A 72,089-nucleotide genomic window follows, 5' to 3' on the forward strand; every position below is an offset into this window, starting at 1 on the left:
AGACGGAGTCGTATTTAGGGACTGCATTACGTGTAGACAATGGAAAATGCCAATATAATGTAAGTAACCCTTTAGATTATTTTATACCGGAATATAATAACAATAGCGTGGCGTTAAAGCCCGGTTAAATTGTACTTGTTCGTTCAATGTGGCATATTGTTTTGTACCGCGCACTATCACCGCCGAAGTGGTCCCTTGGCGCTCAGACGGCTCTGAAAAAGTCAGAGGAGAGAGGGTGGGTTAGTGGGAATAAGTTAACATACTCCGTTGCACTATCCTCGCTAGCAAATAGTTTCACGCCCTAATAAATAAAATGAATATTTTTAATGAAGATCGGCTCGTGAGACTAATTTATGTTTTGAAAACGGGTACATCCTTCCCTACTGTCAATGGCACGATTTTCAGACCCCGGCCGACGGATTCTTCAACTGCCAGGTGCAGCTACTTCTAAACAACTTCATGACCCTCACCATTTTATGGGACAATCGCCAAGTACCAATATGCCCTTAAGCGGTACTAGCGGCTAGAAGCAACATACCAACCATTATGGTGATCTAATGCCTCGTTGTTTGAACCGCCTTCCGATTATCAGTGCGACCATAGTGCTTCTTTTATCATAAACCAACACCCTGTGTACCGCAAAAGAACAGCGCGTGACTCAAGATGAACTTTTGTGGATCGACAGCAAAGACAAATGCAAATCGCTGAATATTCTCTAAACATTTGATGTCAAATAAAAGTACTTTACGAAATGTACAATCTTGCTGTTTGCTTTTAAATCACAGTTTCATATTCCGAATTGTGGAGCGCTGTGTTGTGAGATGATCTGTGTTGTTTTCCGGATTCTGTGTAAAGTCCCGTAGGACTGGAAACGACTAGGTGCGTTTGGCTACGCACCCTGTAACGTCACGGAGAGAGACGGGGAATATGAATGCTTTGATAATGTCAGGCTTAGGGGCGGGAGATATGATTTAGTGTCACAAAAGCAGGTCAGCCAGGTCGATGGCGCAAGTGATAGGATTATCACACAATGTCGGCGCACAGCAGCCTGATTTATCGTTTGTTTAGTGGACAAAAAGTCAGGTAAGGGCCATAGGAAATTGTAATGTCAACGGACATAAGGAGGGTTCTTAGAACACTTTCAACCTGACAACGAACAATACGAACAGCGTTCTCAGACCACCCCCATTTTGTTTAATTGCAAACATTACCTCCACGTCCACTCTTCCTCGTCCCAGTACTTACTTCACGAGGCCCCTGCCTCCGGCCCAGGACCTTCTTCTATTTCTTTAAATTCCTATAACTCCTCCCCCACATCCATATCACTCAGTTTCATATTACCAAGCCGGAGCATGGGACCTTCCCCGCAGGGAGGGTTAGGAGTGTCGTCAGTACGAGGAAGAGTAGGACTAGGAGTAATGAAGATTACCAGTAAGTAATCAGAGCATTTCAGGACACCACGAGTGTTCTTAGAACACATTCAACTTGCCAGAGTACAATACGGTCAGCGTCCTCAGGACATTTTGTTTATGTACGATCATTTAAGGATACTGCAAGTGTTTTTAGGTCAATTTTAGCTTGCTTGTGAACAAAACGGACATATACTCCGTCCTCAGAACACCCCACCATTTAATTTATATAGAACATTTCAGAACAGCCGTGTTGTCCGCAGACAAATCGAAAAAAACTAAAGTGTCTAGCACATAAAAAAAACAGAACATTGAACCTATCTCAGACTCCCCCACCCTCCCCAAACACTCTTACACACCGACACACTCCACTAAATACAATTTTTAATCCTAGTTTCACCGCGCTGTCCGCGGTCGTCCGCGAATGCAAGATATTGGGTGCCACAGAAAATCTGACGCACTTCACGCACCACACCGTCCAATCAGTGAACACGTCGCATGTCCGCGGACACCACGCAAGCCGCTCGGCCAATCAGGGCACTGTCCGCGGAGCGAACCGGGAAGTCCGTCCGCGGAGCGAACGTAGATATCACTCATTTTTTTGCCTTACATTTTGGTCATTTTAACAAAAAACTACTGGACGGATTTACACCAAATTTGGAAAAGCACGCTTTCGGGACCAAGCCCCTGCCGCAAATTTGGTGTAAATCCGTCCAGCGGTTTGGGCTGTAGGTTGCGCAAAGTTTTTTCCCATTATGTCTATGGGAAAAAACAAAAGTTTTGGGACCCCCCCTATAACTTTGCCCCCCCCTAGACCAAACCTCTCCAAACTTTGCAAACAAATTCATATACTTTTGGGCCATATACTTTTTTTGCAAGGTTTGGTGAGGATTCGTCCAGAGGGAGAGAAGTTATAAGCCACCCAAAAAATGCTCTTCCTATGGAAACACCAACTTAACCATAACTACATGGACGCGGTGTATATATATATATATATATATATATATATATATATATATATATATGGGAGATCAAGGTGAACCCGTAGTTCTACAAGAGTTAGACATTAGAACAGACTGGACACCCAAAAGTCAATTGAAACCCAAGTCCAAATTTAATCCCGTGGCAAACCTTGGCAATAATATAGAGGCATTTCAAAGTTTAGTGATTGAAGATTTGAAAAAACTCAGAAGAAAGGAACAGAAAAATATCTGGAACGATAATTTATCTTTCACAGACAGGCATTGCAAGAGTTGCATGAACTAAAAAACTGCATCATTAAACCCTCGGATAAGGGACGCAATATAGTTCTGCAGAATAGGGAGGATTATGTACGAGAAGCCTACAAACAGCTTAATGATAACAAATGTTATATGACAATTGCTCAAAATCCTATCAAAGAACTTGAAAGCAAAATTAGGGAGTCACTTACAGAATGGGGAGCTAAAGGCCTTCTGTCTGAAGAAAGTTGTAAATTCCTAACAATCACCAACTCTATTACACCAACTATTTATTTCCTCCCCAAGGTACACAAAAACATGAAAAAGCTCCCAGGAAGACCGATTGTCTGTTTGATAGGATCCACTCTGGAAAATATGTCTAAGTACATAGATGAGGTCCTGTTTCTATTTGTCTAGACATTACCATCGTACCTCAGAGACACTACTGATTTCCCATCCAGAATCGAGGACATTCTCTGGGAGAAAGATTAGTTAGCAAGGATGCACGTGGTTTCATTGTACACCTCGATCGGCCACGAATATGGAAAGCAGGCATGCCAACACTTTTTACAAACTCAATCTCTCAATTATCTGGAGCATACACAAATGGTATTGTTAATGATAGACCTGTGCCTAACTAATAATATCTTCCTCTTTAATAACAAATATTTCAAACAGTTACAAGGAACCGCTATGGGCACTACCTTTGCGCCGTCCTATGCCAATTTGACAATGGGCGCCTGGGAAGAACGGGAGGTGTGGACGGAGATGAACCAAAAATATACAGATAACATCATTCTCTGGTTGAGATACATTGATGATCTCTTCATAATATGGAAAGGGACCGAACAAGGATGGATGGAGTTTGTTAAGCATCTTAACATCAATGATAACAATCTCCGGTTCACTGAAACACACAGTCGTACTTTGATTACGTTTCTTGACGTTAATGTGAGAATAGTAGACAACAAACTCACCAGTGAACTACACAGAAAAATCACAGGGACAAACTCACCACTCCACGCACATAGTGGACATCTGAAAAATCTGATATGGAGTGTCCCCTATGGAGAATTCATCCGTTTATGAAGAAATAACAGCACCCTGAAAACCTATGACATGGAGAGTAGAATCACCGCGCAAGGTTTTTCCAAACAACAATATCCAAGGAGAGCTGTGGAAAGGGCATACCTGAAAGCAAGAGCAAAGGAACGCTCAAAGCTCATAGCAGGAACTGAACATAATGAGAGGAAAAACATGGAGAAAGACAGTACACGACTAATTCTAACCTTCGACACTCAAGCACCTAAGATTAGACGGATTTTAACTAATCACTGGAGAATCCTTATGGCGGATCAGGATCTTAACAAAAACCTCCGTAACAACCCGCAGATAACCTTTAGAAGAAACAGATCGATAAGGGATGTCTTGGTTCAGAGTTACATCACTCAGGAAGAGGACAGCAGAAAGATGAGCTGGTTAGTTAACAACAAAAAAGAGGGTTTCTTCAAATGTACCCGGTGTAACATCTGCAAGTATGCCAAAACGCAAGGTTGTTTTAAACATCCGATCACTGGTCAACTGGTTCCCATATCAGGAAAAATCACCTGTGAAACGGAATACGTTGTTTATGTGCTGACCTGTGCGTGCAACAAGTGGTATAAAGGAAGCACCAAATGTAAACTTAAAACACGTATTCAACAACATGTAAGAGCAATTGTGAACAACAATGCCAATTATCCAATGGCTAAACATTTCGCAGAATATCATGAAAAGGATATGGGGAAGTTTTGGGTTTTTTGGCATACACAAAATTGAGACGGGACCAAGAGGAGGAGATAAAGAAAAGATTCTGAGACAAAAAGAGACCCGCTGCATATTGGATTTTGAAAGTAAATTTCCAAATGGACACAACATAGATGAGGAACTCTATACATTTTTAGGACAATGATCGATATGTGTTAGATTATTTTCCTCTGTTCCCCTTATGGTTCTTTCTCCCTTGGTTTCCTTGGTTCTTCCCAACTTATAATCTTCCAGCAAATATCGGGAACTAAGAAAGATAACAAATTGTTGGAACAATCTAGTCCGTAAATACTGACAGATGCTCAAAGAATGTATTTTAACATGGTTTTAACTTGTTCGTCAGCATATATATATACATATATGTTTTTAACTCACTAGGTGATTGTCTGTGCACTAATACGTTTATATAGGTGTGATTATTGATTGCTATTGTACATTTTTTATATTTGTGTCTATTTTAACAGGTGATGCAGAGTTTGTGGAAATATTTGCCATGTTAGAAGGTCAAGGAGATGACAGGATATGGTCCTGATCAAATGAGTAAAATCCCCCTTTTGCAGTTTTATATACTATTCACCGTACAGTAATGAATTTTAATTTTATCGTCATTTGGCTGCACTATGCACTGGATAATGAGTGGTGCACTTGATTTAGATTGATGCATTCCATTAAAAGTGAAAAGTTCCTAATTTCAGATCTATGCACTATGCACTGCACAGGAACTGTTACATTTTATCATTTTTTTGCACTAGGCACTTTACAATGTTTGATGCACTCTACAAAAACTGATGCACTGGATTATGCTAGCCGTACAAGGCATTTAAAAGTGGTTGATACATTCCAATAGGCATTGGCGTACTATATATTTAAAGTGACCAATGTACTTTGATGATCACTGGTATACCCAATATTGTTGAATGCATTAGCACCTCAGCAACAGAAAGGTAGTTCCCCTATGGGGGCGGCATACAGTACGCACTATGAGCCATCCAGGATAATCCCAAAATTGATCTATGTTCCAGCACAACAAACACTATAATGCGTTTTTCTGTGATGGTTTGGCATCCATTTGATCATAAGTGGCATCGATTGAGTGAACAAACTAACTGCAATACTGAGGACTTGTTAATAAAGCAAATGCTCATTTGACATTCCAAAGATCGTACGGGACGGACGACCAGTAGTTGTGAGGTATTTAAGCTCACACATGGCATAGAGGGACTCCAATGACAAACGCTCATCATTAGGGGCAAGTTATGGTGAGTTCATTGTGGGGACCAAACAGACGAGTAGTCTGTTCTAAATTTATATAGAAAATAAATGTATATGAAGTACCTATGGGGATAAGAGTAGTAATTTCCATGTAGCTGTGATTTCGCCAGTATAGTGGCTTTAACAGTTAAACATGTCCGCCTTTGACTCGCTCCGGATGGGTGTGTTTTTCAGGGGAGTCCCTCTTCTATATGGGCGGTAATGGTTGCCGTTTTGCTCTGCACCACTGTTTTTAAACTCTGTGGTTTCAAGGGGACGAATTGTTGTGACCAAGCTGCAGGAAGAGCCGCGAAACGCGTTAACGTTCCCAACGCGTATACCATTTTTTGCACTTTGGGGGAGCCTCATGTTAATGGCTTTTTAATTTGTTTGTGCCGTTTTGCAAGGCACTAATAAAGACTGGATTTTAACTTTGAACTGGATGTCCGGACTGCTTATATTGGAGAAGTGAAGAGTGCTGCTCATTTTTGCCTGATTCCATCAGTGTGAAGAAAAAGGGGGGAGATATATATATATATATATATTCAGTGAAAAAAACTTTGTTAAAGGGACGTTATGGTTAAGTTGCGCTACTAAAAACCTATGAAATTCAGTGAAAAAACTTTGTTAAAGGGACGTTATGGTTCCAAGTAAAACCGAAAAACCCTTGAAATTCGCCAGTTATGGTAAGCTAAGCAACCATAACTCGCGCCACCACCGTGCACTGCTAAGACTAACACCCAGGACATCAAAGATGACATCACAAATGTCATTGATGACATCACTGATGACATCACATGTGTATGTACTTCTCATGAAATATGTGTAGGAGGGATTCTTATTATGTTGCGAAAAAGTGTCAAGAAATATTGCAAGAAATATACCCTAATAAGTGCATTGAACGATGCATTGATATAAATAGCATCCTATTATGGAGTTCTATCTAGTATACTAAGCTACTCATACAGAAACATAACATTGTGTACAGCGTACAAGATGAAGGTATGATATTCGTAATGTTAATATGTTGAATAATGAAATGATAATTGTTTTCTTAATAGATTTTTGTGTACTGTGAAATATGTAATAAGTAGCTAATAAAACCCATGTATTACATAATTGCATTACTATAGACAAAACACAAAGACACAAGAACACATACCAATATGGGTATATACAGGGAAAGTGAAGCTTACCATAACTGGCGAATTTCAAGGGTTTTTCGGTTTTACTTGGACCCATAACGTCCCTTTAACAAAGTTTTTTCACTGAATTTCATAGGTTTTTAGTAGCGCAACTTAACCATAATGTCCCTTTAACAAAGTTTTTTTCACTGAATTTCATAGGTTTTTAGTAGCGCACCTTAACCATAATGTCCCTTTAACAAAGTTTTTTCACTGAATATATATATCAATACCAAATTGTGAATCCATTCCATTTCAGCAACTTGTACAAAATGCAAACCATGGTAGATAATGCTCTACCTGCAATTCCGATAATCGCTCCATGTTAGTAATACAAACACATAGTAAATACGTAATACTAATGCTTCTACATTACAATGCAGATGGTACCAAAAACAACTGCAAGCTGACTGGATTCACACATAGTCAAATATCACTTGGTAAGAAAACCTTCACAACAATAGGTATAATCTACCACGCAGGAGCCACAACCAATTCAGGGCACTACACAGCATATATAAAAAAGAAATGTGGATGGTTTGAATGTAATGATAGTACCATTACCCTAAAGCAGAGATTACCAGCAAATCTTACAAACGCTTATTTGATGTTCTTAAAACCAAAATTTGATAAATAAACTGTATTTAAACCTTTAAGTAAATTTGTGTTAAAAAAATATATAAACTGTTAGAATACTCCAAAAGCTATCTAACAGCTCAAAGATTCTACAACAACTAATCAGATAAATGAATACCACTAAATTAGGCCAAAAAAATACACAGTTAGAATACACCAATTGGTATCTAACTGTCCCAAAATTTAACAATATCCAAATAGATAATTCAAAACCACAAAAATATATTACAAAAATAGACAGTTAGAATACGCCAATTGGTATCTAACTGCTCCAAAATTTTATAATATCAAAACAAATGAAGAATCTGTTACTGCTCCAGAAAAATACAACAAAGCAAAGTATAAAGCATTAGCCAGAAACAACAAGTGAACACTCAAAACAAACAAACAAATAAACTGTAGCATAAGAGAAAAAGGTTTTTTTTTTAATCCAACATGGATTTTATTTTCTCCCACAGACCCAATGATTTTAGCAACAAATACAGAAACTGAGCAAATTGCACAGTACTCTGATTTGTAATGTACTAAATATGAGGGTCGAAAAAAAATAAAAGTATATTGCTTATACAATGTAATAAGTCATTACAAAATACCAATATTAACATGCTATTTTCTTTTATCACAGAAATGAAGAAGAAAAACATGGACTCCCATTACTAGACCAAACAGTAAGTATACAATAATAAGGACAACCATAGCAGCATATCACATCCATAGTATCTAATACCTTTGTTCCTTATACATTTGTTTCTCACCCAAAGTTATAAGCAAATATGAATGTGATATGCTGCGATGGTTGTTGCCAGGGCATACAGTCTTTGGTGCATGGCCAAATGGCCATGCACCCAAGACTCTATGCCCTGGCAACAACCACCGCAGCATATCGCATCCATAGAGTCAAACTTTTCAACTATGATCTATGGGAAACTTTTAATGTCCGCGAACAATGTGAGTGTTCTTAGAACACGTTGAACTTGCCAGCGAATAATACGGACACCGTTTTCAGGACACCCCCTACGAACATTCCAGGACACTGGGAGTGTTCTCAAAAACGTCTTCAGAACACCCCCATTTTGTTTATTTGCGAACATTTCAGGACACCGCGGGTGTTCTTAGAACACATTCAACTTGACAGAGAACAATACGGACAGCGTCCTCAGGACACCCCCTACGAACATTTCAGGACACCGGGAGTGTTCTCAAAAACGTCTTCAGAACACCCCCATTTTGTTTATTTGCCAACATTTCAGGACACCGCGGGTGTTCTTAGAGCACATTCAATTTGACAGAGAACAATACGGACAGCATCCTCAGGACACCCCCTACGAACACTCCCCCGACACCGCGAGTGTTCTTAGAACAGTTTCACTTTGCTTGCGAACAAAACGGACACATATTGAGTCCTTAGAACACCCCCCAGTCAGTTTATTTAGAACATTTCAGAACACCCGTGATGTCCGCAAACAAATCGAACACAAAAAACATCTAACACATAAAAAACACAACTTTCATCCTATCTCATAATGTCCCACCCTCCCCAAACACTCCTACACATCAACACACTCTACTAAATACACATTTTGAACAAAGTTTCACCGCGCTGTCCGCGGACGTCCGCGAATCCAAGATGGCGGGCGCTACCGAAAAATCTGACGCGCTTCACGCTCCACGCCGTCCAATCAGCGAACACGTTGCATGTCCGCGAATATCACGCAAGACGATTGGCCAATCAGGACACTGTCCATGGAGCGAACAGGGAAGTGTGTCCGCGAACCGAACACAGATATCACTAATTATTTTTTACCTACTTTTTGGTCATTTTAAAAAAAACTACTGGACCGATTATTCCCAAATTTGCAAAAGCACGCTTTCGGGACCAAGCCGCTGTTCCTGGTCTAAATTTGGTGGAAATCCGTCCAGCGGTTTGGGCTTTAGGCGCAAGCAAAATTTCTTTCCCATTCAGTCTATGGGAAAAAAAAAAGTTTTGGGACCCCCCCTATAACTTTGCCCCCCCTGGACGAATCCTCACCAAACTTTGCAAAAAAATTCAGAGTGACCCAATACTTTTTTTGCAAAGTTTGGTGAGGGTTCGTCCAGGGAGAGCGAAGTTATAAGCCACCCAAAAAGTGCTCTTCCCGTGGAAACAGCAACTTAACCATAACTACATGGCCATGAAATATATATATATATATCTCCCATGGCTACTCCTATGTTGTGTCTCTAAAGTTGTTTACTAGAAAGAACAAAGTTGTGATAACAGTGAATTTCCAAAAACATGTTATATTGTTCAAGCATGTTGGCTTCTGCTCTAACCAATATTTTGGCGCTTCTAATGCCATAGTATGATTAATGCAAGCGCAAAGTGTACAAACATCAAGAGCCACCAAATGACAATCTTCTTGCCAATTCATTGATTTGAGTATTTGTAATGTGTGTGTTGAGTACCTCATCTATGAGTTTAAAGACACCCCTAATGGATGTAAAAAAGCATCTATATTTGTGACATTGTTTCAGTCAGCCAATCTATGCCACTTATTATTGGCCTCACCTGGAGTAATGTTTCAAATAGTTTATGGATTCTATGTAGAAATTATATTCTTGTTATGACTGGAAGTCTCAAGCAATGATTTCTCCTCCTCATTGACGATATCCTTCTCATATCACATACAGTTTGCCCTCCACTACCATGATGCCCAAGAGTTCACTCTCCACTCACATCAATTCACACTCCCACACTCCCTCTGCCTCATGCCACCCAACCAACCGTATAGCCCTTCTTATAGTCCTCACTATAATGGCCCTTACACCACCTAACATACACCCAGCACACCACACCCAGCACCCGGCACTTAATTGACTCGCCACAGCACCAGACTATAACAACTCACAGTCTCAGCCACCTAACCTAGCTGTCAGACTCCACCATCTCAGAACCCATCACTTCCCAGGTACTTACCCTGCTCACCCACACCCATCACATCTAGAAACACCAGATTAGTCACCCGCACCGCACCACCACCCTTCACCAAGATGAGCAATCGCACCGCCCCTCTCTCCCCATCACCCCAACGTGCCTCAACACCTCCCCACAACAAGTCCTTTACTACCACTCACCACAATATCAGCATAAACAAAAACGTCAAAATATACAATACCCACCTCTCAAATGTGCGCTATTGAACATACGTACCTTAACCGCACATGCCTTAGAGATTAATGACCTACTCTACACACACAATCTGGAACTTCTATGCATCACTGAAACCTGGCTCAATGATGCCTCCTGCCCAGCCATCGCACTAGCCCTCCCCCCAGGATACACCATCCTTAGGGGCAAGATAGACCTGATAAGATTGGTGGGGAAGTCGCCCTCATCCACAAAGACTCACTATTCCTGAGAGTAGCAGACCACAGCACATGGGGTGGAAATGCTGACATCCTATCAGCCAAGCTTACGCTCTCCCCCAATAACCTAATCAATATCCACATTCTATATAGACCTCCCGGTTTCCCAGCAGACTTCCAAGAGCACCTCTCTCACAGGCTCAGTAACAAAATTAAAAAAATAGGTCTTCAAACTGTGCGCGGCCGCCTCCTGGAGGGGGGGGCAGGGGGGTGCCAGAGCCCAGTATGAAATTTCAAAATATATATATATATTTTTTTTAGATTGGAGCAAATGGGAGGGGGCAGCTCACATGGTCAGACTGGACCATAAAACGGTCTTGGGCACCAATGAAAAAATGGGCAGCAGTTGCAAATGGATATTCAGTCCTTTAGTCACAGACTGTTTGAATAGTACCCAAGGGGTTGTTTTTTGTTGACATGTAAACAAATTGTGATATTTAAAGAATATGTATTCAGCAACAATGGTCAAAACTACTTGCTGCATAGTGAAGTAACTCCTCAAACGGGCCCACATTGTCCAGAAAAGTGGCCCATTTTGACTGGCCTACACTAGCATTTTGCATTTTTGGTACGGTCATCGCCCTATTGCCCTATAGGCTAGGCCAAGCCTGCCGGCTCATCCATAATGGGTGAGGGGGTGTCCACCCACTGGCCCCCTCACCTATTACGGAGGAGCCGAGGAGCCAGCCCAGTGAAACACTGAGCACTCCCTCAGCTGCTTTTTCCAGCTGAGGGAGTGCTCCTAGGCTGGCTGAAGTGTCAAAGGGAAACACTGGGCCTCATTACGAGTTTGGAGGTAACCATGCTGCTATTTGCGACATGGCTGCCTCCAAACTCGTTCCAACTCCGGCCTGGAGAATGGAGCAATTACCGGTCCATTCTGAGGTTGGAGGGACCGGTAATTCCCCATTCACCAGGGCCATTCCCCATTCCCATTTGAGCCCCCATAGGGCTCAATGGGAAGGGGGAAGGCGGCCATAACGGTACCGCAAATTGCGGTACCGTTATTGACCCCGGTATTCCTTTGCGGGTCCCGTCCTTAACGCCAGCAAAAAACAGCCGTTAAGGAAGGACCCGCAAAGGGAACTCGTAGTAGGGCGGTAAGGGATTACTGGCACCGGTGCCCTTACCGGTGCCGGTAATCCCTTACCGCCCACCTCGTAATGAGGCCCACTGTTTGCCTTTGACAGCTCAGTTCCCCAGCGCACATGATCACTGAGACATGCAACGCTGGGGGAGTTTTGCTTCGCCACCCTGGCATAACTCATTGGAAATGCTGACTGGGGCACTGCATGTATGTTTGTGTGAGGGGGTGCTCCTGCGCCTCCTCGCACATACGGGCAGAGCAACCTGTTGCGGGGCATTTTAGCAACCACACGCATGCCCCTGCAGAAGGTACGTTTATGGCGATTTATTTTTTATTTAAATGTGTATGGATGTGTGTATGCTTGTGTTATGGGACTGTGGTAGGAGCAGGATGGGCGGCAGCACTGGGATAGTGGTGGGAGTAGGGTGGAGAGAGCCCAGGGTCTGTACTGGGAATAGGGTGCGGTGACGGCACTCAAAAGTTCATAGCGATTTCTACATACTGTCCATCTGTCACTTTTGGGAGGGGCCCGGCCTGCCCAAACTTTGCTCGGGGGGGCCCAGACCAAAAAACTTTGAAGACCACTGATCTAGGGTATAATTATGCCAAGGACAAATCTGCCACAATCTTAGCCAAAGAATTCACCGACCTAGGATTCTCCCAAAGAGTCATCACCCCCACTCACTCCAAAGGCCGCACCCCTGACTGGGTCTTGGATCACAACTGTGCATCCAACATTATCTCAAACACTGCTCTCCCGTGGACGGACTACACATGCATAGAATTCATTATCCCCACCAACCCCACTCCTAAGACTATTATCCACGCTCCACCTGCCATAACAAGAAGTTCGAAAAATCTCAATGCAGACAATCTGCGACCCTACCTCAAAAACCTCAGCCTAGCACCACCCTTCTCTTAGGACCCAAATATACTATCAGCTATCTTTAATGATACTCTCACCAATGCCATAAACTCTATAGCCCCATTGGAAAACCAGAAAGAAAAAAAATAATTTCCTGGTTCTCGGATGAACTCCAAACACTCCGAGCACAAAAGTGTCAGTCACTAAAAATCTGGCAAACGGATCCCAGTGACCTAAATAAGACCATTTTCAAATAGATAGCTCTCCAATATAAAAAAGCCATCTTAGTAGCAAAATCCAACTCTTTTAACGAGAGAATCTCAAAGGCCAACTCCCAAGCGAAATAATTCTTCACCATCTTTAACAAACTCTTCACACCTCCGGCTACCGCAGACAAGATAACTAAAGACAAAGCCTGGTGTGCCAGCAATCGGTCTGCCATGCACAATAAAATAAAACTCCTCCAAAATAAAATACAAAATCACTGCAAAGCCATCCCAAACCCAAACGCTAACAGCCCCGCACCTGACAAGGGTACTCATTTCAACCACACCCAATTCGTATTCAGAGACATCACTGAACCTGAGGTCCTTCATCTCATCAAAAACCTCAAACCATCTCTCTGCAAAGCAGACATCCGCCCTACTAAAATCATCAAGGAATGCGACAATGACCTAGCACCCCTCATTACTGCCTTCATTAACGCATCATTCCAAACAGGAATTGTCCCAAACAATCTCAAGGAAGCATGGGTGCGGCCCCTACTAAAAAAGGCCGCACTTGACTCAGCGCAACCCAACAACTACAGACCGATAACAACTGTCCCATTCCTCTTGAAAATCTTGGCCAAAGCAGCCCACAACCAGATCCAGTCATACATAGAAGCTAATTCCATACTAGGCAAAAGGCAATCTGGTTTCCGTGTCGGGCACGGAACAGAATCAGCCTTACTAGACCTAAAAAAACAAATCTCAAACATCATGGACAAAGGCAAACCTGCCCTGCTCCTCCTCCTCGATAAATCAGCAGCCTTCGACCTGGTAGATCACCAAACACTCACCACCCACCTCACTCATGCAGTACACTTCTCTAAACAAGCAGCATCCTGGATCACATCCTTCCTCGAAGGTAGAGCCATGAAGGTCTACTCCGACACTGCAAACGCAGATCCCACCCTATAAACTGCAGTGTCCCCCAAGTTTCATGTACAGCCCCCACCCTCTATAACCTCTTCACGAAACCCCTCTTCGACCTACTTGATTCCATGGGTGTTGCATATACCAACTATGCAGACGATACTCAAGTACTTATACCCCTATCTGGACTCTATCACAAAGATGCCACAGCCCTCCACAATATCTATGCCACGATCCAAGCATGGATGGCAATCAATGGCCTCTGTCTGAACGGGGAGAAGACAGATACTCATTCTTGGCCAAAAAAACACATTAACGAAGCTTAGCCCCCAATACGCCAACTTCAACATAGACAACTCACTCATCCGTCTCCAACTCCCTCATGGTCAGCCGCTTCTCTAAGCAACGAGCTGGGGGTAGATCTCTCTCCGCAGCAGGGGCCTCCCTCTGGAACAGCCTTCCTGCCTCCCTGAAACTTGAGGAGAACCATCTCCGGTTCCGGAAGCACCTCAAAACCTTCCTCTTCGCTTCTGCCTTCTCTCTCCCTCTCCCCTGCTAAACCTGCTTAACTCCCCACTGAATTCTGCACTAAACTTGCATCTCGGCCACTCTCAGCGACCTTGGTCCAGGACCCAGCCACTCTCCACTTGCACTGCCTCCCTGGCTCCCCCTGCACTGTGGGACTGTCACTGTATCCCTACAGCCCCCTTCCCTGCACTTCCCAGCACTTGCTCTGCACTTACCTCGCACTTGCCACCAGCTGGCCTTTTTTCTATATTATATATTATTTATTATTTTATTACACTATTTAACTTCTACTGCACTTTCCCCCCCACCTCCTCCCCCTGCACTTTCTCCTTTTCCCCCTACCTCTGCACTTGCGCGATCTGAATGACACTTGGCCTAGTAGGATCGTTTGTCTGTCTTCCCCTTGTTTTCCCTCCCTCCCTGCCTCGTCGCGCCTTGAAACACCTGTGTATAGGCGCGTTACAAATACCATATCATATCATATCCCAGTATCATCCTCCGTCAAGACACTAGGTGTTCACATTGACACTAATCTATCAATGAACAGACAAGTCAATGCCATAGCCTCTGCATCAGCGCTCAGCACCAAACTCATCAACACCATCAAACCCTACTTATCCGCGCCCAACCGCTTGGCCATAGCTAGAGCAACTATAGGCGCTAAACTCGATTACTGTAACGCTCCCTTAGCTGGCACCTCCGCCAAAAACATTCAGACGCAAACCACACAAAACAATGCACTAAGAGCCGCATTGAGCATCCCGAGAAGAGAACATATATCCCATGCCAGACTTGAAGCACGGTGGCTACAAGTCAAAGACCGCATAACTCTAAAAATCCTTACCATAACACACAGATGCATTAAGAACACCGCTCCCACCTACTTATCCAAAGCTATATCAAGAACCACTTCCACTCTCCCCACCAGAGCTCAGTACACCAACCAGCTACACATACCACGCATCAAGAGAGCCACAGCTGGAGGTCTAGGCTTCCTATATATTGCACCAAAACTTTGGAACTCACTCCCTGCTACCCTTAGAGCTGAAACTTCCATATTCATCTTCCGCAACAACCTCAAGACCACCTTCCTCAACGAGTAACACAACTTCCTACCTTATTCCTGTCATGTATATTGTAATATAAATACAAATGTAATATAACTATATTATAAACCTGTATATATATTGTATCCCTGCGCAAACTGTTAATTATGTAATATATGTATGATTCATGACTCTGTAACTAAGCATTGTACTGTAACAAGTGCCACAATGTCCTCAGACTGTTGTGCGCTATATAAGTGTGAATAAAACAAAACAAATAATTTAACAAATAATGTGAAAAGTTCATTTTTGGCAACATTTATTACATCTTTATAACAAACTGATAGATTTAGATGTTCGAGAGCCAATTTGATCTAATCCAGTTTGAGTATCACAATGTTCCCACCTCTGTCAGCTTATTTGAAAAGGTCTTCATCTCATTGATTTAATTCCTTCAATGGTTCTCTTTCATATGTATTGAGGTTACATTTCTTAAAATGTTTGATAGTTTGTTTTTTGTTCATTTATTGCCTCGTATCTCAAGTGATATTTTGAAAAAAAATCAATGTGGTTTTCTAGTAGAAGGTTAGGTATACAGCAAAATTCTGGTTTGATGTTGGTGTTGACTCATTTGTCTAAAAATCACATTGTTTTGCTATTACTTTTATTTGTACTGCCATTTCTGTTTCTAACTCCACTAATAAACTGACAGCAAGATCCTGTATTGAGTTATCTGTAGGGTTTATTTTTTAGTGGTGTTCTTTTTTATGGTTTCCTTGTCCTGAAAGAATATCTCGAGTTCTAATATCTTAGTAAACTAAAAAAAAATCTGCATAGATTTCCATGGGATTTGGTTTGATACTTAGTATTAAACAAAGGCATGAGTTTTGCACCCTTCGGTCATTATCTGTAAAAGTCATATTGGATTGATTACATACTAGATGTTGGTCATTCTCCGTTTCTGCCACCATCTTGATCTCGTTTTGGATGGCTTGCTCTTTTTCTTTTGTGTTGTGAGTTTCCCTGTCCTCTTCAATCTCTGATTCTGAGTCTGTTGTTGTAATATAGTGTTGCATGATTTCCCTGAAGGTGATATGGTCTTTGTTATGTTGATTCTGTTTTCCCCTCTGTACCATTTGATCTTTACTAAAACATATTTTTTTGCTAATCATGGCACTGCCTGTATCCTTGTTTGGTGTTTGGTTTTCATCTCCACTGTTAGGATATGATAAGTCATTAACAAAACGCCTGTACACAAGTGTTTCTAGTTAACACTTTCTGGGTCTGAGCTGGTGGGTGAAAATATGGGAACGTTACTGTCTACACGAGATTTATGAGGATCACCATCATATTTTGGTTGGAAAGTGTATACTCTAAAATCACTGTTCTTCCTTTCTTAGCTTAATTTAATCCTTACAGTGATTTAGTACTTTGATATATCATAATTCTTTTTGTCAACTTTGAGGTCTAATCTGGAAGAGAGTAAAACGTCATTTGCCATCTCCTCCATGCTGGCCTGTGGATCTCATAAGCTACACCATCTTGGAGGAATAAAGGGCCACTTAACCTTTTGTGTCAAGCAACACAAAACTGACTCTTATTTGATGAAAGGGGTCAGAGTCAAGAACTTGAAAGTACCTCTGACAAGTTTAGCACCATGAAAAAGTGGAAACGTTATCTCTAAAATCACAGTGAACATATTTAGAATACTGAAACCAAAGAAGTAAACGTTGTGTCTGTTTTTCCCCTCGGCTACTTTAAATATTCAGAGAGAACACAGATGTGGCATGTTGGGTTCTTCCACAATATATAAGCGCAAACCTAGTGGATTGCTTGTTGATTTCCTGAAATTCACACAGTCGATTCCTATTCTGAATGCGGCTCAATGAAAGATTCAATTTATATGGACGAGTCATATCATGTTTTCATAATTGAGCTAAAAACATTTGACCTAAAACATTTGATCGAATTTGACCTTTTTTTCAGTCAAATTTAATTGAAAATATATATATATGGGGTGGGTAAGGGTATAGATGAGGTTACATTACATTACATTACATTTCATTTGTTATGCGCGCTATTGACCCTAGGGTATAAAGGCGCAGACAACGAAAAGACATACAACACAAATGAGGACAGGCTTAGAGGTGAGGATCAAAGCATCCTCGGTAAATTATTCCACTATTCCCTGTAGTATGATGCAGTCTATTGGAGAAATCCGTGAGTACAGTAGATCAAACAAATAAGAAAGTCTTCAGTTCCTTCTTGAAAGATGCAAGGGAATAGTGACTCCTCAAGCTGATAGGAACATTATTCCACATCGCGGGGGCCTTCACCATAAATGCTCCCTTTTCCGCCTTCATTGTTTTACATCTTGGCTGTATGATTTGATTAGTGAAGTTGGATCTCAAAGATCTTACATTATTCTTTGAAATTATGTGCTGTTGTAAATATTCAGGCATTACTTGTAGCCGGCATTTGAAAACTATAACCAGTACTCAAATGAATCCTGGCTTCAATAGGTAGCCAGTGTAATGAGTGTCTGGCCACAGTTACATGGCTATGCTTTGGGAGTCTAAGAACAACGCTGACCGCCCAATTTTGTGCTACCTGCAATCTTTTCAGCTCTCATTTGTTGATGTCCAGCAGGAGGCTACAACAATAGTCCAATTTAGCACCTATAATTGCCCTGGCTATGGTCTCAGCGCTTTCCTGCGAGATCATTGGCCTCAAATGAGCCAAGAGTCTGATATGATAGACTTCCCCTGCCACCACTGATGAGACATGAGCTTTCATGCTTAAAGTCGAGTCGAGACTTACTCCTAAAATTTTTGTTTTTGATAAGGGAATAATGATGTCCTCCCCCAATTTAAGGGAGCTATATTCTTGACTCAACTTACTAATCGCCTTAGAGCTGCCGACTATGAGCAGCTCAGTCTTACTGCGATTAAGAGCTAGAAAATTATCCAACATCCATTTTTCAATGAGGGCAAAAAGTCTATTCACCTCCGCCTCATCCTTTTTGTGATGTCCTGATAACTTGATAACACATTGAGTGTCGTCTGCATAATTAGAGAACACAACCCCCTCCTCCTGTAACATAAAGAAGAATGGGGTCATGAACAGGTTATACAGACATGGGGACAAACTTGCCCCTTGTGGGACCCCATAAAGAACGGAAAGTGGACTAGCTTCAGCGGAGGCCGAGCAAACTCTACTTGTTCTATTCTCCAGGAAAGAGGCGATCCACCGGGCTGCTGAGTCCGAGAGGTTAGCCACCTCTTGTAGTCTTGGGATTAAGATCGAATGCTCGACCAAATCAAATGCCGCTGATTGATCTAGAGAAATTATCAGGGGGAGGCCACTTCTGTCCATTTCCCCCATTAATTTAGATTTCAGTTCTAATAACAAGGTTTCCGTCCCATATTTCTTCCTGAATCCCGACTGATTTGGATGGAGGATGTAATAAAGGTCTAGGTGCTCTGAGAGTTGACTGTAGGCCACTCTATCCAAAATCTTAGATAAGAAGGGTGTGTTGGAAATGGGTCGGAAATTTAGCGGCTTATCCATTGGCAGTCCCGTTTTTTTTAGAATGGGGGTAACCATGGTTGCTTTTAATTTGTTTGGTACACTACTTGCTTTAAGAGAGGCATTTATAAAATTACAGATTGCTTTAATAAGCTGCGGTGGACATGTTTTTATAATTATGGAAGAGCAAGCATAAGCCCTACATTGTGACGGTTTCATATGCTCTATGATTTTTAACAGCTCACTTTCTGTGATAGAGTGAAAGTTGAACTGGGGGACTGACGGGTCACGCGTGAAACCTTCATTTACAGCCCCACCAGCATCAATGATTGATTCCCTTTTTTCGAGCACGGTTGCCCTGATTTTATGAAGTTTATTATGTAAACCTTTTTGTATCTGTTGACACCATTCTGCGTCAGTTTTAACTAGAGAATCAGGCGAGACCGGGGTAGTTTCCTGTTCCTTTAAAATCTTAAAGATTTCCCTCGTGTTAGATTTAGCTTTACTTATCTGGCCATTATGGAATTCTTTTTTAGCTTCCAGAATCAACTTTTTATATTCACGTACGGAGATCTTATACTTGACCAGTAACCCTGAGTGATGCTCCTTTTTCCAGGCAAAGTAAGCTTTCCTAACCTCAGTTTTTTTGGTTCTAAGGTCATCCGTGAACCAAGCCTTACTTTTATGCTCGTTAACCTTGATCTTTTTTAGCTTAAGGGGGGCTAGTTTATCGGAGATGTACGCCAGGTTATCTGTCAGTTCTATAGCCATATTTTGTGGAGACATCTCAGTATGAAAGTTTACTAAGCTGTCCTTAATCAAAGGCTCAATATTAGCCAACGTGATATTTTTTAGGCTCTGTGTTTCCAGTTGAAGTGGCACAATTGGCAGCTTCATAGGAAAAGGCGTGTCACTGTAAAGTGCACAAAGGAATGGTCAGACCAGGGACACAAACTTGCGCTAATATTATTACAATTAACATTATGAGTGCATAACCAGTCCAAAGTGTGACCAGAAGCATGTGTGGGAGAAAACATTAATTGAGAGAATCCCAAGTTATCCGAGGCTTGTTTAAAATCAGTCGCAAGGCAATCCGAATCAATGCCCAGTCAGTAATTAAAGGTTGAGGGCAAGTGGGCTGGGGTTTGCGGGGGTCTCCCTCCCGGCATTTCAGACCAAAAAAAAAGGTCAAATACCTTAGATCAAATGTGATTAGGTCAAATAGACCCAAACCATTCTTGCCACACAATGTGGCAAGTTTACTACGGACGAAGTTATATAAATTAGGCAATCTGAGATTCCCCTAAAATATCCAGTTGCTACATATGGTTATTAAATCCTCAGTAATTCAAAGTAACCAGGAACATGTAAATACCATCAGGAATAGAAAAACATGAGGAAAATACATGGATAATTTGAAAGGTTGATGGGTGCTTGTATGCATGGTCACACAAGGACATTCTCAATATGCTGGCACATTATGTGTTTTGGAGTGAGTTTTATTTGTGTTTCATACCTGTAGTCTGTACTATAAGTTTAACAAAATACATATACGTGGATATACTGTTTTTATTCTGAAAGTACATGTTTATTGAAAATGCTCCTGATAGACTAATTCCATAATATATATTGTTCAATGGTGTTCTTAATGTATACTATCACGTTGCATAATGTGGATCGAGTGTGTCAAGTTTGGTAATAAAGCTTCTGCTAAATAGAATGTGTAGGTATCAGTTTACGTTTAGTGTTGTTTGCAAAACCCTACATAAGTTAGGCTATTAAGTCAGAAGATTGTTGTAATAATTGTTTTGGTATGTCTTGTTCCAAATCAATATTATTCGGGCAAACACTTTTGTCCCTTTAATTCATAATCTGGTTTACCACTAGATTATCGTATGATTTTTCTAATGTATGTGTGTTTTGAATTTTCTCAGTTTTATTTCATATTGTTAATAGTACAGCACATGTTTTTACAATATCATTGAATATTCACTTTTTAAATTCTAACCAATGATGGCTTATTAGTTGCTTTAAGTATCATCCATGTTTACATCTTCTAATCAAAAACTTATATTTGAACAATGTTTGATATAGTTACTTGGAAACTCAAAGGATTGGAAAATCAACAGGCACCTTCAGAAGTCAAAATCTTTCCTTAGCGTAATAAAAAAAGAAAAACATCTGTCTGTAATCTAATGAAGGGTCAGGTATACTTTTCCAAAGCCGATGGTACGAAGGGCATGAACAAACATTGATAAGTGATGGTTTGGATGTGTTTCTCAATTCTCAAGCCAGTGATGAAGAGCATGGCATTTTTCCAGACTTTTAAATAGATGGTTATAATTTTGTATTAATGAAAATATATGTCCTCTGCTGACCCCTCCATTCCGGCAAACTACTGCCCCATCTCTATCAACCCTTTCCTGGGCAAACTGCTGGAGTGCTGGCCATCTCCCAGCTCACCCTCCACACTGAAACTGCTGGTTGCCTCCATGACCATCAGTCTGGCTTTAGAGCATCCAGAGGCATGGACACTGCTCTTCTGAACACATGTGAAGACCTGCTCTCAAATCTTGACATTAACACCACCTCTTTCCTCATTCTTCTTAACATCTCCTCTGCCTTTGACACAGTAAACCACAACATCCTGAGCTGAGTGCATGTCTCTGTGACACCCTAGGAATCACTGGTCAGGCTCTGGTGTGGTTGACCTCATTCCTGTTTGAGTGCCCAGCGTCCCTCAGGGCTCTAACCTTTCCCACTGGTCCTTCAATGTCTACATGGCTGTCCTGGTACGTGAGATTGCCAATTTCATCTCTAATTCCCAGTGTTATGCGGATGACACACAACTCTTCTTAAGGCTACCCTCAGCCACCTCCTCTACCTCACCTATACCAGACTGTCTGTCCGCAATTCAGTCATGTTGTGCTGCAAACAACCTCTGCCTCAACGCCAGTAAGACTGAGGTCGTTCCCACTTTCCCAAACTCACTCTGGCTGGCCTCCCTTGATGCCCACACCTACATGTGAGGCAAAAACCTTGGGGTCATCTTCGACGCCACTCTCTCCTTCTCCACTCACATTTCGGACATCTCTAAAAAGTCCAACTACCAGCTGCACCTCCTCAGAAGTACTCTTCCTTTTCTCACCTTCCCCCAGAGGCTCACTGTCTCCACAGCCCTAGTTCTCTCAATGCTTGACTACTGCAACAGGCTCTTTCTCATCCTCCCTGTCTCTGCTCTGCACCCTCTGCAACTCATCCAGAACAAACTGCAAGACTTATCCTTGGCATCAAGCCCTGCTACTGCATCTCTTTGGTGGTGAACTCCCTCCATTGGCTCCTAATGGCTGCAGGGATCACGTTCAAGACCCTCCACATTATCCACAAGTCTTTCTGGGGGCTGGGAACCACCTATCTTCACATCAATGCCTTCCTAAACACTGTCCTTACGTCCCCCCCAAGACCTCTGCTCAGCTATCTCCAACCTTCTGGGAGTTCGCCGGTTTTCTATGCAGAGATTTGGACTGAGATCTTTACCCTCAGCTGGATCCTCCCTCTGGAAAAGCCTCCCTGCTAGCCTCAATCTTGAGCTCGACCTCCTAAAGTTCCAGAAACTCCTTAAGTAATTCATCTTCTTCTCTTCCTTCTCTCTCCCTCTGCCCTGCTAACCTCTCTCTGTGCTCCATCGCTATCACCATGCTTTTTCCACACAGCATGCTGACTGGCCGCCGGGAGTACCTCAGAGTCTCACAGGTCCTTGGCCCCCTCGCCATTCCTCCAGCACTTGCCTCAGGGCCTGCATGTGTCTCACTGCTACTGCACTCGGTCAATTACGCATTGAGGATGGCATCTCTCAGTACTTACCCAGTTTCTGACCAACTGGGGCATCTGGATCTCCCATCCCATGCACTTGTCCTCCATTGCTTGTGACACTCGCCAAGCCGTTAACATAATGACAGGCATTTCCAAATTGATTGAGGATTTAGAGACCAATACAAGACCAGTCTGTTTTGAAGTCAAGGTTGCAAGCGGAAACATTGTATAAAGAGCTCAAGAACAAAGACTGAAACGCGTGTCACGAAAGATGTGAGGAAAGTTTAATTGCTGATAGATTTCTGAACATTTATGGGAGAAATATACAATACAAGTGACAGAGTGGTAAGGTGCCACGTGGGTGCTCAATTGTAAGTCTCTGTAAAGGTATCCAGTCAAGAAGTGGCAGAAACGAAAGTAAGAACATTGTGTGAAGTGATTTGAAGTGGTCCTGCGCTGGTTCAAGATAAACCCATTGCTCAGCCGAAAGTCTCTTGATTTTTGATATCAAGAGGAAAACGTAGAAAGTGAGATGACATAGTCCGAGCCGGAACGAGGGAGATCCATGGTCTGAGCCTGAATGAGGGAGACCATTTGTGGACAGTTTGATAAAAAAAGGGTCCAAGCCTGAAGGAGGGAGACCCATGATGAATACTGGAAGCGAGAATGTCCATGTGAAAATCCTGATAAGAAAGGAACGTTGGTGCTGGTTTGTTACGGCAGGCCCTCTGCAGTAAGAGACTGTTATGGGAAAGGAGGCTTTGGCAAAATGCCATACCACCTATGTTTTGAACTGTATCCTCGTGGCAGAGAAGCCAAAGTGTGTGCAAAGCTCGAATGTGCAGCCTTGCCCCGTGCTGAAAACATGGGGAAGAGAAGCCAACTGCTGAACTATCCTGACATTATTTTTTGAACACTTTTCTTTTTGCATACACTATTGTCCCACACCATTTTGTATAGAGAAGTAAGGATTGGCAATAGGTTTATTGGTAAAGGTCCTTTTATTTTGACAGACTCGACTAGGACTGTGCTATTATTATTTGAGGGTCGTAGCTTGATCTCATCCTTAGATTTAGGTTTAGATAGGTGTTCAACCAACCCATTGAAGTTCAATAAACACGCTTGAACTGTGATCACTTGTGCCTGTCTTCAGTGTTTGATACCATGCCTTCCTTACACTTCCCACCTGTTGTCTCACCCTGGAATGGTGCAGTTCATTGCAGTGCAATTTGTTGCAGTGCATTGCAGTGCAAATGTCCCAGAAACCACGCATTAAGGATTGAGGACCAGTTCTTCTATGACCACATTGATGTTTTGCCGATTTTAGGCAACCTTCTCATGTGTGAAGGTTCTGCAATCTGAGGAATGGGGTGGGGTGTTCAACTATCATGTAGCCAGTATCGTCTGGAGGGTTCGAACAGGTAACTATGCACTATTTGGTGCCGATTGGTGAAACAGTGTGGAATTGTATAAGGAACAACTCTTTGCCCCAAACCCAGCCACATACCAACACATTTTCACTTTTAGAAATATATATAGAATTGATCCATTATTAAGTTAATTTACCAACTGATAAATGTTCTCTGTCATGAGCCAATACCAGTCCTTTGTGTGTCATCAGGAAACTGTCTAGCTTGTTGTCCAGGGCTCATGATGCTGTTGTTCTGTATGCATAAAGAGCTTCAGAAAGATTTGGTTGGGCTTATCGAATGACAACTCTGAAATGGGCACACGTAGGACCACATCCCTTGATTAAATCTATGATTATATTATTTAAAAATAACCCACAATGCTCTGTATTTACCAATGGTCCCATTTATCCCTATATTACCCTATATTAAATTTACAAATAGAAATCACTAGGGCTACCAGCTCTCCACTCATGTTTGCTGTAGAAACGAATTTCCCTTTAGAGTGAATAATAACACAAAGGCTACAGGAATTCTGTTTTCTGCTTAGAAGAGGGGATATCTCTCTTGTAATCTTTATGGAGGAGGTCAGGTAATATTAGGCAGTATTGGGTAAACTAAATATTGGAACATCAGAAATTAAACCTTCAAACATATACTTTAATAAAAATTCAAGGGTCTGGATCTGAAATTGTAGTGAAATATTTTAAATACCTTTGAGTAGGCTTTACAAGCGATATCACAGTCAAGTTATCTTAGCTGTGAGATGAGAACATTCAACAGTGATGACATCTGTACATGCTTGATCACCTTTACATCTTTAACAGAGGCAATCACTATTTAAATTTAAATAATGAATATTAGTTTGTACCTATTTTTAACACTATCACCAATAGGGTTGGATGCACACTTTGCCTGACCAGATAAGATCTTTCTTGTTCATGATTTTATGGTTAGATTACATAAATAGCATCAATGACTGGGAATTCTGCACTGGGGATGGGACATGTTTCGCCAATATTTTCACAGATCTACAAAGTGCAAAATGTGGTGCTTGCGCTCATCAATCACAGTTAATATTGACTTTGCCCTGGTCACTTTGATTCATTATATTTTTGCATTGACAATTTGGTGCAAATATCAGTGAAACATTACCTGTAAGATGAACAAAACTGCCCATCAACCAAGCTCATTTACCCATTAGAGCTGCATTTTATGTGAGCCTGGCCTTAAAGTGTTTAAATAAATAATGGAAATGCCAAATTATTGGGTAATGTACATTGTCCAAACTTTACATATTATGGTTTCCCTTTTCAGATCAAAAAAGCAATATATTGGTCAGATGGTGCCCCTAATCCATAGACCAGCACAGCTGGATTTTGAGTTTACACTTCTATAACCTATTTCAGGTTGTTTCTTTCATATGGTAAAAAACTACACTCAATAGACAATGTCAAATCTATTTTTAGCAACCAGACAAGGTTATCTATTGGTCTGCTCCAATGAATAACAGACATGAGGCATCACTGAATTCCCGGTTATGGTCCAATATCTCCGTCAAACTAAGTGGTTCCTGAATCCTATAAACTACGTGGTTGCACAAAGGTAACTACACAACTGACCAGATTGGTCGGGAAAACGATATTTTGAAATGTTTACACACGCAGGACACATTTTATCTTTTACCAGGGACGTTTATAAGATGTTGGCACACACAATCCATTCATGGCAACCACATGCCTTTCTCACAATGAACTACCCAAACCACTACACTACTTACTACCAAAAGTCTCTCTTCTAAAATGTACACTAGTGTTGAATCTAGGGATGGGCAAAAGTAAATATCACTGCAAGAAGGGCATGGTGATCAGATTGTGAAACTGAATATTCATATACCATGTGGAACTAAATGTGCATGAAAGCACGCAATACCCCTCTCACATTCAACAGAATGGCGCCATCCTATGCATACTAACAGATCTTTAATAACCCTAATGAATATGGAGCCCACCCGACTGATTAATGTTGGATGTGCAAAACAAACGCAAGGATCCATTGAACCCATGTCAAAAGGGATGATAACATGGCATTACGTATGGTCGTATATGTGTCATGTTCAAACTCCAATTGCATTCTTGGCCAATATTGGAAGTGTTAAGATCATAGATCCACCACATGAACTAAAGATTCAGTTCTTGGTGAATTGCTGCTGCTGTGGAAGAAATAATCTCAAATTGGAAAGAAGCTGGATGGATCTCGTGTCCAATGGCAGAATTCGATGTGTATAACATATACACTCGAAACTGTTAACACGAACATACTTTCTAAAACTATGATGAAATATTCTGAAACCCCCACAGTCGGTACACCGTTTATACTCAAATAATACATCACTTAAGGAGTCCAAATAAGTAGCCAAAAGTTCCTCGAATGCCCGATTAAGCCTTACCATCACATACCAGCAGCTCATTTTACGTGTACATATATACATTGCTTTCGTTTATTCATTCATTGTATTGATCATCATAAACTGTGTCGTTTGATGCACATATCAATAAAAGCACACTTAAATGTATGGTAGATCTGATCTTTACATTGAATATGTTTTTATAAATCCCTAAATATGTATATTTTGTTGATTACAGAACTGTTCCAATGCTTACGTTTTCGATTATTTATCTCCCCTGCCTTCTTGTATGCGATCTGTTAATCGTTATTTGTAATGATTGATTACATATGTACATACATGCTATGAACTTATTCTCATGCTAGATGTTTTTGATATTATGTAGTGTGCCATCTTGTAGGAAGGAGTATCTGTTTTTGTCTATGTTCAAAAGTACAAACAGAACAACAATGACAGAAACCTCCTCAGGCGGGTATAAGACACACTTGTTTGGGTCCAGAGGACCAGGTTGCAGGGTCTACAACTCTTAGCTTCTATTTTGTGTTAATTTATTATGTTTGTGCATACTGTAACACATTTGTAGCTTCTGCCATTGAGTGGCTATCACATAAAATTAAGCATCGCCTTAATGCTCAAAGAGGAAACAAATTATTATTATTATTATTATTATCATGATTATTTTTCGGAGAAGAAAGGACATTTTATTTTACAGCGGTTCACATTATTAATGTCTAATGATCACTTCCAGCATGCACTGCAGTCCTAGTACGCATCTTAAATTTGTCCTATTCTAATGTAGAATAACCATATAGATCATTTTCTCATTCTTCCAAAATAGACATTCTTGCAACCTCAAATACATGAGAATCGGTGCGATTGGAGTTTCTTGGCTTCCTTGCATAAATCAAAGGGCATTTTGTGAATATAGGAATGTCCCCAGACCTTTACGTTTGGTAAATATGTCCACGATAAAAGGGTGGCACGCTTGAATCTCCAAGTATATGGTGCACAATGAGCGTGGTGTGCATTCTATTGCTCACCACACCCACCCTAATATTGAAGTGTTTTTAACAATGAACCATATATACTCTTTCAGACCACCTTTTGGATTTGCATGTGAGGATAAAATGGCTATGACATTGGCCATTCTATTGCAAATAACTGTTTTACCGCTGGTTCATGTTTCCTCTGCCCTTACAGCGTTTTAGGAGGAATGCTTGTCAAAGAAATTAAATGGGCATGTGAAAGAGAAGGCATCACAATCTAAATGCTAATGAAATTAAGTAGTACATATGGTGCTAATTCTCACTTAGACTGGTGAATTGTTGCTTAATGAAATTAGCATGAGTGACCGAAGCACCCGTGTTCATTAACATATGTTAATTCATATAAACAAACAACAGTTTTGTAACCATCTTTCACAGAGGTAACAGAACCTTGTTTTAATTTTAGTTGATAACCTGGGGGGTACTTAAACGGCTTTTGTCACTGATTGTGGAAATCTAGTCTGAGACTTGGCCCCCTTTTAATATGCCATATACCAGCCATGACAGGGCCGGCAAACGGACTGTGCTAAGAAGGGCTGGGGGACCAGGAGTCCACCCCAACTCCCCACTGGCACCTGGAAGCAGGCAGACCTCTCTCCTCTCCATGCCAGCACTGACAGCAGCCTCCAGGCTGCAGAAGAAGTGCCACCTCCATCCTGGATGATGTCGCGAAAACCACTAAGCAGTATCAGCATAATTGTCAAGGGGTGCTGCAGAACTCAAACACAGGCAGAGGATGTGAAATGGGATGCGCGGCACTAAAGAGGTGTTGCGCTAATCCCAACACAGGCCAAAAAAACGAAGCGGGGCTCCAGCTGATCGTGTCAGCTCGAGCCCGCAAGAAGGCAGGGAAATTCCAGTAACCCACCAGGGATTCGCTATTAAAAAAATCAAGGAACCATGAAGGCCTTGACCACTATGTCACCAGGGATATTATTATTTTGGGCCTGCAGCCCTTAAAGAAATTCAAGGTCCATGTTGGGAAAGGGTTGGAGCTTACTAGCCCGTTTCAGCCCACCCATTAACTTCCCCTGTCAAACCCCATGGAGGCAAGTAAGGGATTGGACAGGGTATGGAGCCATTCCTAGGAGTGAGTGGGTTATTTGAGGATGTGTGTGTGAAAGTGTGAAAAAGTTGGGTGAGGACGGGAGGCATTGGAGGACATCTGAGAGACCAGTGGAGATGAGAGCAATTGGAATGCAGAGGCTATTGTTTAGGAGGGGATTGTGCGAGAGAGGGAGAGACTGAGTATTAGAGGTAGAGTAGGAGCCGACTGTAGTGGTGATGGTGGTAGTAACTGGAAGTAAGTAACGTAGGCAGTGGGAGCAGCGAATGAAGGAGATACATGGTAGTGGGTAGTAGAGAAGGGGCAGGGCACCTTATCACTGGGAGTACCTGGGAGTCTGATGAGGGGCAAGAAAAAAAGGTGAACAGGGCACTATATCCCTGGAGGTCCAGTGAGAGGAAGGTAGTGGTAGTAGCAGAATAGGAAAAGTAGTAGAGAGAGAGTGGGAAGAGTGACAGTGAGTGGGAGAAATTTTAACTAGAAAGTTTCCAATATGTGTTTGAATTTTGGTATCCATTTTGATTTGGAAGCCTACTATCTGTGAGTGGCTCGGGGCTTTCATGAAACTGTTGGTATGTACTGTTCTGAAATGATAAGTTGCAATTGAATTTGTAAACTAGTTACTGGTTCAGAAGTTACCTAATAGGACACCACAGTCAGCTGAAATAACATTAATTGGAACAACACAAACATGGTTTCATTGTAAATAAAGTAAACATGCAGTCAGTGAGAAAACAATTATTTTGCCTAGTCCATCAGTGCTAATACTATCTGTCCTCAGTGATGTCCGGTCCCCTTTAAAGTATGTGGCCAAATATGTGTATCCCCTTTGACGTAGGTGATGGGCAAGGCTGCAACATACAAATGCAATGTGAAATGGCAATGGGCAAACAGAGCATTTGTTGCAAGCCCACCTGACATTTCCACACAGGTCCGGAGCTCTGTCAGTCATGTGTGTGCACAGCAGAAGAACATGGGGTGCAGACCGAGAAGCTGTGCAGAAGTGTGCACTGTGGGGTACATTTAAGGCCCATGACAAACATATTTTTACCTCAAAATCGCATGGAAATATGGCGGAGAAACAGCTGCACTTTTCTTTACATGTTGCATATGTGTGGTGAGCACTGAATACAAGAAATGCCCCCAAAAGAAGTGTGCTGCATTATTTTACCTCCCTTTAAACCATCTGAAAATAACCTATATGCAGAACCGCATTACCTTTGCTGTTCAGTTTTCTGAATACTTAAGCTGGACACATGATATTCAAGATGGCTTTGCAATTTGCTTGTGATTTCATTTTTAAAACATCACAAAGTTGTGCTCTTCATGAAAATCCACCCTGGCATGTTTTACTTCTGCTCAGTACCAATAAGAAAGGCAATACATTTCCAGACTGCTGATGTACTGGGAAATCACTTTAAAAGGCAAAGAATTTAGATTTCCACCTAAACATGGCTTGTGTTTTCTTTTGCTATAAACCATGTCACACAAACTGCAGTGAATGAAAAAATAACTTAGTGTTTCTTTTTCTCATGTCAATTTCAACAAAATGCTTGGCAGAATATCTCTCTGGGTCCAGAAACTGACCATATCTGTAAAAGGATTCCAGAAGGTTAACTAACAAGAAACTGTGTTCTACAGAAACCGCACTGGAAAACTCATAATAAACTGAAATAAATGCACGTGTGAATTTACTCTTCTGAAAATCAGGAAAAATGTAATTTAAAGCTAAATGTCAAATATTTCACTGTTTCTCGCACACAATATATTATTGTACTTGTGGGTGGGGGAGCAGCAAAGCCATGTACATTATGTTTTTTATTCCCACAAAGACTTCAACCAGCCTTGCTGAGGCACAGGAATTTCTGTCAAACCAATTTGGCAGAATGGCTAATGTCGCATCTACCAGTGAACTGATTTTGCTAAGGCATGTGCATGGTTCTAATGGGCCTGACAGTGTGATAATTACAGTTTCTACCAGACTGCCAGGCAGAACTGCTCCCAAGAACAAAGGAAGGGGGGAGCCCTGTGTGTGGCCTCAGAGGTGTGATTTCCTCTGCATTCATTTCCAGCACCCACTGGATAGCTTCAAAGGGGAGTCATGGAAACCCTTTGTTCAGGCTGACATAGGAGGAAGACAGTTTGACTGGGGGAGTGGAAGGACCGCACACACAAGGGACTAATTTAGCCCATTGATTTTAAAAACTGTTGTACATCAAGACATTTTGCCAGCACCCTAGTTAAGCAAGAATTCAATATTATACTAGTATTGTATGTGATTTTTAAAACAAGCAAAATAAGACCCAAGGATTGGTGTTAGTACCTGGAGAATGGGAAAGGCAGGAAAAATGCATTTCTGGGTGAAGCATAAATGGCACAGCCATTAAACCTGGGAAAAAATACCAAATGCTAGTATGCATATATGTAGCCATTTGCAGAATTTTAGAGATTAGGTCTCTCCTGAAAATGGTGAAAATGTGCCAAAAGGCGATGCAACATCACACAGAATTGGCATTTAAATTGGCCACTTCCTTGTGAAATATGAGATCTGCATATCTGCTTTTTATGATGGTGACTAGTCTAAATATGGAGTTTTGTTCCATAATGCATTTTTGTTAAAAATAGGCTTGTGACAAAAAGGAAGTCATAAAATGCACACACTTAAGGTGATGTCACTTCCCTTGAACCATTCAGCACAGAGGGAGGACCAATAGGCTGGCCTATCCTAGGATAGGACTAAGTCGTGGGTGCTTCCCACCAGATTGTAAAATTCTATGATGTCACTCTGGTTATTTAAGGGGGGCAGGGAGACACAGGGACATTCAATAATCAACATTCAAGATTCCAAGACTCCAAAACCAGATCCAGAGACAGCTGAGTCCATCCAGGCAGGACCACCCATCCAGACCCAGACATAACTAATAATCCAGGGAGAAAGGAGGAGAGGCCGCTGACCCCCTTTTGGAGAATCCAGTAACCAGACCCTTTGCCCAGCTGAACCATCCCACTGTCCACAGTGACCAGAGCTTGCCCAGCTGTTGCCATCGAGGAGAGAGCAGCTGACCCAGTAACCAGATCTCTTGACCCCACTGCCCAGTGACCAGATCCGTGGCCTCACTGTCCAGAGACCCTGCTGACTGTCCAAATTACCAAACTCAAGCTTGACTTGTAAGTATCCTATCACCCAGTACTCAAAAACTGCACATCCCACTCTTTTCCATTTGCATCCTATTCAAATCCTATAACAATCCCATTAAAATCCCACTCATATCCCAAATTTCCAGTACCCTCTGTTTACCATTTCCTGTGTTGGTCCATATCTGTGAGTGTATTCCTTTTAGAATTATTTCAGTTATCTGTGTAAGTCCTTAGTACCATTTTGAGATAGATTAATTAATTCCCTAACAAGAAGGTGCGTAGTGCGAGCTGGTTAACATTCAAAATTATCCCACTTTGCGCGCAGTGTCTTTCCTTAAGAATATAGTCATTAAAATATAGTCTCAGTCAAATTATTCATTTTGCAACCAAAACCGAATGTGCCCGTGTATTTTGCTTTCCTTTAAAATCCTACTTGCAATTCCCCTAGAAAAACCTACACTCTCATCCTATAAAGTGGTAATCCCTGCCCCTCAGTATCCTATCTGTTCTGTGCCTTTGTTTCCCATCCCAAAAACCTATTTCCGATTTTCACTGCTAAGCCCATTTTCTTAGCTGTTTGCTATTTTAAAGCACACATGAAATAAGAAATTGCAATTCTGCTGTGATTTCTGTTGCATTGTTTTCCTTCCCAAAATCGATTTTCTCAGCTGTGTTCACATTGCTTTAGTGCTCTGCTCAGTAGCCTGTACACTTCCTAGTCTCTTTAGTGCAGCCACACAAATTTCTGTCATAAATATCCTACCGCAATAGTAAACTGAGATACATGTAACAAGTGAAATCTGCGTATGCTATTTTGCTTATTTTGAAGGTTTTCATTTTCTTCTTTTGCCTCCTATCTTGAGTTGGTGGGCTGTAGTTTAAATCTCCTACTTGCCACTACTTTCCATCCACAAAGAATTTAGCTAGCATGTGTTTGGGGAAAGTGTTGCAGGGGCAGTGTGTAACCTGTGTGCTATCTGTCATTTTAAAGAAAAGTAATTTTGTTTCTTCTTCCATTAAAGTTTAATGTATCTTATGTTAGGAGTGTGAAGTAACTGTATTGTGGGAATCTTCGCATTATATTGTCACCACACTGGTGATTGCTGCCCTAATTTTGATTTGCTTGATTTTATTTGAATTCTAAAAATTAATAAATATGTCATTGTTACACACCAGCCTGGTTCATAGCCCATTGTGACACAGGGTATTTGCTAAGATGGGTGAGAGACGGGTTGGGTGCCTTCTCAAAGTACAATCCGAAAGAAATAAAGATGAAAAGCGTTTTTATTGTGCGCCACATTCTTTGCCTGGGGAAAGAGTCCCAGTTTGGAGTGTGCCGTGTCATAAATCTGTTACAGCACCCCGACATTCTATTCCCTCTCTTGCCACAGCTATTCCCTTTAAAGAAGTGAGTCAATAGAGTGGCAAGATTAGGGACCATGTATCTTATGGACTTCCCGCTTAAAGAAAAATAGAAGACGGACCTCTAGATTCCAGAAGACCTTAGCTGAAGTCTCCTAAATTGTAATTAGTTTTATTCACTCTGCTTCTGTTCTCCGGGTCTATGTTTGAGTGCACAAAGAAAGGTTCTTAAGCAATCCGAGTGGGGAACACATGTCCCAATATCAAACAGACAAGATTTGTGTTTGTTCTTGTGAAAGAGCAGTGGTCTGGTCAGGCTAAGGCCCTCTGTGCCTTTCACTGTGCATGACAGAGTGGCATAACCCTACATTCAGGCCATGTGTAGTGGGTGGTGTCACTGATCCTAAGCCCTTCCTCAGAGGTACTCCCTTCTTACTTTAACAGCTTGTAATCCCGAGTTCTACCCTGCAACTCATAGGTTCTGTAAAGATGCCTTTGTAGTTACCTGGTTCTGAGTTATACACAACAGGTCAGAACACCAGGCCCCTGTCTCATCTTGTACGTTCTCCTTGGGAATGCACTAGGATTATAATTAATACCGGCCCAAGCTATATTTCAAACAGTTTCACATTAGAATAATCCAATATAATGTATCTCTGTGTCTAAAGTGCTGGACTTCAAATGCTGCGCCCCTAAAGAGAACACCAGAACGTTGTGATATCACCGGTGTTAACGTGTATGTCCTGACTTCTGGGTTTAGGGGGGGAAGGGTTTTGGAGAATATAAATAGATATATTTGTATTTTATGTAGCATGACCCTAGCTCGAGATCAACCGAGCACTGTACAAGAGTTCAAGAAACAAGGTGGGGGGCAGAGCAGGGGGGCTACAATAAGGCAGGACTGGTGGTAGATGAATTGTAACACCTGAAATAGCCAATGTATATTTAACAGACAATGTACATACAACAGTGGGGACCCGTGACATTTGAACTGGTGAGGGGAGGCAAGCCCTCACTATTCAGCATCTGGATATACAGTACATACATCTCTGCATGCCATGCATGTATTTCAGCACAGTGTGCTTTGTTATGCATTTCCACTCATGGTGCTTGAATACAAAACAGTGACTGGTGTCGGATAACTTTGCATCAGTGCCAGGCAATATAGTGCCAACATTTGAAATGACCAAAATGTGTAAAATGTTGATTTGGCACTGGTCAACCAGTGCCTATTCCTTTGTTGCACTGATCAGTGAGTCTAAATTTCAAAAATGCCTGTCACAGAAGCATTTTCAGTGATGCAACCCAATTATTACTAACATCAGTTATTTCATCATATTTCATATTAAATCACTGCCAGGCAATTTAGCTCCAATATTTCCACTAAGCAAAAGGCGTGATTTTTTTGTTTTGTTTCATTGGTCTGAGATTAGGCACAGTGAGCAGTTTTTGAAAAGCTCGAACTGCAGGGTTCTCCACTGGGTTCGACCCTATGTCTATATGAAGACAAGTGGGCAAAGGACCGGCACATGGGGACAGTCGGTGGCTGGTGTATGAAGAGAAAGGAGTAGATATGGAACATTAATGATAGGGGTAGTTAAGGATTAATCATGAATAGGGCCTAGTTAGAGTTGGGGAGTTAGGGTAGAATTATGGGAGGGTCGGGCACACATGATTTGTGAATGGAGACAAATGCCAAAGCAATGAGAACCACACATGCCTTTTATTGGTGGAGAACACCAAGGCTGTGAAAACCTCACATGAATTTTCTAGTCATAGGAGAAGGCCAACGACGTAAAAACTCCATGTGCTTTTTGCAGGCAGAGGGAAATGCCAATAAAGTGTTAGGCACACATGCAGCCCAAGGTAGTGAGAACCACATGTGGATTTCTAGGCACAGTAGAAAGCCAAAGCATTGAGAAATCCACATACATTTAATGGCCAGAGGGGAAGCCAAAAGTAATGAGAAAGAAATGTGAATTTTGATTGTGGAGGAGAAGGCCAAAGCACTGAGAAACCCACATGCACTTTGTATGCAGAGGAGAAGGCCGAAGCACTCAAATGCTCATATTCATTTACTTAGAGGAAGAGAAGGCAAAATCACTGACATGCACACACAAGGTTTGCAGGTCGGGGTATTGGCATAGGACAAAGCAGTGAGGAGCTCACTGCAATTACGAAGGCAGAGAAGAAGGCCAAAGCAGTGGGAATGCTGCATGCATGATGTAAGCAGGAGATAAGTTCAAAGCACTGAGAACATCCATGTGCTTTCTGTAGGTCGGAGAAGGTAAAAAACTCTAAGAATACCATGTGCATTTGTTGCTGGGGAGAACTTGATATTAGTGGGAACCCACATACATAGCTAAAGGAAAGGTCCAACACAGTTAGAACCCGTCTGTGTTAAGTAGTTTTAGGAGAAAGAAACTGAGAACGTAGCAGGGAGAAGGAGAACATTCTGAAACCCCATTGTCCATGGTAGTAGGAAACCCAGCTGCATTTAGAAGCCTGAGAAGGTCAGAGCATTGATCACCAAGTGGCATGTAGCAAATAGAAGGACAAATCACTGTCAACCTTATGTCCATTTTGTAGGTGGAGTAAAAGGTCAAAGCATTGAGAACACATGGCCCCTTTGTAGCCTGACAGGACACGAAATCAATGAGAACGCCACATGCAGTTTGAAGGCCTGATCAGTGGGCACCCCAGCTGCATTTTGTAGTCAGATGAAAAGCTTGACGCAATTAGAACACATGCATTATATATGCAGCGGAAAAGCCAAATCGAAAAGAACCACCCCGCGCACCACATGCATTTATTAGGAGGATGTGACAGTCATGGGAATAGCCCTGTCAGGGGACCAATGGACGTATTATTGTCTGGGGCAGTCAGCCTACCAGAGCAATGCCAGATCCAGACCTGCTGCAAATGTGGAGTTGAGGGAGTAGAGAGAGCACCCATCCCTGGATACCAGGAATCTGTGGCGTTATTGGTACCTTTTTCATTGTCCTAGTGCTCATCAGCCTCTCTACTGAAAAAGTCTCTGTTTCTAACCTTTCAGGTGGTTCCCGGCAGGCAGCAATGCCCAGAATGTCACACCTGGTCGCAGCTTGCGCTCTGCTACGATCCGCTTTCCCTTTCAGCATCGTTTCCCATCACTATGGTGTTTAGTTGCACCATTCTGGAGGTGTTGGCATGGCAATGCACAAAGGAGTCGGAGAAGTATCACATGGTTAGTCAGCTGACCTGACCAAGCCGTAACGTGATAGAGGCCCGACTCCCCGATCAGAGGTAAAGCCGGCATATATGCGTGGCATGGCGATTCTGTTTGAGCTTTCTCACGTTCGTTTCCTTACGTTCGTTTCCTTGTGACTTCTGATTCCTGATCTTGACCTTGCTGCGTTCCACGGACTCTGATTGACTCTCGATTTGGATCCTGTTGTTTCCACTGTTTACTCGACTCGGACCAGTTCAGGACTGCCTTGCCTCACGACTTCATCTTTGGCGTACACGTCTGTTGCCAACCTGAGCCTGTACAGGACTTCCATGTTGTTCCCGTATAAAGCTCCCTTCTCTGCCGCCTGCTGACCCACACCAGGTTCAATCCTTTCTAAGTACCGGATGCTGCTGCTTCATTCTTTCTGCAACCTCCTGGCATCGGGTAAGCAACCAGTTCCTGTTGGGTGTGTCTTATTATGGTTGTTCCCTGAACATTGAGGACCGCAGTGAATGCCAACTGTTCCTCCTTCTGACTGCTTTGCTTACCCACTGCCATTGACTTTCTGGTACTCCGTATCCATCCACCTCCTTCAGTCTCCATGGCTATTCAACGGCCTCCTTTACAAGACTTTCACATTCCTGCTGCAATGCACTCCTGGACGCTCTGCTGTGGTGCACCATCAGAGATCTCGTTCGCTCCTCGTGCCGTCTGGGTATAATTTTCTCTACTAACCACCCGTTTGTTATTTCATCCTACAGTTTTTTCCCTTGGCTGTCTTCCTTGACTCATAACTGAAGGGGTAAGAACCAACCTTTCTTGAATACTCACGCTTAATTCCTATCTCCTCAAAATCGAAGTAATCTGTTGACATAATTTATTGTATGGCCCATTGTTAGGTGTCTACTTGGGGTATTCCAAGGTATAGCATACAGGAAGATTGGGTGATACTTTTGCTGTCTCTTTTCTATATGCTAACAGTGTGTTTTTCCCTTGCAGCATTGCGGTTAGCGGTGCGCGTGTTCCCCGCTCTTTAGTTTAACCGGTTCCTCTGTCTGTTCCGCTCAGCAGAGGGACATGTCATAATAAATAGTTCCCTCAAGTTGTGGAGGCCTGGTCAGGACGGACCTTGCCTTTGAAGACCACGGGTTGTCATCCTTGTCATCAGACCCACTACTGCCTCAGGGTCCTACTCGACGCCCCGGCCTGTTGGGTGAGTTACACAGAGACAGCGAACAAGGACTAGGAGTATCGCAATGCACCTGGGAGATAGCTAAGGCTACTGAGAAAGATATAAGAGGATGCTGCCTTTGGGCCTCCCAATATTAGGGCCAACTTAGATAGTGGGGGTACCCTGATTATAGTGAGCACATATTGTATCAAGCTTTTTTGGAGAAATGAACCTGGGTTAGGGAAATGGGGACCCCATAAGGTGAATGGCAAGCGTAGAGGGCCCAGCCTAGACTTAGAGCCACAATTTCCTATTTTTTTTACTTTGTTTTAAAAATAAAAACACCCCCAGCTCCATAGTCAACAACACCTATATAACAGCTACTGAAGGAGTAGAGGTTAGGTTAAGTCCCAGGTGTATGGAGTTATTTTGCAGAAGAAAAACAATAAGTATCCCTTCCTAACGGCCATCAATGCAAATATGTGTCTTGCAAGGGAAGCCCCACATGAGGTGGTATCATTTAAATGATTGGCAAAAGGAAATGGAGACACTGCCACTTCTGTCTCTTCGACTGCGGGAAATGGACACATTTGCACTGCCATCCTGCACCATTACACCAGAATATCTGGTTGATTCACTTAAGTCCTGTCAGATCATCCTGCAGGTCCTACAGCATGCATGCAGACAACTTATTTGCCTCTCAATCATCCAGCAGCCCACCATTGGACAGGCCTTTGGATATTTCACAATGCATCACAAAAAACACAGACTTATCCATCAAATGACAACCTTGTTGTAATTCTGGCAATAGATGTACTGTCCTAGTACTTTCTTGAAAATGTTTACTTCCATTAGCTTGTGGACATCATTGATCCCCAATGGAAAATTCATAGTCAGTGTTACTTCATGCAAACTTCAGCATCACACTTCTACAGCCATTTTATGGAAGCTGTGTGAATGGCAGTCGACCACTGTGAGTGTAGGAAAGCCACGCTTGCAATGCACATGCGGACCATTGAGTCACAGATGTACTGGCCATCCCTAGAATCTGGGTCACCGTTCCCTATACTTGTCCTTATCAATGTCAAGGACAACACCCGCAGAATGCCATTCACTAGTAAGATACCTTATGAATGGAAGGGTTTTAGTGCAAGCCCCACAGGGAGTTGATGTCTGAGAGAAAGTATGATACATTGGCTTTTCCATAGTTCACAAGTGGGCTCTGTGTCAGCTAAAAAAGTGTCTAATGCTGTTGTTGATCTGAGGAGAGGTGAAATCATGAAGGTGCCACCCTTTGCCAATGTCTCCAATCTTGAAGTGACCTGCTTCATAAGCCAGTTACCACCACTACATGAGATTGCATGTCTCGTCCAGCAGATCTATGCCCTCTTTCATTAGTCCTGCAGTGCACAAAATATGTCAGAAAGTTGCCTTTACAACATCACCTCTATTATGGCCAGCTAAAAGCTGCAATGCCAACTCAGTGTAATTCAACCCACCATATGCTGGAGCATCTGTGGGAACAATGCAACACACTGACAGATTCATGCAATAGGCTACCCACCTAACACCTATACAGTGGGACATGTTTGACAATGCTTTTATTTAAGGCAGCCCTTTAAAGCAGCCACCCAATGGGTGAGCTTGTATGTTTGACACACCAAGGAGCTTTCATTGTCTGCCTGGAGTAGCTGTTGTTACTCTGTTCAGAGGAGAATTCCCAGGCATTTCAGTTCTGGACTGCCCAGTTAGGTGGGGCCAGACTGATATATGCAAATGGACGTGTCTCCTCTGTGAAAGCTACAGGGAGCTAAAACATGGTTGTAGGCCCTCCAGAGTGGGTACCTTCCCATAGAACAGTTCATTTGGCTGTGTTTGTTCTCGGTAGCAGGGCTCCGAGAACATTTTGAATACTTTTAGGAATTTAGGGTTTCACCCTATATGACCCAAGATAATCCAGACATGGGCCCCTTGCTGAATGTGCTTAGAGAGGCACAGCTGCACCTCATTGATTATGCCCAACAAGGCTGAAACACATGTCTGGGGTTGCTATTGGTACTCTTGTTCAGAGGAGCATTGTCTAGCATTTCGGTGCTGGGCTGCCTTAAGTGGGTGGGACCAGACTGATATGCAAATGGATAGTTCTCCTCCGTAAAAGGTACAGGGAGATAAAACACGGTTGTAGACCCTCTGAAGTGGGTACCTTCCCATAGAACAGGTTATTTGGCTGTGTTCGTTCTCGGTGGAGGAGTTCCCAGACCTCTGTGAAAATTCTTCTGTGAGCCTGCCCTGTCCAATCCTCACTAGACAGCCAAATAAAAGTCACAAAGCAAGCAGGACGTAAGTAAGTGGATTCTTTTAAAGGCCCTCTGACCTATTTTTGATGGGATCAAGATCTCGGATTGTCTCTCCCTTCTGAAGTCTCAGGCCACAAGACTCAATCCTCTCCTTGAAACCTGAGTCAAGTTATGACTCTTGTGAAGCCACTGGAATTGCCAAGGGGTGGGTGTTTACCGATAGACATTTAGGAATCGTCAAGCACACCTATCAGACAGTACAATCAGTGTTTGCCACTGATCAGTCAGTGCACATTTCAGAATTGCCCATCACTCTTGCACTTTCAGTGATCTAACCCACCTTTTATGAACGGCCAAAGCATACCTTCTAGATCAGTGAAATAAACGTGGGTTTACTTTTAGGAACCTTATAATTAAGTTTCCCTTTTTTTAAAAAAAATAAACAGTGAAATATATGTGTTAAAGGGTCTTTATGGTTTGCAGCAAAATAAAAAATAAAACATGGTGCGCATAGTTCACCAATTATGGTTTCTAAAGCAGCCAGAACTGTGCCAGTGCCATTGCTAATCGACCAGTTCTCTATTCCTCGCCGTTCACTGCTCACGAGTGTGATGGTTCCCTGTGAATTTGGGTATTTGTGAGGATATTTTGTACTTTCTTTGTTTTGGAAAATATATGAAATTAAACAAATCAAAAGATGTATTTTTTAATTGTGTCTTTTTCTTTGCAAACATCCAGTTCATAGTTAAGCTACCTTGGTGTAATTTGTTTTGGCATATGTGGCATCATGATTAGTGTATGTGGTGCCCAGGTTTTATGATTGCAATGGGACAGCTATGGTAACTTTTGAAATCATGTGGCTAATTTCTTCTTTTATTAATTGCTCTGCCACAAGAAGGTCAATTATTGTAAGGGAAGCAGAGTCATAATGTCTCTTTCGGTAAATAAATTATATATATTTTTTAATGATATTCAATATTTTATCTGACATGCCCACCTGGCAGGGCTTTCAGCCCATAGCTGAACCACCCCTGCCACCACTTTTACTTGCTACCAGGACTTTGGCCCTCCCCCAAACTCTGGCAAGCCAAACAACGGCCCACGAGGCATGGACTGCAACCATGCCCAGTGGATCCCTTGACCATGTCAGGAGATGCCCCTGGACATGGCCTGCCTACTGAATACTTTAAAGGTGGCTGGGCCAAACGCGTGATTCATCCGATGGTTCCACTTGTCATGGCACCATTCTTTCACCAGTGTAGGGCCTGCGATCATGGCCATTGGCTAATATGACTAGGGTATGGTCTTGAGCACTGACCCAAGAAAGCCCATTGGGCAGAGGACCTAGTCCCAAGTAGCCAAAAAGGTGGCCGGTTGGCTATATGCAGGCCTTTGGATTGTGCTGGGAGAACCCAGTTATAGCTAATTGTTTTAAGGCTACTTTTAGCTACTAGAATACATCCGGGAAGGACATACATCTAATTTGAAAAATGCTGCTTTTGGGGACAATAACTAATCCATCTGGTTGCTTGGCACACATCCATATAGTGGTTTGAGCTGTAGGGGAGAGCACATGCTTGTCTGTGGAGAAAGAATGGGAATATATGAGGTTTAGGAAACCCCTCAAATCTGCCCCCCCCCACCACCTGCCCGCAGACGAAGCCACACATTTTCAAATACAATCAGATATACATTTTATTTAGGAATGTTTTGTAAATAGTCATCGAAAGTCACCGTTATAAGCCAACCATATAGTGCTATCACTGGAACGTATACATGCATGCACATTATAGGCCAACATGTTTATGTTGTATGGTAAAATATATTAATTTCAGTGTACGCTATATATTGTATGTATTACATTGTGACTGTATAACCTACCATTAGCTTCCTGTTACTAAGAGTATGTTTATTTTGCACTAGCTGTGGTCAGAAGCAGGGCATCCAGTTCTGAGACATTTGCCAGGTTCACTTCTCCTACGGCCAAAGCACTCAACTGGACGCGCACAGCTGATCGCAGCACGACACCTAGCACTGACCTCCCCCCTCTATGGACCAATTAATCAATGTGGTGTTCTTTCCCAGCTGTAGAGACTGAAAGTTCGCCATTTTAGTAAACATTGATTTTGCTCTTGCAGCAAACGGTGGCAAGGAAGGAAACTGTTGTGGTGTTGGCATCCGCTTCTTAATGAGCGATGAAACAAACACTGCAAAAGAAACTCAGCAAAACAAGCCCCCAAACGCTTCTTCAAGCAATCTGGATGGCTCGTGGCTCGAGCGTCAGCTTCCACGCGAATTAAACAGGAACTGTTTCGCTCTCGTTTCTGAAGGTTAGTAGAGCCGTCTCCAGGGCGCCTAAGTGCCAGATGCATATTAAAAGAAGACGTGAGGTACCACGTGCAGCGTCATTTATTAGACGATCCCTTTGATAAGCAGCTTCAGCGAAAGCACAGCTCTAATTCCCCACACTAATGCATGCGCTATTCAAAAGCAGTTCATAGTAGAAGGCAGGCTCACCCAGGCATTCTCGCCATCCTCGTCACTGGGCTAAACGAAGACACAATGGCACCACGCGCAATACCGCAAAGCAGTTTTAATTAGAACCGACAGATCAACCCTTTGCTTACTGATGTAAAGCCGCGAAACATCAAGAAATGACCACGTTTTCCTCCAAGTCATGATAGAGAATTGGGGGATCTAAGACTCAATTACAGCCGAAATTACAGTGCAATACCAAACATTTGACACATAGGGGACACTTCTGCAAAGATATTAAAATAGCCGAACAAAAGGGAGTGACTGAGATGATCACAGCTCTGTGTATAAAAGGGTTGCATGTCACTCACTGCATCTTGGAACTTGAGGTGATAGTTCTAAAGTGTGCAGTAGTAGCCACAACAAACACTGCATGGAAGTGAGAAATTCCACTGCATCGCGGAAGTGGTGACTTGCCCATGTTGCAACAGAAAACATTCAGAGGGAGATGGAAGGCTTCGCTGCATCCTGGAACTCGTGGGGTAGGTTTCAAGAGTGCAAAGGACTCAACAGTGAACATTCTGGGAGAAAGGCAAAATGTGCACAGAACCTCAGAACCTGGAGTGATTGTGCCTTAAAGCACACGTTTAAGTGTAGGCACAGTGAGAGAGAATCTTTGCACTAACTGTGACAGAATGATTATTGCTCTGCAGGAGTTCATGAATGAGTAGAGGCTAAAACACACACACTCAGCCACACACTACTGCCTACTGCTAAACGAGCAGTGATTTCAATCATAAACTTAAAACAGACAGAGCCTGTCCGGTATACCGCCTTCACCTTTGTGGTAACACGGACAGAGGTCAGGCTATGCTCTCAGAATGCTTGTGAATTTGTAATTCGTGAACCTAAACAGAAATAGTACAAACACTCCAAAATGAAAGAATGTCCAATCAAGGTTCTACAAAAAATATATACTTTAAAGAAACAAAAATGCAAATAACTAACTAGAAAAACACAAACAAAACCCATCCCTGTGGAAAGAACAAAAAATGCAAAACTGGAGAGTAGCAATCTGGGTACTTGAGCAGGGCTGAACAGGCAATAGAAGCAATGCCACGTTATAGGATATGTCTTTTCAAGAAAAGGTGCACAAGGTGTCTTATCAATCTCCCCAGTCCCAGGGACTCTCAACAGTACCTTGCTGTTGTTCTTGGGTGGATGGACAGAATACAACAGGGCCTTTCCTGTGCTCTCCTTGCAGACGAACTGGGTTCGAGTTTCAGCTTGTCGCGTTTATCCAGGCAGCGAATTAGTGTTGTGAAGGGATCTGTGCGGTTTAATGTGGCCTTCAAAGTGCTGTGGTTCTTATTCCCCAATATGTATTGAGCAGCGTTCAAGTCGGTTCAAGACAACGTTACCGCTCAGTTAAGTGGGCTGGTGACATAATAGCTTCCAGCAGTTAGTGGTGGGTCGAGGTGAAGTCCTGTTGGTCGGATACAGTGCCCTAGCATTCAGCGAGTGGAAGGCATCTAGAGCGGCGAGCCAGTGTTCTAGTCGAGGTGGCAATGGCACTACCAGTGCAAAGCAGCATTGAGCCATTTCGAAGATGCAAGTGGGCAATGACAAGATGCAAAAGTGCCCTAAGCAGCACAACAGGTCAAGTCAGGTCAAAGGGCTTTGAACACGATTTGAAGAGGACTCCAGCTGCTCTTGATCTTCCAGTTGCTAAAATCCCAATCCAGGGGCTGCTGGGCAAAGTAATATCACTGGTTGTGCACTACCGCTCAAGAGAGTTTATCTGGCACCTACTGGGGATTTTAAGCGCCAGCGGAGAGCCGGGTTTCAATGCAACTAGCAGAGAGGCAAACTGTGGTCCAAAGTGCAGGAGCCCCACGGTTCCCTGGGGTGTTTAGGAGCCTTGGATGCCTCTTCACCTCTCTGTTGTACGAACCTGAAAATGACTGCACTTCCAATGGACGTCCAGAGAATTATTCATGTTTTCTTGTTTGCTATTTATGGTTAAAAGTAGTATGAGAGCAGCAGTGACAGAGGCATTCCCACAGGTGTGTCTGGCTTGGTATTTGGAGACAGTTCTGCAGGAGTAATGATATCACACTGCGGGCATTGTGTCTGTATCCGGGTAGGTGACGGTATGCAGATACAGGCCCTGACTGATGACCTTGCAGAATGTTGTGTGTTTGTTGTTTTCTATGGTTGTTAAGGATTAGTTTCGTCACTACTGTAATAAATGAATACGTGGATACTGCCAATTAATCATTGGCCTGCATTCAAAATGGAACAATGAAAGGGCATTATGCGGGACAAAACGGGATGCATGATTGGAAAAACACGCTATTAAGAAAAGGAAATTATTTAAATGCACTAACACTGTAAATAAGCTCTCTTTTTAAAATGTTGCGATTTTCATGTCTAATGATCACTTAGTGTGTAGAATTTGCGTAATTCCAACATTGCTTGTGTTGCTGAGTACATTATCAAAACCTAAAATAATCATATACATATTTTCTGATACTGTAGCGAGCCATCATTCCAAGAACATCATGTTACTCTCCTCATTGTTCTCTGTCAAAATACCTCTCTGTGAAACAAGAAATGGAAAAATAGCACCAATTATTGTTCCTGGCTGCTTTCCATAAAAAAACCGAACATTTTTAGAATATAAGAACAACTAATATACTATAAAAAGAGTGGAATGTGGCGACATTTCCCTTAAAAAGCACCCTCCTGAAAATCCAACACTAACCAAATATTCTAGGATTGGCGGTAAGGGAATAAAATATAATTATACCTCTCCTAAAATATTTGGGAACGAATTTTAGGGGTCAGGAAAAAAGGTCCCCTACCTGGTGACTTTTTACTGGCGACATTATTATTATTATGGTATGTATTGAGCGTGGACCTAGCTGTCGAGAAGCAATGGAGCACCCTTTATAGAGGCATACACCAATACAGATACAAAACAGAGCGCTTTACAGAGGTGTACAGCATTAGAAATGCATAATGGAGTGCTTTTCAGAGGTAACAACAAAACAGATATACAGCGGGGGTCAGGGGTTGGGGGGCCAAGAAACCATAGAGACCAACAAACTTTCATTGAATATATCAGATCAGCAGGAGAAGATGATATATGCCACAGCTATAGTAAAAAAAAAAAATCAACCTATATTTAGCTTCTCGCCCATATCGGAAGAGGAATTAGCAAAAACTATTAGTCAGCTGAAGAGCACAAGTTGTAAAGGCGATCCATGTTCTGCCATCATAATTAAGGAATACCTACCCACCCTAATACCAGCTCTCACCAAATTTGTTAATGCCTCATTTGAGTCAAAGGTAGTGCCTACTAATTTGAAAAATGTACGGATTACACTTTTAATGAAAAAACCTAATCTATGTCCGCTCACCCCTGCTAGTTACAGGCCTATTACCAATAATGCCTTTCTCCTTAAGATACTAGATCGGGTGGCGTACAATCAAATCTCTTTATTCCTGGAACAGAACCAAATTCTACATAATTATCAATCTGGGTTCCCTGCCAATCATGACACGGAAACCATGCTCCTCGCACTTAAATCCCATCTCATTCAGGGTATGGATAAGGGTCAGATTGCCTTATTGATGATTCTGGACCTCTCAGCAGCCTTTGACCTGGTGGACCATTCGATTCTGTCCACCAGGTTAAAAGAGAATGCATTTTTTTCTGAAGAGGCCATCCAATGGGTATCATCCTTCCTAAAGGATAGGCAAATCAGAGTTGCTAGTGAAGTAGCAGAAGCCGATCCCGTGCTCCTATTATATGGAGTTCCACAGGGAGCATGCGTGTCTCTGTGTTTCTATAACATATTCATGATCCCCTTCTTCCAGATGCTGGAAGAGGAAGGGATCGTGTTTGCAAACTACGCGGATGACACGCAGTGCATCCTTCCTATCTCAGGAATACATCAAAAGGAGGAAGTCTCCATTAATGGAATCTATGCGAAGATCCAAAATTGGATGGTAGCTAACGGGTTGGCCCTGAATAGTGCCAAAACGGAGCTCCTTCTGGTAGGCTCGCCAAGCAAATTGGACACATTGGGAGAGGAATCTAAGAATATCAACCTGGACAATTGTGTTATTAATACACTGTCCAAGGTTAAGACGCTGGGCGTTTGTCTGGATAGACACTTAAACATGAAGGCGCAGGTTAACAGTCTCGTCTCGTCAGCCTCCTATTTTCTTAAACTTTTCCGCCATCTTTGCCCATTTATTTCTGAAAAAAATTCAGAAACTCTGGCTAGAGCCATTATTGGCTCTAAATTAGACTATGGTTGTAGTCTCTTGGTGGGCATCCCGCAGTCGGAGATTCATCACCTTCAGGCAATCCAAAATGGTGCAGTAAGAGTAGTAGAGGGCCTGAGAAAAAGAGATCATGTCTCTGAGGCCAGAAAGAGCCTCCATTGGTTACCAGTTGGAGCAAGAATTCAGTTCAGGCTCCTTCTGATAACTCAAAAATGCATTGTAGGTCCAATTGCATAGTATCTGAAGGAAGTCATAATCGTGAAAGACAAGAGAAGGTCATTGAGATCAGACAACTCGAATATACTTGTTGTTCCTCGGCACAAGACCAATAAGACAAGACAAGGGTCCTTTGAAGGTGCGGCTCCTACCGCCTGGAATGCCCTCCCTACTCCCATAAGAACCCTGGTTTCAACAGAACTTTTTTAAAAAAAGCTGAAAACACTGCTCTTCGCTTAGAGCCGTGTCAGTATTAACCATGGACAGATTTTTGCTCTGATGTATATGTAGTTTCTGGTTTGTGTTTGTTAGTCTGCGCCCATCAGCCTTTGGGTACCAGGTGCGCATTACAAATTACTTAACATAACATAACATGATAGAGATGAAGACATTGGGGTACAGCTGTACCAGGTGCTGGGGAGGGGAGAGGCGAGCGCTGTCTATCGAGTCAGATGGCACGAGGGACGACGTGATGGCCTATGTTTTGAGGAGGAGAGACTCCTTGAAAAGGTGAGTCTTGAGATCTTTTCAGAATTGTAGGAGCGTGGGGGTTAGTCTGATGCCAATGGGGAGGTTGTTCCATAGTCTTGGGGCGTAGGCACAGAAGACTTGTTTTCTGGTACCTTCCTTTTTGCAGTGGCAGATTTCAAGTCTGCATGTGTCCTCGCATCTGGTGGTGTGCTGTTCTTATCAAATGTAACCAAAATCTCCAAGTACATATGTGACAAATCAAATTCCGGGGCAGTGGTCCAGGGATTAGTATCGGTTTCTAAACCATCAATCAGCCCCACACCTCTAGTACACCAGAAGGGATCTGAAAAGATTTGAAATACAAGTCAATTATAAACCTCCATATCCAATTTTGGTAATGTGGAAGGAACGGCAAGTTTATCTCTGAAAGGTCGTGGATCGTTGGTCAGTTACAACACAGCGAAAATACAATTATTTCCCAATGATAAAAGGGTCTGTCCAGTCAAGGTTCTATAAACATATCTATTTCATTATTATCAGAACAGACAGTTCTAGCACACTACAAAATACAACCCACCCAGTGAAGGAATGCAGAGGACAGACAGTTTCAAAGCAGGAAAAGGGATGCACTCTGGATACTGACAGGAGGGTAGTCGCTATAGTAATTGATCGCAATAGTTCAAGGATACTTGCTTTCAACAGAAAGGGACCAATAGGTCATAAAATGACACTAGGGGCCTTCGGACAAGGATCAGAGGGACGGAATCGCAATGTACCTTGTACTTGTAGAAGGTGTTGGTGCTCAACATTGTAGAGTCCATTTCAGGGTGCTTTGTAGGTTCTGTGACAGAGTTCAAGATGGGAGACAGCTGCGGGCATCAGATGGCCGGCAGTTCAGCGAGTGAGGCTGGACGGATGGCTGCAGGCTAGCCTTCACAGCAACTCTGGGTCAGGAATCATTGTCTTGCTGGTCGGCGGTTCTGAAGCACTGGTTGAAGCGTCTTGGGTGGTGCTAGTCACTGCGGTGCAACAACAGTCAGCAGTGCAGTTGGTTACAGCTCGGGGCTTTCGTCAGGCTTGAAAATGTCAGTTAAGGTGGCCTTCAGTAGATGCTTGTCGATGCACTTCTCCTAGCTTTTTCACTGGGCTTGTGTCATCCTTTATGTGACATCTTTAAGGCGGATGGCGCAAAGCTGAGTAGAGTGTTGCAGGCCTTGTCCTTGCTTTGGTTCAGAGACTCTCTAGCACTTCCAACCTAGGAAGTTTGCTGCAGAGCCTAGCAGAGTAATGCTTGGTGCTGGCTGGGTGCCGGTTCTAGATTCGGTATCTCTCTCCATTCCATTGGAGGTGTTTAGGGAAGGGATCTTGCTTCCTTCATGGAGGTCCTGGCCTTTCTTCACTGGTGGGAGATGTAAGGCAGGCTGTATCTTCTGCCAGGATCCAAGGCAGAGTTCTTCTGTCCTGCTTCTGTTGAAGTCTTCAGATGATCTGCCCTTTTAAAGCCAAATGGGCATTAGTGATTGGTGTAGGCTAAACTTACCTTAATGAACCAATCCTGGGTCCCCACTAACATTGTCCTGTATGCATGAGGCCATAAACAGGGTTATGTGCAACAAAAAAGGTAAAGGGGTGAAAATATTGTTATTATTATTATAATTGGTTATTTATAATGCTCTTAATAGCCAGAGGTTTCTAAGCATAGACTCAGGGATCGCACCTGTGCTGCTCTGCATTGTCTTGCTTCCAAGGCGAGCACATTGCCCCTAAACTATCCTCCAGAGACAAGGGAGGACATGTAATACTTAGTCCCACCCATTTTCCTGTCCGTTGTGGATCAAAGGGTCTCCCTGGTTAATGGAGCTCTCTGTGGTTCCTGTTTGTAGCAGCAGGTCTTCCTTGAGAACAGACTTTCTGTCTCCATAAATCTACATACTCGTACCTTCTGAATGGGGTCGCCCCCTCCAGGGATGAATACTGTAAACATGTCATCCCAGAGATGATATTTTCCTGTCAATCGGTAATGAAAGCGGAAGCTGGCCTCAGGTTGACACAGTGCATATGAAAGATTTCTGGGGATTTCCTGTCATAACCCAACTAAATATGACAGGGTTGACTGCACCTGTAGGATGTGGCCACTCAGAGTACACGGGTTTATGTGTATGTCGTGCAGTGAGCATAGGAAAATGTGTGCGGATTAGCCTCACACATTTTTCAGAGGTTGATCTACCATCCAAAGCCCAGGTGAGGATGGTCAAATTCCTCACAACATAAACCACACTGGACTTGGGGATCATTTCACTTTTTACAACATGTGAGCTAACATTGTTTAAATGATTCTTTTGGCATTTGATATAGTGGTAGTCTGACAAGTAATCTATTTTAAGAACACTTGGTAGCTAATGTTATTTCTTAACATCCGTATTACCCTACATCACCTTACATTACCCTACCCTATTTGGTTTATCACAATGGAGGTTGGGAGGCGAAGGGCTAAGTGGGTCTGACTGGTAAACAGCATCATCATGTTTCCAAGACAAGCACATTACTCTTGAGTTCTACTCTTGAAAATTAAAGTGTTTGTAAGCATTAAAGTGTTTGTAAACCACTGATCATATAAACTCATTTGTACACCCTCAACATTTTTTATGAGAATGTAAAATGGCTCCAGACACCCTGCCGCCTGACTCCAATGATAATATTTCCTCTCTACGAAGATGTTTTCTCTTCACAAAAGAAGACGTCCTCAAAGTACTTTGGAAGAGGACGAACTGAGAGGGGAAGCCAGGTCGCAGAGTAGGTATGTTTGTATATATGTGGCTGTGCACAGACATCCTCAGAGGATTATATACAATGGAAAAACTGAGATGTCTGATGATATTTGGATAAATGTGTCGAAACTGGTACAAAAACCATCCTTTGCACAAGTCCTGCTTGCACACACACAGTAAGAACCCTGGCCTTCCTCACCTTCTCTGATGGTGTCAAAGGAGGAGTTCTGGCACTGTTTCGGAACCCTGTGGACAGGGACATGATGACCATGTAGAATATACTTAACACTGCAATATCATAGCCATTATGTCAGCTGCTCAATATATCTAATTGATCTACAGGGACTAATGCAGTGTTAGTGGTTAAACTATATTCAATGCACCCAAGTAAAATGCATCCCATTTCTGGACCACTTGTTATTATTTCTCATGTAGGAAACTGATTACAATTATTAACCTCCATTGCAAGTATTTGGGGATGCAGAGTGACCTCTATTTTTTTCATTATGATGTTTTCATTCCCATTTCTCAATATTCTAAGGCATGCAGAAATGACCCATGACACAGAAGTGGTGTGTTAAGGCAATACGCTGTCATTTTGGGAAAAGTAACTAAATTTGTGATGAACGTCCATTTAAAGTTAAAATATGCATCAGTGTTTGAATGTTGCACATTCATCCCTTTGGGACTCACTCTATGAAATTCAGGATTAGTTGATATTTTGCTGCATGTATCTCCTATAAAGTTCTGTTGCTATGTGTTTGTTTGGTGTTCCTGTTTGGGTTGTGAACCTTGGTAAAAATGTCAACTTAAATGCTGACGTCCTTGCACCTCTTCATACTAGGCTGTCATAGTTGAAATATAATTTGTAGTTAACACAAAACCATACAAATCAAGATGACTGAAGCAAGAACATCTGACTAATGGGTGTGTCACATTAAAATGTATATATAGTTAGACACATCCTGATTAAGCTCTGAGTGTAAGCAAAATGAAGCATGATCAATATGTCACCTGGACCTTATGCCACTGTTTTAAATTCAGCACCAGATAGGGGCACGCACCTACCAAATGTGGGGGTAAAGACGATGCACGATGGGAGTGGGAATAACACAGATAGTCTGAGCCACAGACACACTATATAAAGGACCTCACTGGGAATTGTAGGGGGTAAAGATACATTGGATGTAAACTTGGTCCAACACATTGCTCTATGATTAAAACACGTGACCACAACAGCAGGGATGTGCAAAGGGGGCGGAGGCTCAATTTACTGATCAGGAAACACCTGTGTATGGGTGCCATACAAATGTCCAATCGATAATATGGGAATTAAGACAAACAGAACTGGGTGAGGTAACTGTAAGGCGGTCAGCCAAACAAGCCACCCTGCACAGTAGCAGGGAGGATGGCTCTGTACCAGTGTGCTGGTCACATAATCGGCAGACGGCAGTGGGAAAGGTACACTGGATGGAGTGGTGTTCCTAGGAGGACCAATCAGAGCGTAAGGTCCTAAGCAGTAACAAGGGGGCCAGCCCTCAAAGTATCCGCCACAGAGTCACCAAAAGTCCTTACCTAACAAGTATTGTGTGAATGTCCCCTTTCCCACCAGCTGCAGGGTGTCTTGTGTCCCATTGTCAATGGTGCTGACCAATGGCAGTGTGTTAAAGTTCTGGTGGTCAGCACAAATGTTGCTTCATTAATAACAAGATGTTCCAGAGTGGGTTGTGAATACAATGTGATACCACATAGAGTGGTGAGGTGAAGGTAAACAAGTTAACTGTTTGCTGTAATTACACTTTCACTAATCATTCTAAGTATTGAGGGCTGGAGGAGATTACCAATCAAATCCCTGGATGCATACAACAAAATAATCCTCCAACTTGCAAGTGTTTCTTCTGAATATTGTATTCGATCAGAGCTAATCCACAGTTCGGTTTGATTTGTGCTTACCCAGCTGTAATAAACAGCATTGCTTCTTGCTCAATTTGTGATCCATTTTTTGAGAATGTGGTTTTTACTAGTTTACTAGTTTAACCAAGTTTGCAATTGAAATGCTTAATGCATTAACAAACATGTATTTAAATATTTCAAAATAAAAACACATTTAATGAACTCAGTCAATTTACTGTCTCATTATAAACTAACATTTTTATTTGCAATACCAAAGCACCAAAACATGTATTGCTCCTCCTAATGTTATGTGCTAATAGCTTTATAGACCTTAGAAAAGGTAATTATCACTTGGGATGATGACCCTCCTCCGACATCTGGCCCTTGGCTTTGCCTTGGGCCATAACTTGGTGGTGGGTCTTTAACCTACTATAATGACCCGGCCCGCGATATGTAAGGCTATATTATCTTGAAGGCTGTGCTGAAGGACAAACACAAGTGTGTATCTCAAGGAATACTCTGTACTATTTGATGATGTCTACTAATAGTCTATGAAGTGTCTGTGGCAGTCAACTGCATCAGCAGGAAATTGCAAGTGACTTGGAGCACAAAGAGTTCATTCTTTTCCAGCGGGTTGCCAGAGATAGAAGCTTCCATCTGTCGGCATATATACCGGCCATATGCGTGTCAGCACATGCGTTCAGGAAGTGTCATGAAATTGTTTATGTCTGTCAGCGGGTCGCACGGGTGCCGGGGCCCGCAGGAGGAAAGGAGTTTGGCCCGTTTGACTACCTCTGTAAAAGGATTTAGCAGGATGTTATTGTGCCGGCACTAAGCTGCTGGTCAAATTAGCTTGCAGCTGTTGTGCCAACCGGTATGATTGATTTTGTTTATTACCTGGAGCAACAAGCAAGAGGACTCGGAGAAGTGACTGGGGGAGGGTCAGAGCACTTCTTTTGGTCCGTGCTGTTGTGGAACTTGTTTTCGAGGGGGTGAACCTGATTGTATTGTCCAAGACTAAGGATGATGAGGAATTCCATGGAATGTTTGTGATATGAAGTACCCAGACGCTTACAGAGTTTTAAGGTTAAGTTTTGTTTGGGTGGCTATTGTTTGGGTGGCAATGGTATCCATTGTATTTGTTATTGATAATCACAATTAAAAAAAAGTGTTATTTATGGAGAAAAGATGAGATGGGTTTATCTCGACCAGATATTACATCAGTCCAGTTGGTATTTACACAAAGCCGAGAAAGTATGAGTCGAGAAATTACCCTGCCCCTTCCACAGTCCTCTTTGGACGAGGGGAGTCAACCTGTGGTAGGGAAAAGGAAAAGTAAGGAGAAAATAAATGGAAGGAAAATAAGGATAATTTTCCAATGATTGCTAAAAAGAATACCGAACCACTGTCTACCCAGGATGACGATTTATTTAATTTACCTCAACAATTGAAAATCAGATCGTGAGAACTACAAAACTAAACGAGAATCAACTTCCAGCTTTCCCACACTCAGAGATGAGCTTGTCTCTTTTGAACACTCTGCCAGTTTTTCCAGACAAATATAATTCTCTCCTGGAAGAATCAGAATATATCCAGAGTGATCAAGAGTGTAGGGTTGAAGATACATTTTGCCACATACAGGGGAAGACTGTCTTCAGTTTTTTTCATCAATAGAAAAATCATGGGAAAGCATGTGGGGAGAATTGAAAGATCAATCAGGTTATTTAAGTAATATCTCCTTGTGTTTGATTACTTTGGAAAAAGCTGCATTGGCCAAACTGCAGGGTAGGCAGGGAAAAGGAGCTCCTAATTTAGGACTGAGAGGGGAGTCTATGTCAGAGAGGTTGGGTCCTCAGGAAGAAAGTGAGGTGGCAACAGGACAATTCTCAATAGGTAAAGAGGTATGGGGAACATCAAAGAAAAGCGATATGTAATGAGCACGAGGAGTGGAGATTGAAAAGGAAAAAGCGTGTACTAATTTGATGATGAAGGGCCAAAAGTATCTGGCAAAATCATCAAGGATGTTTTTACAAAAGGTAGTATTATCTGGGGAAAAGGAGACCGAGGCTGTTAAGAATGTGGAAGATCTAATATGGAATGAGGAGAATAGTGAACAGGCAACATTTTCCAACACAGTTAGCAACAGTTCTATAATTGTGAATGATGTTTTTCGACCTGACGGTGGTGCTTGTGGAGGATGAGGAGAAACAGGGTGAATTAGTTTATGAGCCCTCACCCATAGAATTATTTGAGGCAATGAAACATAAGGGAGTAAAGAAGGGTCGGAGAGCCAATACTGAAAAAGAGCCATGGAAGTAGACCACCGCTATTTGATATGTTTAAACGATGCAGGACAGCAGTTTCTGAGCAAAGGAGATCATATGTTGAGGTGCAAAGAAGGTCAGACTGACGCAATGGCACACTGTTAGGTGGGCCCTCAGGTCCGAACTAAACAAGATCATATGCGTGTGTGCAAGGAAAATCAGACTGACGTAATGGCAGAACAAGGGAAAACGGTTTTTCAGTCAGCTCCACAATGAAGGTTGAGAAAATGTGGAATTAAAGGGAAGACATGATGTCCAGTGTCAAACCCAATCTTCAGAGGTACCAAGTGAAAAACTACAGGTTTCTACCAAACCATCTCCCGAGACTGCACTCAGGATGGGAAAAGGGTGCTATCAAAATCATACTCGGAGTCCGGAAACAAAGTTTGCTATTGGAATATATGTTCGAAAAGGGTGATTGTGCATTTTGAACAGATCTCGTGTTTCGGCCCTCTTTAAGCAAATACCTGCAATACGGTTAACTACAACAAAAGATATAGATCTCGTGCAATGTATACACAAGCTGAAGCTTGATCATGTTAGGCTGATAATTCCCTACAGAATGGTGGTTTATGTTATATTGAAGGAAGCATCGAATCTATGTAAATTGGAATATGATCTCACCCCCTTTGATGTAAATGGAGTGGGAATAGGCAATCGAAGGGAAAATGTGGGGGGAGTAGCCTATGTATGTCCTGGTGAGGGGAAGAATGTTTTTGCAAAAGAGAATGATAGATGGGAGAGAAGTAAATAGGGTAGAAGAGGGGGTTGACATTGGCTGGCACTCTCTTTAAGGGAATCTATTACAAAGTTAAGGGAATTGAAAAAGGGAATTATAAAAAGGTACTTTAGTGTAAAGTAGACTCTTACACGTATATCATGGAATACAAGAGGCTTCTCAGCTCTATTGATGGATGATCATTTATGTACTTTTCTTAGATCGTTCTCATTTGTTTTTCTCCAAGAAGTTTGGTTAGTTCCCCCGCAACCCCAGTACTGGATGGGGTTGTGCTATCCTTCCAGCCTGCTACCCATGGGTTATGGGGCGCCTGTCTTGATGGTTGATCTTAGCGGTTTGCAATGACATACGGTTGGTTATTTTTAAGCAGGTGAATCTGTTAAAAGGGGTGATGGTGGTAGGCTTAAAGAAATTGGAGGAAGGTGTGCTTAAGTATATCTTCCTGGTTAATATATACTTGCTTCCCAGTATGGATACTATGGTGATTATATACATGCTCCATGCCTTATATCTCTCCTTTCCAAGGGGCAGGTGATTTTGGCTGCAGTTTTCAATGCAGAGTACAGGAATGATGGAGAACCCTGCTTGGTAGATCTTGGTGAACACAGTGGGATAGATGCTTGGAGGACAATTGTGCAAGGCTCCCGATGGCGCAGGGAAAATTGCGCAAGGCTCCCAATAGCACAGGATTATGGAAGACTGGGGCCTGAGCATGTTGAATGAATTATTCTGGGAAATACACAAGATGTCCCTACAAGGGATGAGAGCAACTTCTCTTCTGTGATTGATTATGTGTTATTGAGCTTTCCTAGATGTGCCTAGGAATTTTCAGATTATCCATCATATTATCAGTGATCATAATATGCTGGTATCTGAATGTACAGGTAATCTGCTAGTTCAGCCTAGAAGTGTGTTGAGTTCACTGCTAGTGAATACTGGCTGTAATCGCCTAAAGTGGCATGACACAAACATTAAACAATTTAATTTGATCATGGAATAAAAATGTGTACATTGTCCTTATGAATTTAGGATGGACATGTTCTCTGCATGGACTATATATCAGTCAATACAGTTGGCAGTGGACTCTTTATATAAAGGGCGTGTCTCGAGCATGCTGGGTAAATATCTTCAGTTTTGACTCCTCTGTTCATGATTTTAAACGTATATGTAGGAAAGTTATTAATTAGCTAAAGAAAATCTAGCCTTGAGGAAAAGAAAACAAAAGTTATGAAAACAGCTCATCGACATCAGCTAAATTAACAGGATGGAGAGTTAATTGTAGCAGCACTGAAAGGGAAAAATTAGGCTAGTTTCTGGTTGTTGATTAATTCAGTGGAGTTAAACCAAGCGTATTTGCAAACTAATCCTATATCGGAGGAAGGTTGGTCTCCCATTTTAATCAACTTTATGGTAAAAAGTGGGGAGATCTTGGAGTATATCAAATTATTACCCCATTTAACTTACAGTTGAGGACATTGGAAGGATGTTTGCTAAGGCCAGTTCAGCCCAGGGGGGAAGATCAAATGATTTAGCAAATACAGTTTTTAAAAAATCTCCAGATGTTTGGGCTAAAATACTATTTATTTTGTTAAAAGAGATCTTGGACTCTAAGACCACGCCGGCCTAATGGAAAACTGCGTTTGTCATCATATTTATAAAAACAGTGTCAAAATGTCACCTATAAATTATCAAGCAATGACCCTCATAGATGCGGATTCTAAAATCTTTGCTGCATTGATTTTAGAAACAATGGAGGAATTGATGGTCTTGAAAAATGTCTTTGATACACTTAATTTTATGGAACACTCCCTCAATGCCTCAATGCCTCCTTTCAAATAGTCACACATCCATCCACCAATCACTTCCAAAAACTGTACACATAAACTATGACTATATTAAGCTTTCACACACCAACTTCCACTTAACAATCTTTTACAAATCTTTTGCATCTACATTTCCCTTACTTCTACACAACATTTGTACACAATACTCCTATAAATTAACCAATGCATTGTGCAGTGAGCATAGTGCATAAATAGAACAGGCAGTACGGATGGGCAACTGCTCATGTGAACCCAGGAGGAAAATGCCGAGGTATGATGCCACTGGGCAACTACTGGAACAGAGGAGTCCCAAGGGTGGGATGCATCTTAACCATAACATCCCTTTGACAAAGTTTCTTCTGTCAATTTAATAGGTTTTTATAAGTGAAAATGTTTCATGGTGCATTCTAGATCAGTGTTCACTATACCCTAATAATGTAACCAATGGGCAGTGCTGATGGCTTGCAACCATGGCCAGTCTCCACATCCATGGGGCAAAGGCTTCGGCCATGCCGCATTCCCCAATGAGCAAATCAGAGTACACCTTTGTGTTTGCCGAGGACCAGGCCCACTAACCAATGTATATCACACATTTTTCTACTTACATTCTTACACTTTCTAAAAATAAAATACAATACCTATTTCCAGAAACATGTTTTCAGTTCCTTGCTACTACTCATCTTGCAATTTTGTTGTAGTCTTGTCCACCACTTCAGGCTTTACCCCCAAGCACAATATTTTTTCCCATTCAAATCTACCGCTTTGGTCATGCCGCATGCACCAATAACCAAATTCCGGTACACATTACTCTTTGCCCCTGGCCAGGCCCGTTCCCCTGACACCAATCATATCACTGTGTTGTGATCTTATATTTTACACTTAAAAAATCAAAAAACACAGGACATATTTGCAAAACCATACTTTCCTGTTCTTGCTGACCCTCCTCGTACATATTTGCTACAATCCCATCCAGCACTTCAACCTGTACCTACAAGCACATGTTCTTCTCTTTCAAACCTATTTAAATTAAAAGTAAATGTCACCACATAGTCGGTCCCTAGTGGCCATACCCACTTTAACCTCCTTGCTAGTCCCTCATAGTCATGGCCAGTAGCCAGATTGTCCAGGTTATGGCCTTAGGTCATGACTCGGACAATCTGGCCACTACCCATGGCCACAGGCTATACCTCAGTCACCAAAGGTATACCACTATTTTTTGTATCTACATTTGGGACAGACAAAAAAATAAAACACTGACACATTTGCAAAACCATGCTTTCAGGTACTTGTGAATGCCCCTTAAACGAGTTTGCTGCAAATCCGCCCATGTTTTGTTTTTTCAAAAGTGTTAAAATGTACATACATACAAAAGTCATATAACTTAGCACCTACTTAACTAAATCCATTCAGGATTGTCACAAACATTCAAGGTTGGGTTTATTATCTTTGTGAAAACATCTGTCCACATTCATCAAACAGTAACAAAGTTATAAGCCATCTAAAAATGTTGAGACCCCCCTCTAATTTTGCCCTTCTTGATGAAATCCCCCCAAACTTTGCAAAATAAATTCATATCTCGATCTAAAATCTATTTGCAAACATTTGCGCAGATTCGTCAAATGCAACCACATTTATAAGCCTTTACATTAGTTTGGACTCCCTCTAATTGTGTTCCCACTAGACAAAATAGTACCACACTTTACAAAACTATTCAAAATCAGGTGTAGAATTACATTTCTAAATTTCATGTAGTTTCATTATGTGGCGTCAAAGTTATAATCCAAAAACTGCTTTTCACCGACCCTGTAATGCAGAAATAAGCATAGTTGTCCGCGAACACCACAGAACTGCGCGGACTGTTCGCTGACATCGGAGAAGAAAAAAACCAGTTATTTGTCTTTTTATGGCCATATCTCATCCTCATCACCCCTCACCTCCCCAGAAATTGTTGCATTAGTTTGACAAGTGCAAGGGTGTGTTATTAATATGTTTTTACTGCACTGTTCATTGTCAACAGCGTCAGTCGCGGATTCGCAGGCATTTCCCCAAAATATGATGCTCCTCACGCCTTTCACATGCAATCAGCGGTCACGTCCGATGTCCGTGGACCTCACGCTGGCCTCTGGACCAATGCATGTGTTATTGCACACCAATATTTAACAATACATGTATATGTTTGAATGTGTAGTGCACTTAGAGAAATGTCTCACAACATTTTGCCTGAAACTATTTGTAATATTTGTATTATTTTTTTTTTTTTCCAGAACAGTTTTTATTTCCCAATGACTCAATTTCATAATACCTCATATTACAAACACTTTATACTCCCACAACATTACAGACAATTACTTTACACATATTGCTACTATGATCACTCTGGCCTTACTCCTACTACAGTACCTATAATTACAACACACATAGTACTACTGTATACATTGTGCGTGGTGCACATATTCTAGGGGCATGGTCTGAGGATATGCCCCAAAGAATCTAGCCACTGACCACAAAACAATTAACTGCATAACAAGTACGTATCATACACAGTGAACTAATGAAACTCACTCCCACCCACTGCAATCGAAATGATGTCCGCAAGATGTTTGCATACACCACAGGACTGCCCTGGGCGGTTCGCGGACTTCAGATAAGAAACACGCACGCTTTTTGGCTTTTTAAGGCCATATCGCATCCCATTCCCATCACCCATCAACTCCCCAGACACTGTTTCATTAGTTTGATAAGTGCAATGTTGTGTTTTTTAATATGTTTTTACCGCAATGTTCGTGGACAATGGCAGCAGTCTGCGTATTCAACATGGAGGGCATTTCCCAAAAATATGACATATGTCACGCTTGTCTCCATCCAATCAGCGGGCCCATCTAATGTCCCCGGATCTCACGCCAGCCTCTGGACCAAATGGTGGCCCAACCGCAGACCAAACAGGGAAGTGAGTCCACGGACTGAACCCAAATATCACTTACTTTTTTGTACCTACTTTTTGTTTGTTTTTAGAAAAACTACTGGACGTGTTTACATCAAATTTATAAAAGCACACATTTGGGACCAAGCCACTGCTCCTGCCACAAATTTTGTAAAAAACGTTGGGCTGTAGGCGTGAGCAACATTTCTTTTCCATTGCATGTATGGGAAACACCACACATTTTGGAACCCCCCTATAACACCCCTCCATGAAACCTCACCAAACATCGGATAATCAATTTAACAGGGCCATATACTTTATCTGCAAAGTTTTGTGAGGATTTGTCTGGGGGTGGGGTGGGGTCAAAGTCATAATCCGTCCAAAAAGTACTCTTGCAATGGGATGAGCAACTTAAACATAACTACAGGGCCACTATCGCAGGTCCTGAGATATATGTATATTTATATATATAAAAGAAAGGAAGCTTAGAAATTGAAATTGTACTTTTAGACATGTAATAGGACGTATATTACTTTCATTAATTTCTTTTGTAAATGTATAACTTTTCAACCAGATGACATACCAAAGGAAATTAATTGTTGCATCCTATACTATAATTTGTTGTACTCAAGTTATGTACTTCAAATTGTGGACCATACAAATACAGCAGAATAGAATGTACTTTGAACATGTGCATGTATACATTTTATCTAAAAAAAAATAGTCCTACAATGTGAAACTGTAATTAATGTAATCAGTGCTTTTATCAGTCAAGCCATATTTGATGTTATGTCAGATGTCATCAGTGATGGAATCAGTGATGTGATGTATTTTCTGGAGCTAGTGGTTTCACCAGTGAGCTCATCAGTGATATCATCATGGACATACACTGAGCAACATGGGGTGAGTAGTTAAGGTGTTTTTGTCTGAATCGTCTGCTGAATTTCAAGGGTTTTGTTGTGGTAAATGTTTACCTTAACGTCCCTTTAACTAAGGTGCTTTTCACTAAATTTGAAATGTGTTGTTGCCATGTATTCTTCGTCTTTTCTGTTTTCAAACTAATCATTTTTTCAGTGAATATATATTTCATTAACTTTGACTAATCAATCTCGCCTACAACACACAAAGCTGGCAGAGCCCCCAGTCACACTCGGTGGCGCGGCTTTGCCAGCATGCCCTGTCTTGACTCTCCTCATCGGACGATTCCTTCATCTCGCACTTTATTATCTTTGCATCCACAAACACTCTTTTATTCCTTGTGCTTGCTTTCTGTAACGAGGCAGTCAAACAATGCCCTAATGTGGTTCAGCAAGTGGTGACTTGTCATAATTGCACTTGAATGACTCGATGTATCCTGATTGCAACTTGGCCGCGTGTGCACCAGCGTTATTCTCTCTTTTGCATATGTTCCTTGCATTTTTTACACGAGCAATAGTGTTCTAATAAGCCCCTGGGTACTCCTATTCACTTACATAAATGTTTCCTACTATGCCCTCTTGTACACTTGATGTAGCCCCCCGCAACATGAGGTGAGGCTTTACCAGATTGTGTATTTACATAACTGTTTCTTACTATGCTGTTTTGTACTCCTGATGTAGCCCCACCTCACACCATGAAGCAAGGCTTTACCAGATTGTGTTTTCATACAAATGTTCTTATTACAAATGTATGTACCATATGTAGTCACCATACCAGGAGGTGGGAGAGGCTTTATCAGATTCTGCTTTCACACTAATGATTTCTTAACACGCTTTCTTGTACTCCTGTTGTAGCCACCGCCCCGCACCATTAGGCGAGGCTTTACCAGATTGTAGTTCTATGCAAATGTTCCTATTTCACATGTATGTACACCTGATGCAGCCCCCTGCACCATGAGGTGAGGCTTTACTGGATTGTGCACTATCAATGTACCTTCATGTTGTTACTATTTGCTTGGTCCTCCCTACATTCGGTGGGCTTGGATACCACACTTGTACTGTAACTATAGCCTAGATGCCTCTGGGATTTTTTGTGAGCTGAAATAAATGTTAAAAATAAATTGTATATATATATATTACATGGCCACGATAGTGGCCATGTAGTTATGGTTAAGTTGCTGTTTCCATAGGAAAGCACTTTTTGGGTGGCTTATAACTTCGCTCTCCCTGGACGGATCCTCACCAAACTTTGCAAAAAAGTATTTGGGTCACTCTGAATTTTTTTGCAAAGTTTGGTGAGGATTCGTCCAGGGGGGGCAAAGTTATAGGGGGGGTCCCAAAACTTTTTTTTTCCCATAGACTGAATGGGAAAAAAAATTTGCACGCGCCTACAGCCCAAACCGCTGGACGGATTTCCACCAAATTTGAACCAGGAGCAGCGGCTTGGTCCCGAAAGCGTGCTTTTGCAAATTTGGTGGACATCCGTCCAGTAGTTTTTTTTAAAATGAGCAAAAAGTAGGTCAGAAAAAAATAGTGATATCTCTGTTTGGTTCACGGACACACTTCCCTTTTCGCTCCGCGGACAGTGTCCTGATTGGCCAATCGTCTTGCGTGATGTTCGCAGACACGCAACGTGTTCGCTGATTGGACGGCGTGGAGCGTGAAGCGCGTCTGATTTTTCGGTAGCGCCCACCATCTTGGATTCACGGACAACGCGGTGAAACTTTGTTCAAAATGTGTATTTAGTAGAGTGTGTTGGTGTGTAGGAGTGTTTGGGGAGGGTGGGAGTGTATGAGATAGGATGAAAGTTGTGTTTTTTATGTGTTAGATGTTCTTTTTGTGCTCGATTTGTTTGCGGACATCACAGGTGTTCTGAAATGTTCTAAATAAACTGACTAGGGGTTGTTCCAAGGACTCAATATGTGTCCGTTTTGTTCGCAAGCAAAGTGAAACTGTTCTAAGAACACTCGCGGTGTCCGGGGAGTGTTCGTAGGGGGTGTCCTGAGGACACTGTCCGTATTGTTCTCTGTCAAGTTGAATGTGTCCTAAGAACAATCGCGGTGTCCTGAAATGTTCGCAAATAAACAAGATGGTGGTGTTCTGAAGACGCTTCTAAGAACACTCGCGGTGTCCGGGGAGTGTTCGTAGGGGGTGTCCTGAGGACGCTGTCAGTATTGTTCTCTGTCAAGTTGAATGTGTTCTAAGAACACCCGCGGTGTCCTGAAATGTTCGCAAATAAACAAAATGGGGGTGTTCTGAAGACGCTTCTAAGAACACTGGCGGTGTCCGGGGAGTGTTTGTAGGGGGTGTCCTGAGGACGCTGTCCGTATTGTTCTCTGTCAAGTTGAATGTGTCCTAAGAACACCCGCGGTGTCCTGAAATGTTCGCAAATAAACAAAATGGGGGTGTTCTTGAAGACGCTTCTAAGAATACTCGCGGTGTCCTGGAATGTTCGTAGGGGGTGTCCTTAGGACGCTGTCCGTATTGTTCGTTGTTAAGTTGAAAGTGTTCTAAGAACTATCGCATTGTTCTGAAATGTCCGTAGGGGGTGTCCTGAAAACGGTGTCCGTATTGTTCGCTGGCAAGTTCAAAGTGTTCTAAGAACACTCACATTGTTCACGGACATTAAAAGTTTCCCATAGATCATAGTTGAAATGTTTGACTCTATGGATGTGATATGCTGCAGTGGTTGTTGCCAGGGCATAGAGTCTTGGGTGTATGGCCATTTGGCCGTGCACCCAAGACTGTATGCCCTGGCAACAACCACCGCAGCATATCACATTCATATTTGCTTATAACTTTGGGTGAAAAGCAAATGTATAAGGAACAAAGGTATTAGATACTATGGATGTGATATGCTGCTATGGTTGTCCTTATTATTGTATACTTACTGTTTGGTCTAGTAATGGGAGTCCATGTTTTTCTTCTTCATTTCTGTGATAAAAGAAAATAGCATGTTAGTATTAGTATTTTGTAATGACTTATTACATTGTATAAGCAATATACTTTTATTTTTTTTCAACCCTCATATTTAGTACAGTACAAATCAGAGTACTGTGCAATTTGCTCAGTTTCTGTATTTGTTGCTAAAATCTTTGGGTCTGTGGGAGAAAAAAAAAAAATCCATGTTGGATTAAAAAAAAACCTTTTTCTGTTATGCTACAGTTTATTTGTTTGTTTGTTTTCAGTGTTCACTTGTTGTTTCTGGCTAATGCTTTATACTTTGCTTTGTTGTATTTTTTTTGGAGCAGTAACAGATTCTTCATTTGTTTTGATATTATAAAATTTTGGAGCAGTTAGATACCAATTGGCGTATTCTAACTGTGTATTTTTTGGCCTAATTTAGTGGTATTCATTTATCTGATTAGTTGTTGTAGAATCTTTGAGATGTTAGATAGCTTTTGGAGTATTCTAACAGTTTATATTATTTTAACACAAATTTATAATTTTGGGACAGTTAGATACCAATTGGCGTATTCGAACTGTATTTTTTGGTCTAATTTAGTGGTATTCATTTATCTGATTAGTTGTTGTAGAATTTTTGAGCAGTTAGATAGCTTTTGGAATATTCTAACAGTTTATATTATTTTAACACAAATTTATAATTTTGGGACAGTTAGATACCAATTGGCGTATTCTAACTGTGTATTTTTTGGTCTAATTTAGTGGTATTCAATTATCTGATTAGTTGTTGTAGAATCTTTGAGCAGTTAGATAGCTTTTGGAGTATTCTAACAGTTTATATTTTTTTAACAGAAATTTACTTAAAGGTTTAAATACAGTTTATTTATCAAATTTTGGTTTTAAGAACATCAAATAAGCATTTGTAAGATTTGCTGGTAATCTCTGCTTTAGGGTAATGGTATTATCATTACATTCAAACCATCCACATTTCTTTTTTATATATGCCGTGTAGTGCCCTGAATTGGTTGTGGCTCCTGCGTGGTAGATTATACCTATTGTTGTGAAGGTTTTCTTACCAAGTGATATTTGACTATGTGTGAATCCAGTCAGCTTGCAGTTGTTTTTGGTACCATCTGCATTGTAACGTAGAAGCATTAGTATTACGTATTTACTATGTGTTTGTATTACTAACGTGGAGCGATTATCTGAATTGCAAGTAGAGCATAATCTACCATGGTTTGCATTTTGTACAAGTTGCTGAAATGGAATGGATTCACAATTTGGTTTTGATATATATATGAAGCGTTCATTGGGAATTTCTTCTTGTGTCACATTGTTGCACAGAGTACATGTATGTTTCCACATGTATGAAATCTGGAAGATTTCCTTTATAGGTATGTTTTTGTTTTCCAGTACTTGTAGTAAGTACATTAAACATTCTTGTGGATCTTCCTGTGAGTTTATAGTGAATTTCACCATTCCAGCACAGTAGTCCAAGTACTAACATTTGCATACACAATGGGTCTCTAAAGTGTAAGTAAATGTTGTCAACAATTGGTGGTAATTGAAATAGAATATTCATTGCTACATTTGCATAGCAACTTACACCAACATTTGTGATGTCATCTTTGATGTCCTGGGTGTTAGTCTTAGCAGTGCACGTTGGTGGCGCGAGTTATGGCTGCTTAGCTTACCATAACTGGCGAATTTCAAGGGTTTTTCGGTTTTACTTGGAACCATAACGTCCCTTTAACAAAGTTTTTTCACTGAATATATATATATATATATATATATATATATATATATATATATATATATATATATATATATATTCCATGAAACAGCTTTCGTTGAGAGTTAAGGTTATCAAATGTAATGCAACAAAACACTTGAAATTCAGAACATGTAGAAGTGATGACCATCTTAACTCTGTGCCCCCCATGATGTAATTGTGTGCATCATTGTGAATCCCTGTTATAGTATATATGTGCTCATGTGCATGCAGGGTGACACCCAGTTAAGTTGGTCATCATTTCCCACAACTGCCAAATTTCAATGTTTTGTTGAGTTAATATTGATCACCTTATCTCTCTCAACTAAAGTCTTTTCACTGAATTTCTAGGGATTTATTATACAATAGTTTCTTCAGAGCCCACTAGCCATGGCCTTCGGCTGTGGCCACTGTACTTTTTGCCCAAATATCAATTGGCCACGGCCTCGTAGATGTGATCAGAGCAGCTGTAAGATATTGCTTTTTCATTTCCCATTGCCGTGACGATTTGCTGGAAATCATTACTAATGCTAATTGATGCAGAAGCATAACGGTGTGGCACTTTCCGTGATAATGGGAAAGTGCTTGAAAATGTAAATGTCTTTCCTGTCCTCACAGGCACTCAACGTGCATCCCCCTTCTCTCTTCTTGGCCCCCCCTAGCTCCCCGCAATTGTTTTTACACTCCTTGACCCCTCTATCATTACCCCCATCTCTTTCTTTCCCAAGCGCTACTTCTGGCATTTCCGTGGTAATCTCACAAGACCCCCTCCCCCATATTTCCATGATAAACCAAAAATATTCTACCCATAACTGGCACCTCAGCCCACCTAAACTTCATATGGTATCCTCTTTCTGCCCTCCCCACCTCGGTCCTGAAGTTATTGCATCGTCTGTCTTCCTCTAAATAGCATTTTGAGCATTTGTGGCACCCGTCAGTATTATCGTGGGAATTCCTGAACTCGAGCACAAAAAAGCCTCTCAGACACATTGCCAGAAAGCACCATGGGACATATCTAAAGGCTTTTGGAGAGCCTGGGACACCCAATTTCCCATTAAATATTTTAAAAACTACTGGAGGGATTTATCCCAAACTAGCAAAAGAAATATCTGCAATGTTTTGTGCCCAAGTTGTTTGTTATGTGGAATAAATCTGTGCAGTGGTTTTTTTATGCTACGAGTGTTCAATCAATGCACTTTCTCTCTATGGGAAAATGATTGGGTCTAGACTGAAAACAGCTCTTTTTTGTTTTCTTAATGACCTTTTCAACTTTCAACCAATGTTTCCAAAACCGTCCATTTTGGTGGGCCTGGGAAAGGATTGTTTTGGTGAAAATGTTATCTAGTGCCATCCAGTGAAAAGTTATTAGCAATATAATTTTAGGGAAATTTCTATGCACACATGCTTCACATTAAATACAGGTCTGTGACCGCTGCTCTATAATATATGACCTGGCTGCTTTGTTGCAGAAACCACTGTTCCCCATTTCATTCTTCTCTCCCACCATGTTTTAAAACAGATATGTTCTACACCCATCCTCGCACTGAGTTAAGAGTTTTTCTGATTTACAATTGGTGCATATGGTGCGTGGAATATATGCCAATGGCTGGGCTGTGGAATCGTGGCAGAGACTCTACGATGGCCCACATATGAACTTCATCCAGGCAAAAGACTAATTCTGCCATAGATGTTTGCGTGTATGAGTATATATTACACATGTTATATATTGGATTGTTCAAAAAGGTTACAAAGAAACCAATAACATGATACTACTGCTTGTTAACTTTTCTTCATGAAACAAAAATAATATTCTTACTAGTTTTTACTTTTTGTTTTATTTTATATAATGTGTTTTAGTTCAAAGAACTATTTCACATCTTAGATACCTATTAGTTAATACCATAAATATCTATCTACATATTTAAGTACATCATGAAAAATACATCAAATACTATGGCAATAACCTCTGTTCTGGCGTTCCATTACCGCCTAAGGTAATGCCCCCGGGGCCTGAAGTTACAGGCCCAAGCGTAGCAAGGCCCTTAACGGTGACCCCGGGGACATTATCTTGAGGTGGTAATGGCCAGTCAGTGAGGCGGTTATTGCCATTAGTATTCCAGGGTTTGCAGTTTCGGGATACTAATGATCTGACAAAACCTTTTCAAGACGCATTTCTTTTGTCGTTTGAAAAGGTGCTCCAGCAGTACGCGTTAATTCTAGGAACACTAGAACGTGCGTACTGCTTCATTCGTATGGAGTAACAGGGCGGCATTTTGGGCCAACTTGCTCCGTACTAATGAATGGGAGGAAAATAAACATTAAAAATGGACACCTTGGAAAAGGGAGGAGGGACTACAAGTGGTCCATTCTCCCTTTCCCTGGTCACCTAAAAAAATAAATACAATTTTTTCAAAAAGTGTATCCGGCACTCGATGCATGCAAGTGCATCCATAGGATTACAGAGTGGTATGACTAGGAAAGGAGCCAATCCACGCTAAGTTTATCCCATGGATTCTCGCTGCCGGGTGCTAATATAAAACATAATATCATATTTGTCACATGTACATTTGAAAACACTCTTCGTAATACTCCCATCTAATTAATATACCTCAAATTCATGTTTCAATTAAGATATATTTAAAATATTCCGCACACTCTTCCAGACATTTTAAAGTGCTATTATTAAACTAATATTACCAGAATTAATAGAATACGTCCAAAATGAGTCTTCTCTAAATGCAAACTGATTATGTACAAATCGCCCCAACATACGCCAATGTTCACTGTATAACTTATCATACTGTTTCAAAATGTGCTGTGCACTTTCCAATGTCATTGGTCCTTCACATATCCGACAGAACCTTAAGTGCCAGGGAATACCCCTTCTAGGGCCTTACATTGTTAAAATTGTTAATTGGTCAATCCTTAAGAGCATATCAAATCTTCGAACATTTACTGCCAGGCATTTTTTAAAATAATTTTGAGAAGTCAAATATCTATAGTGAATCAAACCGTGCCCCGGGTAGCTCTTCAAGGTTTTCATGTGTGCATAATTAGCAATCCAGTTCCAGTCTTTCAGTTTCTTTACAAATTCTTCCTTTAGCTGAAGGAAGTCCTAGGACCAATCTGGCCTCCAATCAATATTTTCTCAAAGATCTCTAGATAGTTGTGCCCATGCAGAGTCCATTTCGTTGTGCATTTTTCACCATATCATTACCCATGTCATTAAATAAGAAAAAAGTTTAGATTTCGTTAAGGCCTTGATGTACAATAGTCCCCTATTCTTTACCACCAATGAAACCAGAAACATGAGGCCAAACTCTAGGCGTATTAATCCAATTGGGACCGATCTTGCTAGGCCAAATAGCGATCTCCAAAATCGCCCATCAATTATTTTTAGCCACTTTAAGTTCTTCATATTCAAGGCTTCCAGGCCATCAACTAATGCAGGGCAAAAACCTTTGTATAACATGACAATGCCAGCATAGCTGTATCCTTTTGTGGCAATTATGAATCTTAGAATATGTACAGTATGCATAGTTGCTCTCTGAGTCCTATTAGTCTTAATGTCTGTGTATGTTCGCCCACCATATTCCAAACCTAGATATCTACATGAATGTACTTTTTCTATACCACTCCCACCAATACTCAAAGGGAGCCCACTACAGCCTTTACCATAGCATACCATTTATGTCTTATCAGTGTTGACCACCAAGCTGTTACCGGCAGCATATTTGCAAAGCTCGCTGGCTGCCCTACGCAGTCCCACAAAAGTGTATACAAAAAAAACAATATCATCTGCACATGAAAGCCAGCGAAGTCAGTTTACACCCCCCCACCAACTGTACAAGATGGTCATTCAAATATATGTTAACCAGCAGGGGGGCCAGGACACAACCCGGCTTCACCCATTGATTGGTGAGCACACCCTCCATACTGGCACCTCTACTGTCAAACCTCACATATGTATCTGTGTGCATTTGCTTAATAGCCTCCAAAAGCTATGGCGAGATACCCAGTGTCAGCAATTTCATCCACAGCCTCTGACAATCCACAGTATTGAAGGCAGCTCTTAGATTGACATACAATTCATACGAAGGAGGAGCCCCCTTACACACCACTTTTCGCACCGAAGAATCCCACAGCAACAAATTGTGTGTGGTCGATGCCCCTCTCCTGAATCCAATTTGAAAAATTGCTAATAATTGTCTTCAACCTTCCTCTCCGGCAAACTATCGCCCGATATCCATCACTACTTTCCTGAGCAAACTCCTGGAAAAGCTGGCCAACTACCAGCTTAATCTACATACTGAATCTGTTGGTTGTCTCCACATCCACTAGCCTGGCTTCGGGGCAACCAGAAGCATGGAAACTGCTCTCATGAACAGCTGTGAAGACTTTTTCTCTACTCTTGACTGTAACCTTCCTTCTGTGCTCATTCTCCTTGATCTATCCTCTGCTTTCGTCATGGTAACCCATGTCATCCAGGTCAATCGCCTCCACGACAACCTTGGAATCTTTGGTCAGACCCTGGCCTGGTTGACCTCTTCTCACTGATCAACCCTCCCAGGTCCAACTTGGTCTTTCCTCTCTTCTATCACTCTTTCTACTTGTGGTGTTACCCAGGGATAGAACCTCTCGTCCTGGCTCGTCAACTACTACCTGGCACCTCTCACCCACCCCATCTCTAAATTCAATGTTATGCAGATGTCACCAAGCTCTCCTTCAGGCTTATCTTCAACTCCACCCTCTCCTTCTCTCCTCACATTTCAGATGTCTCTAAGAAGTCACTCTATCAGCTGCACCTCCTCAGAGTTATTATTCCTTTTCTAACTTTCCCCCAGAAGCTCACCGTCTCCAGAGCCCTGTTCCTCTCTATGCTTGACTACTACAACATCCCCTACTCCTCACCCTTATCCAAAACAGGACTGGTAGACTTGTCCTTGGCCTCAAGCCCAGGGATCGTATTTCTCCAGCTCTGAAATCTCTCCACTGGCTCCCTTTGGCTGCCTGTGGGGATGCCATATGTCTGCTCCAGACTCTTTAACCAATCAATCCTTTGAGATGGGCTGGATTTGGGAGGAGAGAGGTGGACCACTGCCCAATCCTATATGTGTGACCTCTTGCAGGGTACTCCCCCAAGATTGTAAAAGTGGTGGTGCCACTGCTGCTATATAAGTAGGACTGCACTAGGAGGAAGGGAGAGAGCTGCTGAAATTTACCATCAAAGAGTGCTGCTGCAACTTACATTTAACAGCTGCAAGGAAACCCCAGAGGAGATTGCTGAGAATGCATCTGGGTGGAACGGTTTATTGGTAGGAAGTCCTAAATGCTGAACGGTTCATATGTTGGAGAGCGGGAGGCCATCCTTGAGAGTGGAATGACCTCTTTATAGCGTGTGGGGGGGGGGGGGCAGAACTGTGGAACACTACGGGGTGATGTGTGTTAAAATTAAAAATTAACAAAATTCACTTCCCAGTGTGTGCTGAAAAACTATAGTTTATTATTTAATTGGGTAATCCTTTTTGTCTGGTTGACCTCAACTTCTTTAAGGAAGAGGGGTGTCTGTTCTTAAAACAGTCTATCTTTTGGTCAAACCTTCCCCTAACAAAGGCCTTTCAGTAGAGAGGGTCTGAAATCCAAAATTCCCCAAATCATTCCAATTTTTCTCTCAGACTTCCCCAACACAGGCCAAAGTAGGGGGGTCTGAAAAACAAACCATTAAATCACCCAGTGTTTATTGTAAACCAAAATTGTGGGTGAAATCATAACTGCCAAATGTATTTGTACCAATGTTGAAACCCTACTGCTAGCTTTTTTTAAGCCAACAGCAAAATCAAAATCGCACAACACTACATTTATAAGTGTTTTGGTTATTGATCAGTTTAATTATTTCTCGAAGTGAAATTTGTAGAAAATTGTGATTGGTGTTCTTTTCAACTCACATTTGTGATTTATTTATTTTGAGAGAAACGTATTGTGTTGTGCCACGGATAAAGTGGTGTTTGACATATTCATTCACATCTGTAATACTTTTAATTTAAATGAATACAAATATATTTCCTGTACACTGGCCTGGTTCTTGGCTCATTGTTAGCTCAGGAGGGGGAAGGATCCACGGGTCATGATATGGGTCTGAAGTAGGGCTGAATCAAAGAACCTTCTAAACCTTTTGTTGGGTGAAACCTTTAGTGGGGAAGGAAGGAACTCCCTGTGTTAAGGGTGGCCTCTAAAACTGTTACAAGTAAGCTCCCAGTGCTCCACTTCCAGCCCAAAAGATCACCACTACCTGGCCCTCGAGTTTGATATTCCCACCTTTGCAGAGCCTTGACACCCTCTCTATATCACAGGAATGCACTTACATTGTTTTCATTAATGTTTTCAAATATCCTTGTTGATTTTGCTGTGATATAGGAATGTTCCCTACTCTGTATGTTAAATGAATTGCTTGATTGGCCTAGGCCGTTGTTATTTTTTATCCATTGTGATGTGAAACTATTTCTGTAAGCTACTACTATAAAAAATATCAATAACTAAATTACATTTTT

This window comes from Ambystoma mexicanum, chromosome 6p, assembly GCF_040938575.1.
Source record: "Ambystoma mexicanum isolate Mex_15411 chromosome 6p, UKY_AmexF1_1, whole genome shotgun sequence".
NCBI lineage: Eukaryota > Metazoa > Chordata > Amphibia > Caudata > Ambystomatidae > Ambystoma > Ambystoma mexicanum.